The following is a 65,848-nucleotide window of genomic DNA, read 5'->3' as shown; positions in this document are numbered from 1 at the left end:
AGAGGGCGCTGCCAACTCGCTCGGCCGCGAAGGGGACGAGGGCGGTGCCCGGACTCCAAGCTCCGCCCCGCAGGGAGGGCCCGCCTCTCACGGCCGGCGCAGCCGCAGGAGGCGCGATGCATGGTCCTCTTTAGTCCCCAGGAGCCCCTTGGTCCCTCCGACCGGGAGGTGTGCTCGGGTTCCGCCCGCGGGGCGCTCATGGCACAGCGCAGGACTAGGCCCCGGGGCCTCCCAGCCTCCATCCCTTTGATGACCAGGATGGATCGCCCTGATAGGCCCCTTGGTGACTGCATCCCCTCTCCGACTTGCGCGAGCCGACCCCCTTCTCCCATCCCCCATCCTGGGGCCGGCTTCTGCTGACCCCAATTAAGGGCCACCCTGCTCCCCACTGGGCTTCCCATGTGAGGCTAGCGGTAAAGAACCCGCTTGCCAGTGCAGGAGAAATGAGAGATGCAGGTTTGATCCCTAGGGTGGGAAGATCCCCCTGGAGAAGGGAATGGCAATCCACTCCAGCCTTCTTAGCCTGGAGAATCCCATGGACAGAGGAGCCTGGTGAGTTGCACCGGTCCAGAGGGTTGCAGTCAGACACGACTTAACACGCATGCATGCTCTCCTCCAGTGCAGGTCAAGCAGACCCTTTTGATCAAATCAGCCCCTCCAACATCACATCTCACCACCTGTGTGACCTTGGGCAAGCCCCTCCCCTTCCACTACCCCCACTGCCAAGTCAGGGTGGCGGTGACTGGCAGCTGCCCGCGGCCCCACCCAGGCCCTGTGGCACCCATCTCCTGCCTGATGGCAGCCTGGCCCCTCTGGCTGGCAAGTGGTAACCAGGGTGGCTCCCGAGCTCCCCTCTTTCCTGGAAGGCTCGCTTACCAGTAGTCAGGACCCTACCACCCACCCACCAGGACAGGCCTTGGGAAGGAAGGTCTGCCAGACGTTTGCCCAGCCTGGGGTCTGGCCAGGTCACCGGATGCCAGGTGGGTCTCATCCCCTGCTGGCTCAGCCTGAGCCCATACCTGAGCCAGGTGAGGCAGGGGCCCCAAGGGTGTTGGGGGCTCAGACATGGGCCCCAGGTTGGGAGCTGGGAGGGCCTCTGAGCACCACCCCAGGAGCCCACACCCACTGGCAGGCCCTCCCCGCACTGGTCCCTCAGGCTCCAGGGAGGCAGGGGCGAAGGGAGGGGCTCTGGGGACACAGCAGGGACACCCACACTGGCATCTGGCAGGGAAAGGTTTATTAAGCTTCAACCACAGAGTAACAGAGCGAAACAGACGTAGGGGGAGCCCGGTCTACACCGGGAGGTGAGCACGTTACAGATAGGACCTTGTGCGTGTCGGGGGGTGGGGGGGCAGATAGTGCCATCAGCCACAGCCCCCAGGAGCAGCCTCGAGACCGGGGGCTCGGCGCTGAGACACACAAACACCAGGCTGCTTGTGCCCACCTGATACAAAATTCAGTAATGTGAGATATTACTCTTTATAATCCCTTTTCCTCATAAAATGTTATGTGTTTAACACACACTTATGTCACTGCTAAAATCAGCAAGAGCTATTATAGTGCTCCAACTTAATAAGTTGATAAAAAAATGTTGTCCTGTGGCCAGTTCACAATGGAACCAATTAAGTCCTGTTCCGAGACACCTGGGGAGTTCCTCTGGTTAACAAGAGACATTTCCAATCATCAGGTCATTCTGCCACCGAGACACAGTCCTGGTCCACAGCACACAGAGCCGTGCCCCTGGTCGCCTGGGGGAGGGCCCAGCAGAGGCGGCCACGCCCAGAGACAGGCTGGGCGAGGGGCCAGGATGGCAGGGGCCGGCTCCCCACCAGGAGGTAGTGACGGAGGCCCCGACGTGCTGTGTGCTTGAGGGCCGCACTGAGCGGACACCACTCCCTGGGCAGCTGCGCTCAGGAAGCGGGCCCCCGGCAGCCCCGTCAGGCCGGCCTGAGCCCCCAGGCCGGGGAGCAGGCAGAAGACAGATGGGGAGTCTGAGAAGCAGCCACTTGCAGATGGAACGTGAACGGTCGCGCGTCTGTCACTGGTAGCAACATTCCGGGAGGGTCCTTGCCTGTGCTCGGGGCGGGGGTGGCCAAACGGAGACGGAGACTCAGGTGTGAGCCAACAGCTCAAGGTGCTGTGTGTCCAATGAATGTGGTGTTTGACAGACTCGCTCCGAGTGGCTGTCTCTGGCGCTAGCAGCCCACACCCTTGGCCACAGGAGGGAACGGCTGGGACCTTCTGGAGTGTTCTTCAGATACACCACACAGGCAGCCCCTTCAGAGGCTCGACTTTGGGGTTCTGGGGGGCAGAGAGCTACTTCCCCACACGCTCATGCCTTTAATAAACACACCTGAGGACTACTTGGAGCCAATGACCTTCTTAGGGCCCAGCCGTTGCCTGCCCCCAAGGGACAGTGGGGAGTGGCAGGGACACCCCACTGCCAGCCCTCCACCCACCCAGAAACATCACCAATGCTGACTGCTGGCAAAAGGGGGACAGGGTGCTGCCTGTCTTCACCGAGCTGACTTTTTAGGAAACCAAAGATGCCAAATCCATGCCACCCTATCTGGGTAGTCCATCGATATGACCCGGCAACCAGCCAAATCCCTACCAAGCTCTCTGTTCACAGCACCCAGCCCTGACTGGTGCCCATTACCCCCAGGGCCCACGAGGCCAACTCCAGGCTCGACTCCAGCATCGGCTACCTGGCCAGCCCACCCGTGGGTGGCACCACCCACTGGTCACCTTGGCCGGAGACCGGAGAGAGGACCTTTCAATGAGGGGCCAAAGCCACACTTCCCGGAGCAGCCTGCCAGCGGACCCCACAGCTATCTGAGGTACAGCGTTAGGAACCAACCACAGCCCCCAGCCACGGCCGGCCACTACCGCGTGGACAGCCTGCTCCGCTTAAGACACCAGGTGACGCCAGAGCCTCGGGTCAGTGCAACCTGGGAATAACCTCGCTGCGGGGATGGGGCTGAGGCAAAAGCACTCACTCCACAACACCCCCCACAAAGCTCATCGCCAGTCGAGAGGTGGAGGCTGGCTCCACAACTGCTGTCTCCTGACCCGGGCCGCGAGGCACCCGCCCTCCCAGATCCACACGGTAAGACACACTCCAGTCACACACAGGCAGAAGGCTTGGCGGCCTGCAGGACTCAAGACGGCCGCACACGCACTCACTTCTCTGCATCAGCCGCCGACAGACGCCCTTCCCCAGCGGGCCTCTGCCCCGAGCGCGTTCCAGGGTTGTTCTCGTCCTTCCGTGTCTTCGCCGTTTCAGATCAGGTTTAAGGCTGGCACCCCCGGGGCCCCGCTTGCTCCTACACAGCAAGCCCCGGCCGGGCTGTGGACAGGGTGGGCCCAGGATGTGCGGCCCTTCCGGCCGGTTCATCGCAGAGCTTGACTGGGGCTCTCCCCCACACCCCTACATTTTCAGCTCACTGCCCTCCCCCGTTTTCTGTCAGGAGACCCCCTCGAGCAGCAGAGCAGCTAAACAGAGGCTGCGATCTAGAAAGTCACAGGAGGAGGACTTTCCATCCTAAAGCCACGCAGGCTGTCGAACGGCATCAAAGTGACCTGCTGGGTACCCGCCGGGGAGGGGCAAGGGGAGGAGCACAGACCGGATGTGGGGCTCAGGAGTGGGAAGGACTTGCCCGTCTGGGCACAGGATCCCCAAGGCCCTTCTCCAGCCGTGATGCACGTCAAAAACACTCCCATTTCCCAGTCGGTTCTCCGTGACCCTGGGCTTCCAGGGGAGGACACGTGGCTTGCGGCTGCATCCAAAACGGACAGGCACTGCTGCTCCTCAGGGACAAATTGCAACCTGCAAAGTGCCGCCAGTGACGGAGAGACGGGATGGGACCAGAGGCCGGTCAAGTACGCGAAGCACGGCTGTTCCTCTCAACACACAGGAAATTCAAGTAGTTTATTTAGAAACTGCGTAGTTTCATCCTGAAATATATATCTATGTGTATATATTTGCTTTAGAATGACCATATTGCAGCATGGCTCTCATGCGTTTTAAAGTACTTTATTTAAAAACATACTGACTTGAGGCAGCGAAGAGGTAGAGTCCTCTCACTTTATCCGGGTGATGTGTGGGAGGCCTCCCTCTTTCTCCTGAGATCAGCGGACTTAGACTGACCGTCCCAAAGAAGAAAAGCAGAAACTGCTTACTTAGAAAGAGATTGTGGTTTGAAAAGCATTTCCAAACAGCTGCAGCATGTGACGACCGTGCTTCCCCGGGGTGCAAGTTTGGTTCTGCGCTGAAACCAGAAATGCCGTGCTGAGCTGACCTGTGGGGCGGACCGTCCCCCTGTCCAAGACTTGCTTTCTTCACGGCGGGGCGGTCCTGACTCCGGCAGCCGGCGGGGGTGAGCAGGCGCAGAGGTCAGACGGGCGTGGAGTGTCCGGTGTGTGGGCCTGGCGGCGGGCACGGGTGGCATGCCACGCCAGGAGCTCTGCCCCCAGGCTCCCCCCACAGATGGTTCAAAAACAAAGTGCAATAAAAGAGTCACAGCGTCGCCCGGAGCTCCGGACCACACGACAGGCAGGGGGTGGGCACAGATGCGGGCGGCGCAGGGACGGCTCCGCCAGTTCCAGGGCTGCCCCCGGGGGGTGGTCCGGCCCAGCCTGGCGGGCCTCCCCACCAGTGTCCCGGGGGCCCAGCCTCCTCCCAGCTTTGGTGTCACAGCTACTGCGGCCCGCCGCCCGGGTACAACGTGTCAAACAGGAAAGCAGGAGGTGTGTTCTTCAAGAAAACCACAGTTTTGGAAAATAAAGACAAAAATTTTTTTTTCTAAAATAATCATAGAGAAAAATACTCTCCAATAGCTGCAGCACCAACAAAATGTGACGAGATCTGACAGAACGTCCAAATACCTGTAGGCATCCACAGGGAAAAAATGTGATAAAAAGTGTTTTAGTCACTGACTACACAACCGTTATCTGAAGAATTCAGATAAGATATAGCAAAATACATCAGATACTTTTTTGCTTTCAATTATAACTTTAGAAATGGAAAAATCTTATTTTTTTCTAAATCGCTTCTCTATATGGTAAATCTGGTTTATAATTTTAAAACGTGCAGAATAATATACCTGCAGAACAAAAGAGACAGTTGAAATTAAAAGATCGTTTTTCGATTAAAAAAATGATTCATTTTAATTATGGAAAAAGTAATTAATGAGGTGTTTTCACCTACTGGCGCAAACCTACCCTACAGCTACTGAGCCTCCACCAGGGTCAGTGAAGGGCTCTGGTGCGCGCGGCCGCCAAGGCCACGGCAGCCGGCCTGCCGGGTGCCACCCCCACCTCCCTGCCGCCCTGGAATGTGTGCGCGGCGCGGCTCAGACCATCGACTCGGTCTCGATGAGCCCCTGCGGGCCCTCCTTCCGGGACAGCTTCAGCACGGTGGGCTTCTCGGCGCTGCCGCTCGCGCCTTCGCCCAGCGGCTGGGAAGACAGGCCCTTCTGCTCTTCCTTGGCCTCTTCGGACACCTCTGGGTAGATGACCAGGAAGGCGGCCGTCAGGAAGCCCAGGAAAGAGCCCACGGAGGCCACCATGGGGATGACACGCACGGTCCCCACCGCGTCGACCACGCTGCCCAGGGCGGAGGCCACCAGGATCTGGGAGATGTAGACCTGGCAGGACAGGATGGCGCAGTCGATGCCGAAGCCACGCCTGGAGGTGCCGGGGCTGTGATGCACATACTGCAAGAGAGGCGGGCAGGGCATGAGGGCAGGGCCCGGGGGAAGCCACGCACGGCATCCCCAGGGTCTGGGACAGAACTGCCTCCTCTCAGCGGCTACACACTCGCTTGCCCGGCTCTCTGTCCCCCCGACTTACACTGAACACGGTACTGGGGGTTCCAGCCACTGCAGGAAGGCAAGGAAAATAAATAAAACCCTCAAGAATTGGAAAGGAAGAGATGAAACTCATTACCCATGGAGGATGTGACTGTGTGTGCAGAAAGCCTGGGAGAAGCTATAACTATGCGATGACAGGTAATACAGCATACCGTATTTAGGGAATATTACACAGGCTCAATACTACAAAGTTCTAACTCTCTCCAAATAGAAGTCCAGAAGCTGATCCTAACATTTAAATAAAAAGGAAATGGTCAAGGTAACCAATTAACAATGTTGAAAAACCAAGCTGGAGAAAACACTACCAGGTTTCATTCAGCTCTTCTTGTAAAACTACTTAAGACAGTGTAGCCACTGTGAGCGGACAGAGCGAGCCATGGAAGGGAATACAGACACCCCCCAGCCAGAGCCCCACCCACGGCCATGCCGCAGCGTGGGGGGAGGGGGACAGGGCACCGGTCATGTGACCATCCTTACTTGGGGGCGCCGTAAAGCTCTGATCGACCTTAGACCACACACACACGCACTCTGTCCCAGGCAGACCACAGGCGAGGGCGTGAGTGCAAGGGAAGACGTGGGCAAGAATGCTCCACGCAGAAAGCGCCAGTGAGAGCCGCAGAGCCGCCCACAGCTGGTGGCCTCGTGGCCTGGGCCTGCCCTCCAGCGCCCGCCCGCCCACCTCTCTGATGTCGTGGTACTGCCCGAGCAGGGCGTAGGGGCAGTAGGAGATGCTCATGGAGACGACGCCCATGGTGCTGATCATGATCATGGCCACGTAGACGTTGGCGAACATGGCCATCACGGCCGTGCCGATGGAGAAGCCCAGCGTGCCCAGCACGTAGATGACCCTGATGCTCAGGTCGTAGTTGTCCAGGTACTTCTGTAGCAGGGCTGCAGAGAGGGGCCGCCTGGTGACCGGGAGGCACACGGCCTGCTCGCTCCCCTGCCTCCACTGCACTCAGCCTGGCTCGGGAACCGGGGCGGGACGCCCCTCGTCTCTCACTCCCCGGCCACCATGCACAGCCCCTGGATGGGCCCCCAGCTCACTGTGCCCCCAATCCACCGCCAGGGGCTCCACACCTCAAAAGGAGGCCAACCCTCGTGGTTTCAGACCTGTAACCTGGTTCCATCCTGCAGCCCCGTGGGGACTCCCCACCTTGGAGAGCCAGGCCTTCCGACCCTTCTGCTCACCCGGTGCCCTCTCTGGCCTTGGGCCCTGCCCTGCCTCGGGGCCTGAGTTGTGGCTGGTTTTCCTCGCGAGTCCCGACCCCTCTGGGTCAGGCTTTCTGACCCAGCCCTCCTGAGAAGTCCTATAGTAAAGCAGACAGCACTGTGACCGTCAGGCTGGCTGTCCCCCATCATCCTCAGGTAGAGGCTGAGCAGGGTCCAGGGCAGGATCAGCCAGAGGCCCGTAACCGCGGCTCTGCCCCGTTCCCAGAAGGCGTGCCTGCGCCCTGCTCCTGAGCCTGAAGCCTGTCACTGCCACCCTCTGTTCTCCAGGGCACAGTGGACCCCAGGGAAGGCCGCTTGTCTCCTCCAGCCACCCCGACCTGCAGCAGACCCCAGACGCACTGCGTGTGCTCAGCGAGAACCTGGGACGCCTGCCCTTCAGGCTCAGAGCACAGCTCCTGCAGCGTGCCATTGCCCTGAGCCCTGGCAGGCCCTCCCCGGGAGCTGGCAGGCGGCCGCGTGGAGGACAGCTGAGGGCTCGCAGCAGCGGCACGAGCGGCTCCGCCTCCAGGCAACGATGAACGGTGACACTGCTGCTGTCCCTGAGGGCCAGCCCCGTCAAGGCAGGGCCTGCGGCCCATGGAGCAGGACGCCTGTCGGTCTTTCGGGTCACGGAGGGAGTCCAGGTGCTCAGCTCACCTGGCTGGGGGCCGCTTACCTGAGCAGGTGGCACCAGTGGCTGCGTAGATGACTAGGCCCCAGCAGCCCATCTTCACACCCGCGCTGTAGGCCTGCCACGCCGTTGAGTTGGATGGAGCCTGTTCCAGACACAAGATGAGGGTTCGGGGGGTGGGGCCGGCATGCTGCGCCTCCAGGGGAGGGGTTGTTCACCCCAAAATCACTACTGCATCTCAACCGCAGCAGCACAGGGGGCAGCAGCCACGGCCCAGGCCGCTGCCCGTGGAGGGCCCTCTGCACCCTCCCTCAGCCCTACTCCGCTGTCTGGGCCCAGGATGCCTGCTGCTCCTGCCTCTGGCCTCCCTGAGCCCAGTGGCTGCGTGGAGCAGCCTCGGCCTGGTGGGCCGCGTGGGGCAGGGAGGCCTGAGCCGTGACCACCTTGGACCTCCTGGTGCCACTCTGGGCCAGGAGCACAGGTGTGAACCCGTGGACGCCCTGGGGCCTAGAAGCCACGCCCACGTGGCCTGGACACAAGCAACAACAGAAAGCTGCTTCAACCTGCAGGTTCTGCGGCCACCTGTGTAATGAGAGAGCTGGCCCGCCTGCCTCCAGCTCCCGGTGTTCCCGCACTTCCAAAGCCTGGGGCGAGGCAGGGTGTGCTCACCACAGACCCAGGCCCGGATGCCCTCTCACATTCATACATGAGGACCCCTGACCACGTTCCCAACGGGGCGCATCCGGGCTGGCTGCCACCCAGGCTCCCTCCCACAGGGCAGGGGGGCCCGGGCGCTCACCTTGGGGTCCCCCTCGAAGATGACCTGGCCCATGAAGTCGGTGTAGAACACGGCCTCGGCGATGACGGAGAACCAGGTGAGCAGGTGGCAGAGGCAGAGGCGCACCAGCTCGGGGGGCATCTTCAGCATGGACAGCCAGAGCAGCCGCACGGTGGTCTCGCCCTCGCCCTCCTCGCTCTCCGAGTCCCCGCTGGACGTGGTGGCCCCGCTCTGGTGGCGGCGGCGGTGCTGCCGTGGCCGCGCCTGCAGGTCGTAGAGGTCACTCATGCTGCGCGAGGGCTTGATGAGCACCACGGCGTTGGCGCGCCGGTGGCGGTAGTGGTGGGAGCCGATCTTGCCGTAGTAGGAGAAGGTGCTGGAGGCCTGCCGGCGGAACACGTGCCGGCGCCGGCGGGCGGGGCCTGCCGTGGCGGGGGCCTTCAGGGCGGCCCGGCTGTAGATGCAGGTGCCTGGGCCGTCCTGCAGCCCCGCGCTGCCCCCGTTCGGGAGCCTGGCTGCGCTCAGGGGCTCCTCCAGCAGGGTCTCATCCTCGCTGGTGGGTGCGCGGAGTGGCAGGGGCCGGCGGGGCGGCCGGGTGGGGGCGTGCTCCTGGCTGGTGCTGCGGGGGGTGCCGGGGCAGGAGGCGTCGTGGAAGATAGAGGGCTCGACGTCCTGTAGGAAGAGCTCGGGCTCCAGGCCCAGTGCAGCCTCAGGCACGTGCAATACCGAATCGCTCTTGCTCCGCACCAGGCCCTCGTCCAGGAAGTCCAGAGCCAGCTCATGCTCTGACTGCACCTCGTCCGGGAACAGGGCACCGCCGTCCAGCACGCAGGTGCGGGGGCCGGGGGCTGGCGTGCCAGCCGGGTCCCCGCCACGCTCCTGCTGAGGGCTGTACTGCTCCTCCTCGATGCTGGACAGGTGCAGGGCCACAGACACCGTGAAGATGATGGCCGCGAAGAAGAACAGCACCTGGTTCTGCGTCCGGAACCAGGAGCCCAGGAAGGTCTGGGTCCAGTCCAGCCCACCCAGCACGTAGCCGATGGCCCCGCCGAGGCCTGGGGATGGGAGGGGATGGCGCAGATGTGAGCAGAGCAGGGGCACGGGTCACAGAGCTCAGACAGGTGTTCACAACTCGCCCCACCAAGGGGGGTTCCCGGGTCACTCAGAGAGAGAACGGGAAGAGCAGGGATAAAGCACGACAGCTGAGCCCAGGTTTGGGATCCCGACCTGACAGCTTCCTGCTTCCTGAATTAGGAGGGAAACTGGTCCCGCCCGGGACTCTCTCCCCACTGAGCACCATCCCCGAAGCTCAGGAGCCCACGTTCCCATCGGATGGGAAAGCTGCTCGAATGGAGGGGCAGCCAGCACGGGGCCCTGGCCTCGGGCCAGCAACCTCGCACGCCCCCCACCTCAGACCAGTCGCTCGGCCCTGCCGAGTCCCTGCTCGCTGCCTCACCCACCGGGGTCTACATGAAGCTGCTCGGGGGCCATGAAGCAGCCTCCCCTGGACCCGACAATCCAGGGGTGGGGCTGAGCCGGGGCAGGGCCTGCTCACCAGCAGAGAAGGCGTGGATGTTGAGGGCCATGTCCTGCTCCTCGCTGTCCACCACGTCCAGCAGGTACGCACGGATGGGCCCCTCCGTGGCGTCAGCGCTGAAATCCAGGACCACCACCCCCAGCACAGTGAGGACGATACCGATGGGCTGCCGGGAGGGGACATCGCCGAGGGCCAGGCCTGCCAGGGCACAGAGGAGCAGCGGCTCAGCGCCCCCCATGGCCGCCTCGGGGGGCTCTGCACTCCTGGGTGCAGCCTCGCCACACGGGAGGCAGGCTTCGTCTCTCCCGCTGCTTTGAAGCGGGTTATGAGCCGTAATCTCACACCTGCCTCAGGTGAGTCTGCCCCTGAACCCGGAGACCAGCCTGCTCCCTGAAAGCTGAGTGCCGGGGGCCAGAGTGAGGAACTCCGCCCATGGCAAAGGTCATGAGGAAGGAGGCTTGGTATACGCAAAGGCGTGATCAAGCCTCAGGAAACCCCCTGTTCCCGAGCATCTATCCCAAAACCAGAGTCTGTTTTATGCTCTCACCTACACCTCTGACTTTACGGGGGGCTCTCCCCCATCACCATTTCTCTTGGAGAAGGAGTTAATGTGCAGCTCCAAGTCAATAAAAATTCCTGGGCATGACAAGAGTGTTTCAGCTTACAGACTCCTCTGAAGGTTATCTAGCCCACCTGTATAGGTTCATCCGGCCACATGTGATTGTTTACAGCCTCCCAACCTGAGAGGCATGAGATGTTTTAGACTTACTAAAGGCAAATTCTTTTGGGAAATTGTCAGAATAGTGGGTTGGTTAGGAATTATATTGGTGAAGGGTTTTTCATTTGTTGTGTCAATAATTACTGCTAATTCTCTGCCCTGGGTGTGACAAGGGTGTCTCAGGTCAAACCTCTCTGCTGACAGACTAGCTTGTGTGACAGGATTATCCATATTCTTGCCACTATGCACATGATTGTTTACAACCTCTCAACCATAAACAGCACAGAGAGTTTTGGAGTATTTTGACAGTCTTAATTAGCATAGGGCTTTTCTCACTGTTGAGTCAATGATTGCAGCCAGGCCTCCATATCCTTAGGCACCTGGGAATATATTAATCAATGTATTTGGAATATAGAAAAGGAAATATAGTAGTTTTTAAGGTTAGCAATACTAGACTTTTTGAGTTAATGAATTTTCTCTTTTGTAATAGATCACTGTACTTTGTTATAAATCACTGTGCCCTTGCTATGTAAAAATGTAACTTTATCACTATCTTAAGACTAAATAGGTCTTAAGGCAAACATTGGGGAAAGAATTTTCATTTGTTGGGCTGATGTTTGCTGCTAAATCTCCATATTCCCTGCCCTTATAATGAATATAACTAACATATAGGAGAAATAAGTATTAACCTTTAAGCATATAGGAGAAATAAGTATTAACCTTTAAGATTAATCATGTTAACCTTGGGTTAAATAAATTCCTTTCTTGATTGTAACTCACTACACCCTCACCCTATAGGAATGCAACGTTATTTGGAGGGTGGTGCCTGGCTTAAGAAAACACACACTTGGAAAAAATAAGTTTTTTGGTTATCAGAAAGAAAGGGTCGTAAAATGTCAGCAGGTCTCATGGCCAGAAAATGATGTAAAACCCCTAAGACCTTTTTTTTTAATACATTTATGTGAAGCACCTGATTTTGATAAAGGTCAGGACTGCTGACCCCCGCGTGACTCTGTATTCATCCCTATGTGCAACAAAAGGTATATAAGCAAACCCAAAAATAAAGAAATCGGATCAGTTTCCAGAAAGACTGATTCCCCCATGTCGCTTCTTTCTTGCTCTCCGTTTCTCTGGCTGAATTCCCATCTGGAGCATGGATGCTATTCCACATAAACCAAGTTATTCAGCCTCTTTTCTCCACTAATTTTCCTACTACACTATCCATTTCTAATCTCTCTATATATCTGTAATTAAATATGTATTTTTCCAAGGACGCCGACTCCGTCCCCACCTTCGAATCACCCTGGATCCACCGGGGCTGGACCCCAGCAGCTGAGCTGCTGCTGGTTGTACTGGATGAGGAGCACTCTTGGCACAGAGGTGCTGTGGGGCCTGGGACCCCCCCAACTCTTCAAGTGGGGGTTCCCAGACAGCCCTGCCCCACATGAGGGTTGGGAAAGGGGCTTCTGACCAGGAGAGACGCAGGTACAGTGAGACGCACCCGGGTGCGGGGCAGGAGCTCCAACTTCTGTGTGTGGGCCACAGTCGGCTGGGGCCACCCCCACAGACAGGTTCCTGCGAAGACCAGTGTTCCTTCTGAACCGAGCCTGCAGGTGCCTGGACGGTAGCAGCCTGTGGACTCCTGACCCAGGGACAGCCAGCTTGGGGCAGGGCATGCTGCACAGCTCAGGGAAGCCCCTCTTGCACCCCCTCCAAGCCTGGGACTGCGCCCACCCTGCCAGCACGCGCGGGCCCTGGAGGAGCTGAGCGAGACTCTGTTGCACACGGACCTCTTCGGCTACCTCCCTTCCTGAGCCTCCCAGCGTCCGTGATTGCCCGAGGACCGATGTGGATGCGGGCAAGTTCACCTGTGTCAGGACACAGGTTAAGCTTCTGTCTTAGCTGTCACCAGAAAACAAGACTTTTGCTTTTTCACATTCCTGATCGGTTCTCTCAAGACAAAAGCTATTTTCCCACAAATAGCTGCTTTAACTGAAAACAAACAACAGAAAGAAACAAAACAAACCCTGAGTACATGAACCAAAAAAACAAGTAGCAAACTAGGTCTGGACATTTTCAATACCAAGTCTGAGAAAAGGAGGAAAAAAAAAAAGATAATTTCTGAAATAATGCTGGAAACAGGACGTGGTGTCAGATACGCATTAAAAACAAACGGGTCACAACAGGAAGCGCTCCCTGAGAACAGGTTCCCATGGCATTCCCACGTGGGGCCCGCAGCCTGGCCACCGCCCGGGGCCAAGGACGCCCGCCAGCGGCCCCGGCCAGGATCGGCGGTCTGGGCTCCTCATACCTGCTCGCCCGGTGGAGCCCGGCTCCATGCCCCCAGACCCCGGGGCAGGACACTCACCGATGGCAGAGCCGTTGAGGAACAGCGCCACTCCAAAGAGCACGCCCACGCAGAGCGCCAGGATGAAAGGCCGCCGGCGGCCCCAGCTCAGGGTGCAGCGGTCGCTCGCGGAGCCAATGAGAGGCGTGAAGATGAGGCCAAGGATGGGGCTCAGGAACCAGGTGAGGCTGTAGTACTGCTCCGGGAGGCCTGCAACACACACGGCCGTCACCCTCGGGCAGGTGGGTGGCTGGCAGCACGCGCCCTGCGCACACACCCCCAGCTGGAGACCCCTCGGGCACGCGTCCCCCACGAGGCCCAGTGTCTGAAACCAACCAAAGCCCACCTGGGAAGCATCCAGTGGTCCAAGGCCAGACCCGGGGTGTGGAGCCGGGCCCGGGGGTGCACAGAGCCTTCAGAGCAGCACCCAGACCCAGCGGGCCCGGGCCACCGTGCACACGTGGAGAACATGGTGTCAGGCCCTGCAGCTGGCACCCATGGGGGTGATGGCATGAGGGTGAGGCCCTCTCGCTCCACTGGCGCTGATCGGGGCCTGGGGTTTCAGGGGCGCTGCTCAATGTCACCCTCAGGGACTGGGCCCATATCAGCCCAGAACATGGCATAAGGCAGGGGGCTACAGCTTCAGAGAGTAGAGGACCTGTGATCCTGGGACCCTGGGCCTCACTGACCAAAATCTATCACCAGGGCCCTATAGAGGGACCCTGTGCCACTGATGCGCTAAACGGCCCCAGCAGTGGGCTTCCAAGTGGCTACTGAGGGCGATGAGAGGGGACCCCTCCATGCGTGTCCAGCTGGAGCCAGGGGGCCGGGTCTGGTACCTAACCTTCCCACCCACCCAGAGGCAGAGATGACCATGCCCGTTTCACAGACGGGCAAACTGAAGCTCAGAGAGGTCAGGTGATCTGCCCTGCGTTGACAGAGCACGAAAGCAGGAGCCCCAGCATTTAAACCCAGGGCTGCCTGGTGTCTACGTATAAGCACGGACCCTCCCCAGCCCCACCCTCCACGCTGTCACCCGCTGACACAACCCTGAGGCCCGCCATCCTTGGGACAGAGATGGGTCTGGCCCGCTTACGCCCAGGATGCACCTCGGCCGCATCCTGCACACTCTGTGGGTTCCATTCATGCCACAGACACAGTGGGGAAGCAGCCTCCGCTGGCGGGGCCGGGGGCGGGGGGTGGTAGCCCTTTGTCGGGGGGGGGGGGGGGCAGACGGGGGCTTCAGGCTGGTGTGTTCGGACCTTGACCTGGACGGGGGTTCCTGGGGACAGCTCACCTGGCTGGAGAATGCGGGTCACGCACCTCTGTTTGTCAACTTCAGTGAAGAGCTGACTTAAAAAAAAATACAAGGTGCTCTGGCCCGCCAGCAACTGGGTCAGTGAATGTTTTACACCGCCGAGGGCGCCGAGGAACGGAATATCGTGCTGACTACCAAGGAAAATAAACTGTGTAGGAGGAGGAAATCATTTTCAGAAGAGGGAAGCACCTTTCAGAACTGTTGCAGGCGTGCCCATTAAAATATTGACGCGTTCAGCCTAGAATTTGAGGTGTTGGCCTTGACCTTTCCAGAACCTTAGGAAGGGTGAACTGTGCTCCTGTTTCTAAGTCAGCAGGATGAGCTGCTGGTTCAGGAAATGGGGAGCTTGCTGAGCGTGCTCCACTGACGCGCCGGGGTCTATGTGGCGGGCCTGGGTCCTTGACGCTCACTATCAGGGTCCGGCACAGGGGAGGGCAGGGCTGGGCCGACACTGCCCACCCTCAAGAGGGCGGCGTGGAGAGCAGGCTTCTCAGGAATGACTCCCTCCCCGCACCACTCCTGGGAGCCCGTAGTCACCTTCAGAGACAGAGGAGAACATCCTTTCCCTGGGGGATACAGTCTCTCTTGCTGGGCTTTTTCAAATGTCACAACTTTACTACTGAACACTGACTAGCCTAGTGACGGGGCTGCGTGCAGAGCTGCAGCACGCATGCACACTCACAGTCACACACACTCACACGGGCATGTGTGCACATGCCTGCCGTCTCCCCGGGGGGGGGCCCGGCCTTCCTGCTTCAGGCACCAGGAGATGCTCCAGACTCCACACCTGCTGACTCTCCCCTCCCTGCCTGGCTCGCGGCAGAACCCTGAGGGGAACACGCCCCGCAGCCCCGACAGGAACCGCCTGCCCACCCCTGCTCTGGACGCAGCGCTATCGAGGTGTCTGGAGTCTGCCTTCTGGGTCTGTGTCAGTGCAGGAAGAGGGTGTCTCACGGCTCTGACCCCGGGACACGGGCGGCTCACTCCGGAGCTGCTCCTCCCAGCCTGAGCGGGTTCTCTGCCCCTCGGGCAAAGCTCCGTCCACCTGAAGTCCCTTTTATCTGGGCAAAGCTCCGTCCACCTGAAGTCCCTTTTATCTGGGTCGGCACTGCCCCAGCCGACTCAGGCTTCCTGTCCCTGCCTTTTCAGCCTCCATCCCTCTGGATCACAGTATTTCCGGAGCCAGTGGGTGGGCCCCGTCTCCTGTGTCTCCTCCCGGGGTGTGCTCAGCCCCTCCTGCTGCTAGCAGCTGTCGTGGGGGGATTGGGCCCGCCGCTCCACCGCCTGCTTCCTCTGCCCTTCCGGCCGGCTCTGCCCCTCTTGCTCCTGCCTTCTCTTGGTGACTCAAGTCCTCCTTCACGTTCCATGGTGATCCGCACACTAGTGTTTCAGCATTATTTGGCAGTGGCTGCTCTAGAGACTCGGAGAAGGCGATGGCACCCCACTCCAGTGCTCTTGCCTGGAGAATCCCATGGACAGAGGAGCCTGGTGGGCTGCATTCTATGGGGTCGCTGAGGGTTGGACACCACTGAGCGACTTCACTTTCACTTTCATGCATTGGGGAAGGAAATGGCAACCCACTCCAGTGTTCTTGCCTGGAGAATCCCAGGGACAGGGGAGGCTGGTGGGCTGCCATCCATGGGATCGCACAGAGTCAGACACGATTGAAGGGACTTAGCAGCAGCAGCAGCTTTAGAGACTACTGTACTCACCTTCCGCCCGAGTGGAGACTGCGCCCCTCTGGTGAGACCCCGGCACCTGTCTGTGCCCATCCACCCCAGGTCCGTCTCTGCTAAAGCGGCACATACGTTACGTCTGCAGACTCGATAAACCCTGGTGTGCAGGGAGCTCTGAACAATCGCTCATTCTAAAGGAACCAAGACGAACGTGTCTTTCTTCTTACCTGCCCGTCTTACCATCCCCATACCCTTCCTTCCTTCCTCCTCGGGATCCCAGGGTCACGGGGTATCACTTCCCTTTGGCTTGAAGAACTGCCTTCAGCTTCTTCAGCATTCCCTAGAGGTCTGCTGATGACAGCTGACCACAGTTCTCCTCCTTTTGTCCCTCACGGGTATTTCTGCCGCGTGCAGGACTCTGGGTCAACGCCTCTGTGGAGAGCTGTGCTCGGTGTGAAGTCCGCGCAAGGCAGTCTTTGGGAGCAGGGCTCTCGGGGACCCGTGTTCTCCATGTGGGCGCGTCCGTCCCCTCAGACGCGGGGCTTTGGGACAGCACAGGGCTGTGGGGCTTCAGAGATGTGACCTGGGGAGTTCTGTCAACCCTTTCTGAAAGGGGTCATGCAACTGAAAGCGAATCTTGGGAAGCTTGTCAAGCTGGGTGCTGCTCAGCAATTCACCCCAAACCCGCGTCCTGCTCGCCCAGGGAAACCGCCGCCACGCGGCATCGGCTGCCCGGAGCCCTGGCCCCGCAGGAGTGGCCGCGGGTGCGCACGGCCCGGCCGGTCGGCGGGTTCCTGGGGCCTGAGAAGGGCCTGCCGGCCCATGACCCGCGGGGCCAGGGGAGACCACCCCGGAGTCGTGGCTCCGCCTCCGCCAGCACCACCTTGCGGCCCTCCTGCGGCGCCTGCCTGCATCCCCTCTGGCGAGGCTGTCACTGTCACCTCCCTCCCCACCGTCCCCCTCCACCCATGGCAGCCTGGATCCCCCCTTTGGCTCCCCCAAAACCCCCTCGCAGGTCACCAGGCCGCCTGCCTGCCAGCCCAGCCGGCCCGCATTCAGCAGGCTTGGCCAAAGCCCCACGAGGGCAGAGCGTGTTGGCATACGTGCCGGCTGCCCTGGCTCAACGCTGAGCACCAGGACCCTTTCCCCAAACACCCGCTCCTCCCCACCCTGCACGGGACCCCCAGGCCAACCCCAGGGAGGCCTCTGTGCAGAGGTGGCTGGGCCAGGAGCTGGTCAGGCTGCAGAGCCCAGGGGGCCGCCTGGACCGTCGGTGGGTTCCGTCTCCCGGCTTTGTCCCTGATTCTCCTGAAAGTCACAGAGGGGGTACGAGTCCCCAGCAGCTGAGTCGGGTTGGGGAGGGCAGGGTGCACCCAGCGCTGACCACAGCAGGGACATGTCTTCGTTTAAACATGGGGGCAACAAAGATGAACGCATCCCATCACATCCCTGAGGCAGCGACGAGCCTGAGAACACAGCCCTGGGCCAGCCCCCATCTGTCCCCGGCGTGGCTGCCGCTGGGACAGCCGGACGTGGCATTTCCCAGCAAGGCTCTAAACACACACAGCACCGGTGCGCAGTAAATAATTTTTGTTTTCTTCCAGGCAAAAGCGAACAACAATGGTGGGACCAGGAAGACTGCCGGTTCACAGGAAACGCCGGGGGCGTCGTGGCTCGCCGAGGGCTGAGTGAGGTCACGGGCGACTGCGGCCACGCTCAGTCACGCGCGGCCTCCCATTCAACACAACTGCTTTTTTGATAAACTGGTCCTTCTTGGGGGAGGGGGCCAGGGTACCGGGAAAGTAGCCTATAAATTGTTTAACAAAAGATCTGAAATGGGAATAGGAACTTCATTCTTTCTCTCAATAGACAAAGCCTTCCTCATCAAGATACGCTTGTATTGTCAGACAAAACCTTCACGATAACACCAAAGCCATGAGAACCAGCTCTCCGTGGGAACTGCTCAGCAGCCTGGGGTGGCCTCGGAAGGATCTGCCAGCCCCGTGGGGAGCCGCCACCACGTGGGCCCGGGGAGGCGCACAGGTGCGGAAGAGCGACACACACGCGAGCCCCCGGGCATGGGCTGGAGGCCGGGTCCTGGGGAAAGGGGCCCCCGCCGGGACCCCCAAGCCGGGAGGGTCCGCACCGGGCAGCAGGCAACACCTCCTCCAGCTGGAGGGAGGACCACAGAGCTGCAAGGAAGCTTCTAGAGCCCCAGGGAGGCAGGGAGGAAGAGGACAACGAAGGAGGAAGACTAGCTCCGGAGTCTCTTCGGGGGCCTCCCCCTTGGGATGGCAAGCCCTGGTGTCTCCAGGTGCGACGGGCTGGTTCCTGGGAGCCCAGAACTGAATGAGACGCCCCTCATCAGAGTAGAAGCGCCGGGACAGGCACCTGAAGGTGCAAGGCGCAGGGCCGAGAGCCCAGGCCACGCAGGGCCAGTCCCATCAGTGCCAGGGGAGAGCCGTGTAGCGTGGCCACTTCTGTCCAGTTTGGGTGTATGTGTTCCATATGGGGGGACGTGCTCCCTGCGGGGGGACCGTGGTTCAAGAAGGAGCTGTTCCGGAGGGAGGTGACTGCTCGGAAACGGCACGATTCAAACTTACTGAAGGCACCATTACTAAAGCAACAGAATGTTCTGAACGGTCAAAATAAACCCTTCTGGTAAAAATAAACCTCCTCCAGCCCCTCGTGTCGGCCCTGAGGCCGGGCCTGGTTCTCCAGGAATGGACTGGCAGCCCCACACGGGGGTTGCCCAATACCCCGCAGGGGCACTGGTCCTCTGGTGGACCAGGAGAGGCCTCCACAGTCCAGCAGGGTGCTCCTGGCCGGACAGGACTGGACACTGGCCTCTGGGAAGCCAGTGGGCACCCCTCCAGGGTCCTTGGGGCCCGGCTGCAGGGGCCTCTCCTCCGGGCAGCTCCCAGGAGCGTGGCTCCCCGCAGACAGGCGCACTGGCCGCTCTCCACGGCCCACGCATCCCGGCTCTGACACAGATGCTGCACCAGGCCGCGGTGCCCAGGTCATGGTGGGGGCATCAAGTTTGCCCCGAGCCTCGTGGCGGCCACTCGGGCCCGACTCAGGCTGGTGCCTATACGAGGCCTGGACGCGCTGGCAGCCGAGGTCTCTCCCAGCCCCGAGAGTCCACGGTCTGCACTGGGGAGGGACCCCAGGCACCACCCTATTTGCTGGGATTCACAGTGCTTTGGTTTTAACAACAAGTGGGGCTTCCAGGGGCATGGGGACTCCTGGGGGCGCCAGCGGACTTCCACTGCCTCGGCCAACGTCACAACACCTACATGATGTCAATGAACCAGGAGCTCAGACACAAGGCGCCGGGATCGCCCAAGGGCCGAGGACAGTGGAGTGCAGACGAGTAGGCAGGAAGGCACGCGTGTGTGCTAGCTTCCTGTCAACACAATTTGACTGTAAGCGTGTAATTAACTTTTAAATAGTGGATGTTCTCAGCCAAGGGCCCTGGGGAGTCATGGAAGTTTGGGAGCCAGCTCAGGCACGCCCCGGGCTGCAGCCAGCAGGGCCTTTGCAGTCTGCCTCCTGAAAACACGACGACAGGAAAACTAGCAGGCTGTCTGGAAACTTTAAAAGTGGAATTCATACGAAAGGTTGCACCACCTTAACCAAGAGAGATCTTGAGCACGTTTGAAACCCGCTGACCAGGGTTCCCTTTCTCACAGCTGCAGCCAGCACAGCTGGCAGGGCTGCCGGGGGCTGCCTCCCCTGCAAGAATCTGCACGGTAACGCCATCTCCAGGCTGGTGGGAGGATCAGGTCGCTGGACCAGCTGCTGCTGGCATGGTTACCACAGGGTCTGCACATCTCGTTTCTAAGAGCAGGGAACACCTAGCTCTCTCCTAGTTCACGGCAGCCTCCGGTCTGGCCCAGCCGGAAGAAAAGGAGAGGCTCAAACCCTGATTCTACGCTTTCTGGCCATGGAGCCCTGGGCAGGTCACCTCCCTCTCTGAGCCCCAACTCCCATAGTGCAGAGCAGACCTGTCCAGGGCTGAGAGGAGACGGCCAGGTGCCTGGAGCAGCCCGGGAGCCTCGCTCACGGCCTGTTTGACACCGAGCTTTTGTGCCCAGCCTCGCCTCCCTCCATGCTGCCTGCCTTGGTGGTCAGGCAGCGTGCTGCTCTGTCCGACCCTGGTCCTAGACTGCTTGCCTTCGGCACGGTCTCCCCCACAGGCCACAGCCATGGTCTCACCACACTCTGCCTGCAGCATGGCAGGGCCCAGAGCCACAACGGGGGAAGGCGGCAGCCTGGCCTGGCCCCCATGCCAGGCTCCGCGGTGAGCCTTCCTCCCAGCAGCCGGCTCTCGGGATTCCAAGCCCGCGTGCAGGGGCCGCCCTGCATGCTGACCTTGGAGCTTGGGGTTAAAGGAGTGAGCTCTGCTTGTGCTGGCCGGCTCTCCCTGAGGACGGGGCTACAGGGCCCCCGAAAGGGGTGGGGGCCCATCTCCAGTGATGCCAGTGACCTGCGCCCCTGTGCTCTGCTCACCAGACCCAAGGCGAGGCTGGGCCTGACCCTCGGGGGCCACGCCGCTGGCCACCACCCCACACGGAGAAATCCACAGCATGAGACGTCTACCCTGGCTCTTCGTTTCAGTGAAACGATTAAAATGCATGAGCTGCACATGAGGCCCCGTGTATCTGCCATGAGTGTCCGATTACAGGGGCGGGCGCCTGGGGAAGTGCTCCCCAGGCAGCGGCTCTGTCTACATGGGCTGCGTTTCCTGTCTGGCGCTGGTTAACTCCGGCTTTTCGGTCACACTCTAGCATGACAAAGGTGAAGGAAAGGAGTTTCACAGTCTGAGAGACTGCAGGGAGGACATGGGGACCCAGGGCTCCAGCCGGGCCCGCAGTGGAGCACTCTGGGCAGCAGAGCCCCAGGGGCGGAGGGAAGGGAGGTGCTCAGGGTCGGGGTCTCGGCCGAGGCAGAGCTTGGGGGCCACACGGAGATGCCCCGGCATCGATCAGAGCAGGCAGAGATGCCCGCTGACCATGCCGGTAATAAACGACAGCGAAAGGGACACGCGTGAACATCCAGAGGGAATTTGAGGACACGTAACTTGGTTGAAACCGATAAGGCCTGACACTCGCTAGAATCGGTGTCACCTCCCCCCGCCCCCAACCCTGAGCTGAGCCTGTGCCAGCTACCTCCATCTCTCCTGCCCAGGGCAGGGCTCTTCCAGCTGCGGTCAACAGCCCAGCAGGCAAGCGTCCAGCCTCATAGCCTCGGAGCGAGACTCAGGCTTTCAGTTTCTGCCTAGTTTTGCAGTGTGAGCTACATCTCCTGGGTGGGAACCGCTTTTCCAGGTTTGCAGATAAAGTACTAACACAACCATTCCCAAGTCCTCACGAGGGCTGGCAGTTCCTTCATGTTTCTTTCTGTGATGCTTCCCTGAAGCTTACAAGCTGTAAGACACACTCATGCGGTCTCTCCAGGTCAATGGGGAAAACTACTTATACGCTGCACCCGAAGACAAACCCTATCCACACACCATTTCCGTCATTTATACATGTATGCATTTTGCATGGGATTCAAATAGTTGGCTTTTTAATGACAAAATTACTACCATCAGGGACATGTCTTGCTGGTGGACACACTCTACACTGACTGCTTTTAACAGCAAAGAGAGTGTTTGTTCCAAAATTTACCATTAAAAAAATTCCTCTCTGTGATTATAATCTTGTTGCAAGCTTAAGAGAAAAACTTAACATTTAGAGTGATTCCCTGGAGAGCCCTGCTTTGACAAGCAGCAGGAGGCCCGTGGGCTAGGCTCCCCTGAGAAGGGACCCACGGAAGACAGATCACCCCAAACCCCGGCTCTGTGTTACCCGGTTCCTTATCATTCCAACACATACTTGTATGCTCTGCTAAAGTTTATTTGACTTCTTTCTGGCTTTCATTACAAAATGACATGATCACTTTCTGCAGGAATAACTGACAGCATTTTCTGTCCTTCCACCCAAGTGTACACTCACCCCTCAGTGCCCACAGAAGGCTGGCCCCAGAACCCTCCCTGAGCTTTTTCACAGGTGCTCAAGTCCCTGATACAGACGGTAGGTATCTGCACGTAACCTACGTAACCTACGCACATCCTCCCATATATTTTAAATTGTCTCTAAGATTACTTACCTAATGCAACATAATTGCTCCATTCTTGCTTTAACTAAGGTTCACGTGTGCAATACTGGCAAAGGACGGAATCACTCAGATTTCTCTGGAAATCACCTTCGAGGAGTGGCTTCTAAGGCCTCCTATGATCTGGCCCACCAGGAGCCAGAGCTTCCCAAACAGGACTTGGCACCAAGCTTGTGCCATTCAGACTTAGTTACGGCTCCCCCAGCAGGCCACACTTCCCTCTGCCTCTCCCTGCCACGCCGCAGGCTGGAATGTGGCAATGACTCACCTTCACTCCTGACCCCTGTGCATTTGGCAACCAGGAGGCCAGGCCACCTCCCCCACGAACCTCCCCACCCCCTCCTCTCTGGGCCCGGCTGTCGCCTCCTGTCCTGTTTCCGCCATCCCCACGCTCACCTTCAACGGACAAGGCAGTGGCCTGTATTCCGACTGCCCTTCCTTCTCCAAACCATAAACCACAGCCTTGAGCCCAGGCTCCGCGAGCTCAGAGCTGGTGTGCGGGACCGGTGACCCCCTCCAGGCCTCCCTGGACCTGGGACCCTTCGGTTCCTGGAGCGCAGGTGCCCGTCACCCCACAGAGACCCCCACATGCTCAGTCCCTGCATGTGCATGGCCCCATCGAAGCAGAAGCCTTGGCTGCTCACCCCCGCCCGGGGACCTGGCACAACGCCCGGCACCTGGCGGGTAGGTGCTCAATAAGCGTTTGATAAAAGAAGAACAGGCATGGAATTCCTTGGGAAAAGCGACTGCGGCTGACATTGCATTGTCTCTAAAACACAATGACCTGAAACACGAGGAAATCCAGACTTCCCAACCCAAACAAAACAGCCCTGCACCACAGTTCTTCAGTTAATTCACCAAACTTCAGGAGATTCTGACGGACTCCGGCCTGTCCTTCCAGCATGCTGCTTGGGCTCTGAGGGGACCGCAAGGGTCCCCTGGCCCGGGTGGGTGTCACGTCAGGGCCCCCAGGCACGGACACGCGCGTGTCTGGACCTCCCCTCCGTGGGCGAGTGTGGGCCCTCCGCCACCTCCCAGCTCGGGCCATGTGTCACCCTTCAGGCTTCCTCAGTCTCTCGTCAGCAGGAAATCCAGTTTTCAGCCAGATAGAACGGCCCGTCCAATTTTTTTCCACATTTAAAAAGTGGGGGTAAGATATCCATCGTGTGAAAGCTGCCTCTCTGACCGCTTTGAGGAGTTTGGTTCAGTGACTTCAGGTACATGTCCCCTGCTGTCACACAGGACCTTCACCTGTGAAACGGAAACTCCGTCCCCCTTAAAGCCCTCCCGGGCCCCTCCCTCAGCCCCCACATCCCCCTCCTGGGTCCCGAGCAGAGGTGCAATCACAGCGCTTGTCCTTCCGCGTCTGGACTGTTTCACTCGTACAGACGCCTGTGAAGGCCCATCTCATCCACTTACCATCCTCCTCTGCGCCTAAGCCCTGCTGGCACGGCCGCCCCTCCCCCGACGGCGCTCTGGGATGGGGGTGGATGAGGGCCTGGAGCCCAGTGCTCTCTTCCTGGGTCTGCGTCCCAACCCGGGGCAGCCTGGGGACCCCTCCCCCAACACCGGGGGACCCTGCCCTCCGGGCCTGCAGACCAAGTATAAGCCCAGACAGGGCGGACAGGTCCCGGGGAAACCCATCTTGAGAGCGGCTGATAAAATTCTCCAGGTCTGCACAGCATCAGCTTTCACAGATGCAAAAACAACTGTCAGATCAGAAGCAACACAAAGACCGCTGTACCGCCGGAGGAGGATGGCCAAGCCTGGTGGGGTTTTCGCTGCTGAAGAACGACCGAAGCACCAAGGCAGAATTTAAGCTCACATGCTCTGGGCTAACCTCAGCCCAGGACCGAAGCCGCATACAGGGAGAGACCCCCACGCACTGAAGAGCAAAAGCCCCCCGCCCAGGGGCTGGAAGGCCTGTGGGCGTCGTCTCGGCAGCCAGCGTAGTGACACAGGCTGGGCGGGGTGTCCTCCCCGCGCGGGTCCCCAGAACCACCACTCCAGCCTCCACCACTTGCCCCTCTTCCCGGCCTCCTTCAGCTGTCCCTCTTTCGGTGACGCAGCTTTGTGCCAACAGTGCCGGGTGACCCACAAGAACCAGACAGGGGCACCTTAGGAACTGGGTGGCACAAAGGAGACAGGGCAGCGAGCTGGCAGCTCTTTGACAAAACAGGAAAACCAACCAGAAGCGCCCCCTGCAGAAGGCCCGAGGGTCACTATACACAAAGGGAATTTCTAGGAAGCGCATCTGAGCTGGGGAAGCACGAGGTGTGAAAAGCAGCTGCTGGGAGGGCCACGTTGGAGGCCTGACGCTAAAGGTAACTCATGACCGGCCACCTGCGGGCAACATCCACACTCGCTCGAGAAGGGTGCAGGGCACGCTTGTGTGTTCCAAGGCACGACCGCTCTCGAGTCCATCCAGCACGCAGGCACTCAGCATGGCACGCTCCTCACTTTGGATACAGCATGAGCCCACAGCGCTCAATTCTCACCAAAGGCGTGTGTGCTCCTGGGCGCTGCCCAATGGATGTCAAGCGCTAGCCTGAGTCAGTGGCACCAGAAGGCACACAGCTTTAGAGACAGGCACTGAGTCCTGGGAGCGGGGGGCTGGATTACAGGGGGTGCATCTGGGGGCCACCGGGTCACGGCCCCACTCTGCTCCGCAGGTGCCGGCCTCACTGTCTGCTTCTCTCCACGATCCAGGGAGTGGAGGACAGTGACTGGCACTTACAGTACCTCGAGCTTCCGTGTTTTCTTTAAGGCCGGCTGCTAAAGGGCAGGTTTTTCCCACAGAAAGAAAAGGTGAGGCTCCAGTTCTGACACATCACATCCTCAGAATTCTGATTCACATTGTTAGGACTGAAAGTGGGAAGAGTGCTTTTAAAAAAAAAAAAAGACAGACATACACAAAATGAACACAGTTTCACTCCTCCTGAGTGAGACAGACAAGACTAAACCTAAGCTTCCCCATACATAAATGTACAAAGCACTTGGTTCCAGGACAGCACAGCCCCGCCCCCCCAGCTTCCATCAGGAGAGAAACACATCTGTCAGCAGAGAGGCCACAGGACACCCTTCTAGGACTTTCCTTTTCCTTCAGGGGTGTTTCGAGAATGAAGAAGGAACCAGTGGGGGCGGGGGGGAGATGCCCCTTCCCAAGGGGGAAGTTCTGTGGGGCCAGACTGTGTCCGTCCAGGAGGGCTCTGGAGCTTCGCGGGGGGCTGCTCTGGCTCTGGGCAGGCTACTCCCAGACTCTCCTCTGACAGGCACCCCTCATTCCCACTTGACCCTGACTCTGAGGCCAGGCTCGTCGGGTGCACCTGAGTGTACACAGAGCATGTGCACACATCACACATGTGTGCACACATATACATGCCTGCGCGCATACACACACACGGCGTGCAAACCGTGGGCACCTACCTGCAGTGCCAGGCTCGCACCAGGAGTTGGTCTGCAGAAGTTCCTGGGCAGCCTCTCCTCAGCCCCCAGACCACTGGCCCTGCAGGAGGCAGGCACGGATGCTGCTACGCCTAGTGGGGCCGTGGGCCCCTTGCCCCAACACGTCACATTCTCACCCTGTTTGGCTGCAAGCTTGTGGGTCTTACTTGTCAGAACCCCACTTGGCACTAACAGAGCAACAATTTTTAGCTGCTACTCTTCCCTCCTTGGCTTCCCAGGCGGCTCAGACGGTAAAGCATGTGCTTACAGTGCGGGAGGACCCAGGTTCGATCCCTGGTGGGAAAGATCCCCTGGAGAAGGAAATGGCAACCCACTCCAGTACTCTTGCCTGGAAAATTCCAGGGACGGAGGAGCCTGGTAGGCTACAGTCCATGGGTTAGCAAAGTCAGACGCAACTGAGCGATTTCACTCTGAGCCTGAAGCCTAAAAAGGTACGTGTCTTTAAAGGGCCCCTCCAGAAGCTGAGACGCTTGACTAACGGTGTGGGGATCTAGGAGATGGAGCCTCTTAGACGGGGAGGGGGGGTGATAGAGAGGCTGAAGGCACCTGGGCCAGCCCCAAGGTCGGAACCAAGGTGGGCGGGCTCACCAGGAGGACGCAGCAAGAGCCTGGATAAACCAACGGGCTTTCTGCCCTGACCTGGACCTGGGTTCTCGTCTGTCTATGCCGCTCTCTGCTGCTAGTGGGGACAGCGTGTCTCACATGTCCCACGTGTGGGAGACGTCCAGAAGGAGGCTCATGAAACCTGCTCCTCCAGGGACAGAACCAGGTGCTGAGGACAGGAGATGGACGGAAGTCTCACTTCCCTGACCTCTGAATCCTGAACCTGGTGAAAGTGCTTTGGGCCAAGAAAGCAGAGGCCCAGTTTTTAAAGGCCCTTCTCCTGCAAAGGAGAGCGGAGAACCAGTGGCTGCCCCAGCTCTGCACCATGTTCTTCCTGGGCTCGCGGAGCTGCCGTCTCAGGACTTTTCGAAGGGGTGGGTGCCACCCGCCCACACCGCCCTTCTGCCCCCTCTGCGGCCCAGCCAGTGGGATCAGGAGGGGCGGCTGTCCCGGCCACACCTGCCTGCCCCCTGCCACTGTCCCCAAGGCCTGCTGGCTCAGTGTTGCCCTTCCAGCGCCGAGGGATGGCTCTGCTGCTGGTCTAGAGGCGCCAGCACAAAGATGTGCTCACGTGGAGTCAGGAGCTCTCACTGCAGGTACCGGCCTGGCCAGGCAAGGCCTCCCTGCGGCGGACCCCTGTGGGCGAGCACTTGCAGTGTCCTTGATGGTGGGGGCACCTGGGCCAGCAAACACACAGAGATGGCTCACAGAGGTGCGATTCAAACCGCACTTTCCAAAGTTATTCACCTCTGTACAAAAACAGCGTGGTGATTTGACTTCCTGTTACACCCCCCACAGGGCAGGTGGCCAAGCAGCCACCAGGGTCAGCGGGTCCAGGATCAGAGAGAGGAGGGAGGAGAGGGTGGGCAGAGACCCTGTCCTCTAACCCCCTTCATGAAAAGGTATGAAAACAGAACGGCTCCATCACCCCAGAGCTGGAATCAGACAAGCCCTGCCAAGGCTATCTGTCAACACACGTGCCACTAGCTGAGGATCACAGGAGACAACGTGTAACCAAACACCAAAGCCCCAAGACGCGAGCTCGTGTGAAAGAAACACAAGAACGCACAGCTGAGAGTGACAGCTAGGACAACTATCGACAAGCCAGCTCACGCGACAAGCCGAATTTAAGAGACAGACCAAAGCAAGTGCTGGAATTATAGTTCAGTTCCCCAAACCCAGGAATGCAACAGGCCAGGCCTAGCTGCCTTCCAGACCACAGCAGGAGTGGCAACCTTCCCACCGAGAAGCCCAGCCCTTCCTCGGGGAGGTGGACGGGAGTGAACAAGGCACCATGGGGTCTGAGTTCTGACCACCAAGACCCTAACAGCTTGGGTGCGGGGCCCCTCAGAGCGGGGCCAGAGCTCACCTCCCCTGCCAGCAGGCTCCCTCCACCTGCTTCTGGGCACGTCCCCCACGCCCTCACTGCACGGTACTCCCCAGTGGCCGGCGTCCCAACACGCGGCCGCCCATCGAGGACTGACATGGTAATTTTGCGGCATGCCGAAGGGCAGTGGCTTTTGTAGAATCTGTATTTTCTATTTGGGTGGAATAACTCTCCTCATAATTGCAGGTGTCTCTGGAATTAGCTCCTCCCGCAGGCCAGCGGACATGCCAGGCAGGTGTGGGGCTTGAGGAGCACATGCCTGGCTTAGAAACCACCACCTCTTCCCAGGTTCCCACAGCCTGGGCAGCCCTCAGCCTGGGACCCAGGCGGCCCTCAGCCCGCACCCACCCTCGGGGCGGTGGGGTGACAAGGTACTTTGAGAACTGATGGCTGGGGATCGGTATTTAGGTTAGACTCAACTTCCTGGGCCCATGTGTAAGCTCAGGCCGTGGCCGTGGTGGGGAGGGCACTCCACCTTCCAGCCATTGTTCCCCAGGTCCTCAACGCAGCAGACGCACGATGTCAGGTGAGGGGCCAAGCAGAGGGCTGGGGATCTGAGCGGAACACAGACCCCCGCAGACATAGCAACGAGCTCTGTTCATGGATGGCCATCGGACCAAACCAGAAAGGCCGGGATGCTGAAGCTGAAACTCAGGCCAGACGCTTCAAGGTTTAAACACAGCCCACGTGCCCCTGGTGGGCTCCCCCAAGACAGGCGGGCCAGCCCTCCCAGCCTCTGCTTCCTCACGCTGCCACCAGAAAAAAGCCTGCTGGTGGGAGGGTGACCAGCACTGCGTCCACAGTATTTACCTGTGCCCTCATCTCCACTGGAGACAGGCCCGGTCATTCCCAGAGCAAACATGTGTGACTTGAATGAGAGGCAATGCACGTGGTTCCGCTGGGGTGAGCGCTGACTGGCTCTCTGGGGAATCCCATGGGCCTTCTGTGTCGCGTGCATCAATGGGTCCAGAGGCCCCAAGAGCCCGGGTGGGGGCCAGCCGTTGGGGACAGACTCTGGAAGGCAGGAAACCAGGAGCTGGGCTTTGAAGAAGGTACACGGACATATCGGGCGTCTAAGCTGCGTCACCCATTCTTTCCTCCCACAAATGGTCACTGAGCATCCCCTGGGCCTGGAGCACTGGTGAGCGTCTGAAACTGCTCTGGGCCTGGGGGGTAGGGGTGGGGGATGGGGGAGACTGCGCAGAATGGTGATGGGAAGACGGCACTTCAGGTGGCTCCTTGGAGTCTCCCGGGTGGGGAGCACACGAACAGGCTGGCCGTGAGAGCCCGGCCCTGTGATGGGCTCACCACACAAGTGATGAGCAAGTCCATCACCCCAGGACAGAACTGGATGCCCCCGGGCAGACGCATCTGATAAAGGACTTCTTAATAAAGAACCCTCACCACTCATTAATGAGACGAACCACCTGACTGAAATATCAGCAAAAAAATCTGAGCACGCACTCCACGTAAGATACACGAATGCCCAACAGGCACAGGAATAGATGGTTAACATCGCTATTTGTCAGAGGAATGCAAGTGTTCTCAAGGACGTGGGGAATGGTCGGAATGGGCTCTGCCTGTAAAGTGAACCTGCGCTTACGTGGGACCAGCCGCCCCACTCCTAGGTCTCCACTCGTGGGAAACGAAGCAGACTCAGAGCAGCTCTATTTAAAACAGCCCCCAGATGGAAACGACGCAGACGCTCTGAGCTGGTGAACGAGCAGGGGAAAGGGGGTGTGTCCACCCAGTGGGCCACTTAGTGCAGCAGGATGGACGAACCAACCGCTGAAGTACGGCAGAAACCAGACCACCTACTGCGTGATTCTGCTCGTACAAACTTCAGACAGGGCAGGACCATGACAGAGGCGACCCCTGCCACGGAGGAGCACTGATGCGATGGGCCACCAGGGGGCCTCCTGGGATGCTGGGGGCACTGTGGTGGTGCTTACACCTGCAGACATCTATCAGGTGGATCCAAGTGTCCACAGTGAGACAACAGCTTCAGCTACAGACACACACACACACGTACATATACACATATGCACATATACAACACACACGTACATATACAACACACATATACACATATGTACATATACAACACATGCGTACATATACAACACATACATATACACATATACAACACACACACGTACATATACAACACACACAGACATACACATATACACACATGTACATATACCACCCCCACTCCAGTACTCTTGCCTGGAAAATCCCATGGCTGGAGGAGCCCGGTAGGCTGCAGTCCATGGGGTCGCTAAGAGTCAGACACAACTGAGAGACTTCGCTTTCACTGTCCACTTTCATGCATTGGAGAAGGCAATGGCAACCCACTCCAGTGTTCTTGCCTGGAGAATCCCAGGGACGGGGGAGCCTGGTGGGCTGCCGTCTATGGGGTCGCACAGAGTGGGACACGACTGAAGCGACTTAGCAGCAGCAGCAATACATATACCACACACGTACATACACACATCTACACACGCATACACATACAACACACATTTACACATAACACACATGTACACATATACATTCACACACATGTACACATACAACACACACTCACATGTACAAATACAACACACATTGTACATATGCAACACGTACACACACAACATATATACACACACACATATGTATGGATGTATTTGGCTGTGCTGGGTCTTAGTTGCAGCATGCAGGATCTTCAGTTTTCATTGTGCCATGCCAGATCTTTAGTTGCAGCATTTAAACTCCTAGTTGAGGGATGTGAGATCTAGCTCCCTGGCCAGGCATCGAACCCTAGGCCCCCGGCATTGGGAGCTTGGAGTCTTAGCCATTGGATCACCAGGGAAATTCCCGTTTCAGCTTTAATAATTATTAATATACAAAATCCAATAATAAACATTGTATTTCTGGGTGTGACAGACCACTCTGACCACTACATTGCCCCTAGGTCCATCTATGGTTTTTCCAGTAGTCATGTATGGATGTGAGAGTTGGACTATGAGAAAGGTGAGCACTGAAGAATTGATGCTTTTAACTGTAGTGTTGGAGAAGACTCTTGAGAGTCCCTTGGACAACAAGGAGATCCAACCAGTCCATCCTAAAGGAAATCAGTTCTGAATGTTCATTGGAAGGACTCATGCTAAAACTGAAACTCCAATACTTTGGCCACTTTATGCAAAGAACTGACTCATTTGAAAAGACCTTGATGCTGGGAAAGATCGAAGGCGGGAGGAGAAGGGGATAACAGAGGATGAGATGGTTGGATGGTTTGAGCAAGCTCCAGGAGTTGGTGATGGACAGGGAAGCCTCGCGTGCTGCAGTCAATGGGGTCACAAAGAGTCGGACATGACTGAGTGACTGAACTGAACATTGCCCCAAGAGTGAAATTCAAGTACAACCTTGAGAAAAGGATCAGGCCTTACTGTCTGGCTCCTATCTAAGCCCATCTCAGAACAACTCTTGTTAAGCTCTGCTCCTTCAGCCCATGGAAACAGCTTCTGCCAGAGTCCTGCTCTCCTGTGCAGTGTCCAGGGTCAGTGACAAGGGTCACCTCCATCCCCTTTGGGCCATTCCGTCACAGTTTAACTATGATGACAACTGTCCTGCTTCTCATCATCACTGGTGTATGGTCACGTGGAACAGACACACTTGCAACTTTTAAAAGCTACAGTTAATGCATAGCCTAGGCATTATATAGAAAACTTAGAATATACATAATCCGGGATTATCTGAAATGGTTGCAAGTCTTGTGTGATACGTATACACTCAGAACCACACAGTGAAATGTAAGCTGTGTGGAAACTGAGACACAGAACCTGTACAGTGTGAAAGTGCCAAGGGGCTGTGTGAGCACCAGGGTGCTGGGCCACCATACACGTGACCCGTCACCACGGAAACGCTCCCAAACCTGCACTCCTGCTACCAACCTGCTCCTCAAATATCAGAGCCAGAACCGTGAGAGACCATAGAAGGTAAACATGGGACCTGCCTCTGACCCCCCGAGTCTGGCCACACTGCATTCGTGATGACCTCAACTGTGAACCCACACCCCGGCACGTCTGAGGCGCGAAATACTCGCCTGGTAAGTTTCCATGCCACCGCATACGGCCCGCCCGGGGTCTGGCCACAAAGGTGGGCTCCAAGACTCGCCCCGCACTCCCACCCTCTCCCCGCCGAGAGATCTTCCCAGGTCCTCCAGGGGCTGGCATCTCAGCCCAGCTCTCCTCCCAGCAAAGCGGCTCTTGCTGGGCTGGTCACTCGCTGGCTCCCAGCACCAGAACAAGGCCACGTGGGACTGCCAGACATGGTGTTCCATCTGCCCCCAGCGGCCTGGCACCTGGGGGCGCCAAGGAAGCAGAGCGGGGTGAGTGCAGGGATGGCCAACATGCAGATGGAGGACAGAGCACAGCCCACGTGGTTCACACCCCACGGTCCTCAGCTCCCCAGGACCTCCCCAGGAGAGGGTCTCGACTTGTCCAGGTGTGGGCCATCCCTCCAGCCTCATGAAAGATGAGACAGACAGACACCCGGGGTGTCACAGAGAAAACACGCGGGAGCATAGGGATGCAAACGCAGAGAGTGGCCAGCCTGCCCCTTTGGTCACGTGCCTGATGCCACGGTGCGGGCAGGCGCGGCGCCTGCTGAGCTGGGACCAGCACCAGCCCCTGCCCACTGCCCTGCAGGGGCCGGCGCCCGGCAGGCCTGAGCATGTACTCTCTGAACAAGAATCACGCCATCAAGTTCAGAGAGAGACACATTCCAGGGATAGCCAAAATAAATCAGAGTTTTAAAATATTTAAAATATTTTACAGTGCACACGTGGACTTCCAGAATGAAGCACGCGTCTTACCCGGATCTCTTACAAAGTTGGGAGCTTAGAGATTTTAAGACTTTCTTAGACAATGAGGAAAATTAAACATTCTGACCATGTTCTTTTAGGGCCTGAGACATTTCTCGCAGTAATGTGGAAGGGATGACAGAGTGTCTCTCTGAGAATCTCAATATTTCTGGAAATACCCATCATTCAGGCTCCTGACTTCCACAATAAACTTCTATTTAAGTCAATAACAAGATGAAAATAAAGAAAACAGAATTCTTCAGTGTTTTCTACAGCGAGGCCTTGTTCTGAGCAGGTGCCTGGCCCCCGACCTGGCCTACGATTTACCTCACTCCACGGAAAAGCACTGGGGTTGGGGCTCACAGTTTCAGCCAGGATGACACGGTTGGGGGCCACACTGGGGGGTGGGGGGGCCCGGGGCTCGGCAAGTGGCACCTCATGGGAGGCGAGGGCGTGCCAGGTCAGAGCTTCAGAAGGCCACAGGCACCCGGACACCCAGTACCACCTGGCCGGGGCCTCTGACCCCACGTGCACGTCTGGAGGATCGCCCCCGCCCACCCTGCCCCCATCGACACAGGAGGAAAGCCCATCAGAGGAGGCTGCCATGAGGGGAGACCGGGGACGTGGTCAGCCCGTGTGCCCACCCGCACCTGCGTTCACTGCTCAGCCCGGGACGTGGGTGGCACTCACCGATCTGTAACAGGACTGGCGTGACCAGCGCCGTCTCCATGGCATAACAGAACTCCCTGCCGAACATCACGGCCCCGTGCATTACCCACAGGCGCACGGGGATGCGGTCGATGGAGCCCTCACTGACGGTCTCGTCCCGCGTCTCCGCCTCCGCCCTCCCCGGCTTCTGTAGGTCTGGCAGGGGCACCGGGAGCTCCTGAACTTGCATAGATTCTGCGTCGGCATTCTGCGGAGCCATTTTCATCACCACCAAAAAAATATATATCTCTTTACTCTACCTAAATAAATAATTCTATCATATATCTTTAAGGATAAATTAAGACGTCTTCGCTTTCTGCTTCAGCTGTGCTCCTCCGGCAAGTAACACTTTTATATTCCTCTTTGTACAAATAGGTATCTTGAAACTTCTCACAGTCGGATGAGACACGCAGCAAAACAGAATGATTTTTGGTTGAACATATGGCTTTCTGGCTTACTGTGAATTAGAGTTAAAAATCCATAAATGCCATTCAGTTAATACCAGTTTCATCATCATTACTGAAGAGGTGCTGAAGCTCCGTTCCTTGCTGCTGAGAGGCGGGCAGGTGACACACGGAGGTAGGCCGCCGGCGTGCCCCATCGAGCGACTGGGCGATCTGCAAGGGAGCGAGAGCCGGTCACACGGGCCGGGGCCGCCCGCCCTCACCCGCCATCCGGGCCCACCCGGGGCCCTTGGTTCTCTGAGCAGGGAGGGGACAGAGTCACCTGCGGAGAAAACAAATCCAGTCCCCGGAGAAACAATGTTTTCCAGTATGGAATCGGTCCTGGGGGAGGATATAGCCGGGACAACAACGGGAGACAGGACGAGAGAAAAGGGCACTTTTGGAAAGAGCTCCCGTTTCTGCTCCTCGGCCAGGCCAGGGACCGACCACGGGCACTGGGCCCCAAAGGGCCAGACGCTGACCACCATGTTGAGGAGCACTCCAGGGGGTGCTGAAACCCGGGCCCTGGTCCTGCTTTTCCACCTTCCTGGTACTGGTGACCAGTCTGCACCTAGACGCACACGCCAGGAGCAGGTGCCGACTGCTGCGAACCTGCCTAGAATCGTCCCCCTTGCTGCACCCCCATGAAAGGCCAGACAAGGATGCACTTACATCCCTGCTCTCTGGACGGGGGCCTCCTTTCAAGCTGAAGGGACCTGACATCACACAACAAGTGACTTTATGTTAAGGTGGGTCGGTGGGTGGATATCTTACCAAAAAATTTCAATTGTTTTAAATAAAAATATTTCTGCTTAATATTCCCTTAATCCAAGACATCTAGCTCCTATTTTTCACCCCAGAAAGGACCAGAAGTTGAGGGGTAGTCTTCACTAAGCTTCCTTCTCAGGGAGCCTTGGAGGTGATAGGGGGTCCTTGGCCCAGCTGCTGGCAAAGCTGAGCTGCTGACCCTGGGGGTTCAGAGACCCCGCCTCACTCTTCCACCAAACTGAGGCTTTCTCATGCTCTCTTTCCTGCCACCAAAACTTCTCGGGCAATCACTGACTGGTCCAAGGGGTCCGACCAATGTATCTGCTTCTTACGCCTCCCACTTCGCTGCAAGTCCACAGCTGCACCCTTCACCGCGGCTGCCATCAAACTCACAAATGTCCTCCACCATACAATCGCTCATCTCCATTAAGGCCAGTGTTTCCAAACTGGCACCTTCCTACACTCTTCTCTAAAACACACGTTATCGTGACACATTCTCATGTGCGCAATGTAAGCAGGACAGTGTTAAAGCACCCAGAGTGAACCCTTGGCAGCACTCTCTCATGCCATCCCTGGTCGGCTGAACTCTTGGCAAGAGGGACAGTAACCCATCTTCTCTGAGACCCTAAGGACTTAATTATCATCTTCAAACCCATCAGTTCTGTCCCCTCGCCCCTGGTCCCACTGTGTGTCTATCCTGAAAGTCAAGCTGAAATAAAGGAAACTCTGCGAGTTGGAAGTGGAAGTCATTCAGTTGTGTCCGACTCTGTGTGACTCCATGGACTACGGCCTACCAGGCTCCTCTGTCCGTGGAATTCTCCAGGCGAGAATACTGGAGTGGGCAGCCATTCCCTTCTCCAGGGGATCTTCCTAACCCAGGGATCTAACCCAGGTCTCCTACATGGCAGGCGGATTCTTTACCGTCTGAGCCACCAATATGAGAAATGCTGGGCTGGTTGAAGCACAAACTGGAATTCAGATTGCCAGGGGAAATATCAACAACCTCAGATATGCGGATGATACCACTCTAACGGGAAAAAGTGAAAAGGAACTAAAGAGCCTGCTGATGAGAGTGAAAGACGAGAGTGAAAAAGCTGGCTTAAAACTCAACATTCAAAAAATGAAAATCATGGCATCTGGACTCATCGCTTCATGACAAATAAATGGGGAAAAAGTGGAAACAGTGGGAGACTTCATCTTCTTGGGCTCCAAAATCACTGTGGACTGTGCTGCAGCCATGAAATTAAAAGGCACTTGCATCTTGGAAATAATGCTATGACAATCCTAGACAGCGCGTTAAAAAGCAGAGACATCACTTTGCCGACAAAGGTCCATCTAGTCAGCTATGGTTTTCCCAGTAGTCACGTACGGATGTTAAAAGTTGGACCATAAAGAAGGCTGCTACTGCTAAGTCACTTCAGTTGTGTCCAACTCTGTGCGACCCCGTAGACGGCAGCCCACCAGGCTCCCCGTCCCTGGGATTCTCCAGGCAAGAATACTGGAGTGAGTTGCCATTTCCTTCTCCAATAAAGAAGCCTGAGCACTGAAGAATTGATGCTTTCTGAACTGTGGTGCTGGAGAAGACTCCTGAGAGTCAATCCTTACCCGTCAATCCTAAAGGAAACCAACCCTGACTATTCACTGGAAGGAATGATCCTGACCCTCCAACACTTTGGCCACCTGATGCGAAGAATCAACTCACTGGAACAGATTCTGATCCTGAGGGCAGGAGAAGGAGATGACAGAGGATGACATGGTTAGATGGCATCACTGACTCAATGGGCATGAATCTGAGCAAGCTCTGGCAGACAGTGACGGACAGGGAGGCCTGGCGTGCTGCAGTCTATGGGGTCACTAAGAGCTGGACACGACTTAGCAACTGAACAACAACTGCGTGTGGGAGAGTGAAAAGTCATTTCAGCAACAGCTAACACTGAGGCAACAGGGCTCTGCACTAGGATTATTTTAAGGCTGTGAGTCTCAGCCCCAGGGGCACTGGGCGATGCCTGGAGATGTTTCTGGGTCTTATCACTGGAGGCAGGGGTTGGTATCATGCTTTGGGGGAGAGTCCAGCGATGGGCTTAGCATCCTGCAGCCCCAGGGTGCCCCACAGCAGAGAACGACTGTTTCCTAGGGTTATTATTAAACAAGAGGAAAAGTGCTCTTTAAAACGCTGAAACCCTTATCACACTGTGAATCAGTCAACCAGCCCAGAACTTACAAACTCCACTGCACTTCCTTCCCCTTTGTTTTCTTACGCAGCCTCTGCCCAAAGCAGAAGAGGAAACACAGGGAGCTCAGGACACTGGTTCCCCGAGGAGGGGTCTAGGGTCTGGCTTTTAAGTGGGAAGGGGTGTGAGCAGTCCCCTCCCAGTCAGTCACCCCGGCCACAGGAGGTGGCATTACTGGGCACGTATTTTCCAAGAGAAGGTAAGAGCCGCCAAGGGGCAGTGAAGGAAGCCCAGCCGGCCGCCTGGCCTCGGTCACGGTCAGGCTGTGGGATCCAACCCCAGGCCCAGGGCTGCACCTGCCCAAGGGCCTGCGGAATGAGCTAGAGATGGCCAGGAAGCCCAGGAGGCAGAGGTTGCGCGTGGGGGAGCGAAGGGCCCGGCGCCCTTAGGAAAGCCGCCCGCCGTCAGACCACCAGGCCAGTGCGAGCACACCCCCTCTGCGGTGCAGAGCGAGTCTCCACACCAGAGACCCTCCTCACATCTGAGGTCCTCACCAAACATCTAAGAATGGCCCAGCCATGGTCTCTGGAAACAAAGTTCGGAGGGAGCCCCTAGTGGTGGTGGTGGTGGCCACCTGCCCTCCCAGGACTCTTCCAGGCAGAGGGTCCAGCCACCTGCCGTCTCCCTCATGGTCAGGGGCGGGCACGGCCACCTCACTGGTCAGCAGAGCCTGCCTCACACGGGGCGTCCTGCTGGCCAACCAGGCAGCCCAGGAAATGTGTACTTCCAGACCTCAACCACAGCAGTGTGCGCAGTCATCTCAAAAGGGGGGGCCTGCCGGGGTTGGGCTGGTGCTGTGGCCTGTCAGGGGGCTCACCCACCCTCTAGATCTGGCCCTGATGCCCCTTGGCGGGGGCAGCAGGAAGGGCCCAGGCTCCAGGGCAGAAGGCCTGCCCCCCACTTCCCCCCACACCCCACCTTCCCAGTGGCCGTCTGGTTGCTGCTGCATGGTTCCCATACAAGCCCACCCCAGCACTCGGAGATTTCGCCTCCCTCTCCCCACACGGACTCTGTCCAGCGAGCCCAGCAAAGGCCACCAGCAGGCCCTGGGCTGGGAACACATCTTCCCTCTCGCGGCTTCTCCCAGAATCTCGATCCACTCCGGCATGTTTATTTGCAAGAACTCTATGAGCAAATGACCTTTAAGAGTCTGACTAGCTCTGGAGGGAAATGTCAGCATTTTTACTGAGATTTCACTGATTTTATAAATAAGCTGAAGGAGGGCCACCACCCTTAGGGCTGTCTCCGTATATCCGAGTGCCTTTCGGGAGAATTTCAACACGTTCCTCCTACAGTTTTGCACATTTCTTGTGAAGTTTCTTCCTAGTGATTTCATCTTCTCTGTGGCCACTGCGGATGCGATTTTCCCTTGCCTTATACCTTCCAAGTGGTTGGCTGTGCTCGTGAAGGGTACCAGGGCTTGCTTACTTTCTTAGGTACTCACTCACACACAGCGAAAAGGTACCACTCAATCAGTTTTGACTAATCTATGTCAACAGGGAGGACATTTCCAACACCCTGGCAAGCCCACGTGGGTCCTTTCCCATCCAGTGAAGGCTCATGGATTTGTATTTTAAGTTGATAACATGGTTCTCTAATTGTTTGAGTGAGAATGGGTGGGGGGAGGAGGCTATACCCAGACTGACAGCAAGTCTAAGCAGCACCAAGATGCATCCAGTCCCCAGCTCAATGGAGGCTTGGACTTGGGGTCCCCTCAGTCTGAATTATGCACGGCGCCTGCGCAGGACACGGAGCAGGGACCCAGGTGGCATGAGCTGGCCCCTTCCTAGGCTCTGACATCTGTCCCCTCCCCCACCAACTCTCCTGCGAGGGCCCCTTCTCCTCGGGGCTCTGCTCTACAAGAAGACGGAAGGAGAGCAGCTTTGAGGAGAAAAGGAAGGTGTGAGTGGGGAGGGTGTCTCTCCATTTAGGGGGACAATCGGACACCGCCAAGCCAGATTCACTCCTGTAACGCAGTGCCGTGAAGTACTTGTACAGCAAGCAAAGGGGCTTGCTTTAAGGAAGAAAGCAAGCAAGCAAGGGGCTTTCTTTAAGGAAGCTATCATTTAGAAAGGCTAGACTGTTAATTACAACATCTAAAACCACGAAAATGCTCTCCTCTGAAACACCTGATGTAAGAGGCCCGAGCTAAAGTGTGACAACACACGGAAGCAATCTGAGGATGACTAGGCTGCTGCCTCCCGAAAGCCTCCTCCTAACTTGCTCGAAGGAGCGGCGAGGCTTCCGCTGTGACCTGTTCCACTAGGCTCTGCAGAGCCTGGAGGGACTCTGAAGTCAGGCCTCCCTCCGGAGCCTGCCTGACGACGATACTGTTGTGATTCGCAGATGCACCGAGACAAGCGGAACTACAGTTGTTCCAATCAACAACTTCCTCTATTGTCCTGCTTCTAATTTCAGGGGGACTGATGCCAAGACACGTGACTTCCTACAATCTGCTGTGTGGAAAAGCTGGCTGTAAACTTCACGTCACCAAAACCTTAACTGAAGCATAATTTTTTGACAGGCAGTAAAGAGTCTATGCAAGTCACAGTATCCGATGGGAACACGATCTTGAAGGTCGGGGACCCACACGCGCCGGAGGACGGCTGGACGGGGGCTCAGGCACCATGGCTCCTGTCTCGGCCCCACACACACGCGCGTGCACACAGCATTACAGGCAGGGGACGAGCAGCCCGTGCTTTGCGGTGTCTGGTTTTGTGGCAAGGGCTGTTTGACTGTACACTCACCATCTAAGACAGGCATCTCTACCCTGGAAAAACTCATCAGAACTGCTAACGTTTTCGTAAGACGTCGTCAACTATCAGCCTCAAATAACCCACCCAACCAAAGCATAGGCCCCCCACTACCATCAGCCCGCTGTGCCCTCCCTCCAGACATGCATGGCAAAGGCGACTGCCTGAGGGCAGCAGCGAAGCCGGCGGCACAGGGCAGACGGCTGTGCGCCAGAGAGGACCAGCTGCTGCACCAGGGGAGAAGGCCTAAGACGGAGCCAAGCAAAGCCAGAGGCCCTGATACAAATGCGGACAACATTCTGGTAAAAATCTGCTTATAAAGTTACGTCCTTCAAAGCATTTCAGAAATGCCATTGATTTCCAGCATAAAATCAATGCCGTATCAAGAGAATGAGAAGACAGGCCCCAGATTGGGAGAAAATACTTATAAAAGACACAGTGATAAAGGATGCTATCCAAAACAAACCTGACGGTGAGGAAATGAACAACTCAGTTATAAAGGTGGGCCAAAGACCTGAACAGACAGCTCACTGGAGAAGACAGAGGTGGCAGATGAGCACAGCAAAGATGCTCCACATCCAGCGCCTATCATCAGGGAAACGCAAATTCCAACAGCAGCGAGACAGCCCTCCACACCTGTTACAACAGTCCAGGCCCAGAGCGCCGCCAGCACCAACGCAGGCGGGAACGAGGAGCGGCAGGAACCGCACTCACTGCGTGGGGACAGACTGGTGCAGCCACTTTGGAGGACAGTTTGGTGGCTTTTTACCAAACTAAACATACTCTTAGCATGCGATCCAGCAATCGTGTTCCCTGGTATTTTCCCAAAGGAGTTGCAAACTTATCCATAAATACCTGCACGTGGATGCTATACAGCAGCTTTATCCACGATGACCGAGACTTGGAAACAACCAGGATGCCCTTCAGTAGGTGAATCGCCGATCTGCGGCACATCAATGAGACAGTGACCAGCACTAAAAAGAAACGAGCCATCACACCATGAAAGCCGTGAGAAACATTAAGTGCACGTTAGTTCGATGAGAGACGCCAATCTGCGACGGCTACGTGTTACCAGATTCCAGCGACAGGACATTCTGGAAAAGGCACAGCTATGGACACAGTACCAGGACCAGTGGTTTCTGCCCGCCTAAGGCAGACAAGCAGCGAGTCTTGGACCTCCCCACGTGGTGTCCTGTTACGGGAGCAGAATGGACCGACACGCTGAATCCGTGTGAACCAGGAAGGCCGAGGCAGCATGTTTAAAAACGCAGACTCCAGGGCTCCTCTGTGCCACTGAACCACAGCTCTGGAGAAGGGCCCGAGGGTCTGCAGGCCTGCTCGCCCCAGGTGGGAGCCGCTGGCCACAGGCACCTGGCCAACAGCCCACTGCCCCTGTAGGTAGAAATGACTGGTCTGTGACTTCGTAACCTCGCCTGTGTGTGTTCTGTGCCACGAGACCTGGCCGAGGGCACTTCAGACACTGAATACCACGTCGGATGCGCATTCTGATTGGCTTGCTGGGAACTTGGTGCAGGCAGAGGGGGCGGGGGAGTAAGGAGGCATGTGACTGCGTGTGTCAAATACTCGGAGTATGCAGAGACTGAATCAAAGGAAATCTGGAAAGGGGCCCCAGGGAGCGAGGGGATGAAAATATTGCTACACTGTAACAAGCCAGTCTAATTAAAGTGTTTCTCAATGGATTAGTATCCCAGCAACGTGCAGGAGCCATGGGCCCAGGCAATCCAGCGAGGTTCTCCTGGAGGGCTTTTCTGTGACTCCCTGGCCCGGCCCAGCCCCCTGGTCCCTCCCCAGACAGTGCTCGAGACCTCCCCGTCAAGGGCACCCAACCTGGGCCAGGCTGCCCACTCCCCTGGGAGGCCAGGTCACAGTCCCCACGGCAGGGACACGGGGATGTGGCCCCTCTCGTGCGTCCTCAGGACAGGAGGAAGCACACCCTCCTAGAGATGGTTTTTTAAATGCCTGTAAACTGGCATACTGCAACTTAATCTCAAAATACGCTGTTTAAGAACTACTTTCTAAAAGTTGTCTCTTAGGAAGGCAGCGTACAGCAGGACAAGGGGGAGCATGGAAGGCTCGGCTCCCCTCCACCCGACCACCTTGGGGCGGGGGGGCTGGTCTGCTCTGATGCGGGTGTGCGGGAGACTTCGAGCCCTGCACAGAGGACGCACGCCACCATACGGGACTCCATGCTGCCGCTGCCCTCACGCCCTGCGGAAGCAGTCGCTCTGAACCACCTAAAAGCATGGCATCAGGTCAAACACGCAGAAGGGCACGTGGAAGCAAACCTGGCAAACTCCAGTGACAGCAAAAATGTTCAATAGTGGAACAGTCAGAGCACATCCCATCTGGACTTGCCTGGTGGCACAGTGGGTGAGGATCCATCTGCCAATGCAGGGGGCACGGCTTCGATCCCTGGTCTGGGAAGATTTCACATGCCACGGGGCAAGGAAGCCTGAAAGCATGACCTGCTGAGCCCATGTGATGTGACTACCAAAAGTCCGGTGCCTAGAGCCTGCGCTCTGCCCCAAGAGAAACTCGCGCACCACAACGAGGAGTGGCCCCTGCTCGCCGCAACTAGAGCACGCCCAACACAGCAGCGAAGACCCAGTGCGCCCCCTCCGCCCAGCTTCCAGGGCGTCAGCGTGGACACCAAGCACGTTCTCAAGCAGCAGCTGTCTTCACTCTCTGCTAAAGGAAACTGCTACCCACACTCGATGGAAAACTCAGAACGCTCGTGTCAGAGGAAATGACCCTGAAACAAGGACAAACTGCCCTGTCCCCAGAGAAAACATTCTCCACGACTTTCACCTTCTGCTAAAAACAAAGACCTGCTCACCTGACTTCTCACCTCTGACCTTTACACGGGTCACCTCTGACCTTTATATGGGTCGGGTCTCCTTCATTTGCACGTTAGGTGAGTAGGAGGTTTTTTTGTTTTCTAATTAAAAATCTCTGAGAGGTTTTTTGCCTTCCTCTTCTTGTAAATGTTTCTAGCATCAATTTGCCACTTTAGCCACTGGGGTCAGGATGAAGCTTTGGCTGCTATGGAAACAGCAACAAGCTTTTAAACCACACTGCTCCTGCCTAACTGGGCAAGGAAAACTGAGCTTCAGGATCAACCTAAAGGCCGAGTGGGCAGCCACTGCCCACAGTTCAAGAGGAGACTAGCATTTCCCCAAAACTCACTACCTCATCTAAGGTACAGGACCAGGTACCCACAAACGTCATCCACAGTGTGTTAGAGACAGGCAAGCAGCTGAAGGGGATGCGTTAACAACCAAACATTATTTAAAAACATGAAAACAAAGATTGCTCACTTTACATACATACAACCAAGAACAAGGAATTCCCTGGTGGTCCACTGGTTAGAACTCCACACTTTCCCTGCTGTGAAGCTGGGTTCAGTCCCTGGTGGGGGAACTAAGATCCCATAAATCTCAAGGAACAGCCAAGAAAAGAAAAAAATACAGAAACAGACCTCAAGGACAAGGGTATAATTAAGGGCTACCGCTAAAGACTGCAGAGCTGTAATGAAACGTTCTGATGGTACTTGTATCAAATCAAAGCAGCCTCCAGAGTCCCCTCTCAGGCAGAGGACAGCGCCCCACGAGGAAGTGCTGGGAACCACCGAACTGCCGAACAACACGGGATGATTTGAATTACAGTCCATGTGTCAAGTAAACACAAAATGGCCAAATGTTTTCAAAGTGAAGAAGTATGAAATATATTTGAGGAATGTTCAAATCAAAACTAGATCTCTTAAAAGGTAAACATTTTGGTGAATGAAGGGAACACACACAGTTTTAGCTGGTGTTACAGTCATTCTAAGACCATAAAGACAACCAACAAGAACATTCTGCAGCATTCTGCAGTCACCGCCCCCCCACCCCCAACACACACACACACACACACACACACACACACACCTGAAGTCAGCTGAAGGTCAGCGTGCCACACAGGGGATGAGTCATCTCTGCACCATTTACAGGACTGCCAGGCGCTGCTGAGCGACAAGACCATGGTCTAAAAGCACACTGCAGGCCTTGTGAAGTCTTTCCACCCTTCCTAAGCCTTCCCACTGTCTCAGTCACCTCCGGTCCGTTTTACCAGGAGGAGGGTGTGGTCCTAAGGCGCTGGGGAGCCCCACTGCAGGCAGGCACAGGGGAGGGCCCACTCCCCTCTGAGCTCAGGCTGAGCCCACGGGACGCCACCCTAGGCGGAGGGGGAGGGATCCTCCCAGAGGGCACCAATCAGACTGTCAGCTCAGGAATCTGTCCTCCGTCTTGAGCAACTCCTTAACCTGAGGGCCCCTGAGGGTCTGTGATGAAAAAGCCCACTTTGGTAACTGAATCCTCCCTGTTGTCTGGAGAAGTCTGTGACTCAGGGCCAGCGCCTTCCTGGGGTCACCGGGGCTGACGCGCTCACAGCAAGCGGCACGATCACCTGTGGGATTTTTTAATCCCGGCCATCCCAACTCCGTCAGAAACGATTTCTCACAACTGCAGTCCTCTAGGTAGATAGGGAAAGCCTCAGAATGTAAATGTAAATACCCTTTGATCCTGCAATTCTGCTCTTTGGAAAGCAAAGCCTGTACAGTCTGCGGACCAACACCACTGAGAAACCTGCTCACGTAAAGGAAGATGGATTCTGACACAAACTCCACGTTGTGGGATTACCTGTTGACATGGAAATGTGCCTAATAACAGGCACAAAAGGCACATTATAAATCAACAACACTTAATGGTCCCATAAAGTTTTTTTTAAGGTATGGATGCAGAGAGGAGCTTTCTGGTGGCTCAGCCATAAAGAACTTGCCTGCCAATGCATGAGTTCAGTTCAGTCGCGTCTGACTCTGCGACCCCATGGACTGCAGCACGCCAGGCTTCCCTATCTATCACCAACTCCCGGAGCTTGCTCAAACTCATGCCCATCGAGTTGGTGATGCCATCCAACCATCTCATCCTCTGTCGTCCCCTCTGTCGACCCCTTCATGCAGGAGACGTGGGTTCAATCCTGGGTTAGAAAAGTCCCCTGGAGGAGGAAATGGCAACCCACTCCAGTATTCTTGCTTGGGAAATCTCATGGACAGAAGAGCCTGGTGGGCTACAGTCCATGAGGTCGCAAGAGAGTCGGATACGACTGAGCAGCTAAACACCACCACTGAATGCAGAGAAAGAGGTGTTCTGAGCGATTCACCATTATATATATATTGCTGCTGCTTCTATACGACCCGAAGTTATTTCCTAATTTAGTTTCCCCATCCAAACTTCACAGAAGAGCTTGACATGTGGGATGACATTCAGGACTGTTCTACAATGAAGCTGAATCTCAGATGGTTCAGAGAGTGCTGACAGAGGCTTGCAAGGCCAGGCACCCGGAGAGAGTTCGATGGGGTTGAAGGGTGGGGGAGGCAGGTCTGCAAAGCCAGCTGTGGACTCAGCTCCTGGCGGGTCCACTAAAAGACTCAGAGCTGATCACCAAGGACCAGCTCAGAAGCTCTTCCCAATCTGTCATCAGCAATAAAGTAACTACAGACCGTTCAGTCACCCACCAGGAACGCAGCAGGTCCCTCCCCAACAGTCCGGTACATGGGCCCTACCTCTCTGTCCTGTGTTGCTGGGAGGCCCTTCCTTGGTGGCTACTCCGGTTTCCAAGCACAATTACAGGGCTTTTCGCCAACAGCACCTGTTGCTCCTCCTGGAGCCCAGATTTCGCTCTGCTTCTTTATTTATTTAGCCTTCTCTCCGCTGGACTGACGTCAAGCACCCATCCCAAGCTGCAGCACCACCTGCTTCGTTCATCACGGATTCTCCCACAATGCACTGCACTCAGGGGTACACGTGGCCAGCCTCCACTCCCAGGTATGATGCCCATCAAGCAGTCAGGGATCAACCCTCTTCTCTCCAGGCCATGAGCAACAAGACAGAAAAGTCCTTCAAGGTCTGAAACAGACCCACCTGGGGTTGAGCAGCTCTAATGCTTGTCTAGCACTTTGCCCCTCCTGAGGTCCAAATGGCACCAGACTCCCCAGGCCAAAGCCCGAGTTCAAGTTTCTCAGCTGCAAACACTGACAAGCGCCTTTCTCTCCCACTAGTTAACCCATGGGTGCTGACATCACCCAGGACTAAGTGCTGGCCCCCCCACCCCCCGAACAACCCAGGACTGGATTACAGCAGAAGGATGCTATCTCCACAAAACACACACACACACACACAGACACACAAACACAGCACCAGGAAACAGAGTCTGAGCCGGAAAGGAGGCCCAGGGTCCCCAGGCACCTGCCAGACATGTAGGCACTGGAGGAAGGGCTGGTGGCTCCAAAGAGTGAATTTATGAACAAACAGCACTGACCACAGAAACTTACCAGTGACGAAGGGTTTCCAGATGCACTAAAGATGAATGTAAGGGGACTTCCCTGGGGGTCCAGCGGTTAAGAAAAGTGTTCAAAGTGTCAGCTGCTCAGTCATGTCCGACTCCCTTGCGACCTCACAGCCTGTAGCCCCCTCCAGGCTCCTCTGTCCATGGGAATTTCCCAGGCAAGAATACTGGAGGGGGTTGCCATTCCCTTCTCCAGGGGACCTTCCTGACCCAGGGATCAAACCCGAGTCTCCTCCATCGCAGGCAGATTCTTTACCGTCTAAGCCACCAGGGAAGCCCACCTGTCAACGTAGGGGACGCAGGTTCGATCCCTGGTCCGGGAAGATCCCACAAGCTAAGCAACCGCGCACACGAACCACAGCAAGAAAAGCCGCCGCGATGAGAAGCCTGGGCAACCAGAGGGGGCCTCGCACAGCAGCGAAGTCCCGGCGCAGCCAGAGATGTGTGATTTTAAGTAACAAAAAAAATGTGTTCCCTCACTGTAAATAAGCTTGTCTTCCTATCCAAATTTCTGTGTACGTGTGTTCTACCAGTTAACTACTTCTGCAGTTCTATTTCTTCTTCTTGGTTTTGTATAAAAGGACAAAAATGAAAAAGTTGGAATTCCTCTGAAAAAAATAAGTAAATGTAAGGGGTACAGAGTTTCTGTTGGGGGAGAAGAAAAAGTTCTGGAGATGACAGCGGTGGGAGGCACACCTAGAAAATGACCTGGAGAGTCACGATGGCCAGAAATGGAATTTTTTTCCCCCTGCAGAAACTCAGTGCGTCCTGCAAACAATTCAGCCAGCACCCAGAGGGACACTGGGGCATGGACAACGTGTGTGTCTGTGGCTGCAGCGAAGACAGCAGGAAGATGGGCTCTCGGCCCCACTCAGGCCACAGGCAGCTCCATGCGCAGCGCAGGCGTGAGCCAGAAAGGAGGGACAGAGAGGGAAGCGCTGAGGCCGCGAGGAACAGCGAGTCAGCGGCTGCAGGGAGTCAGCTGACCCAGGAGGAAGTGCCTGGTCCGACTGAGGTCTCTCCAGGGCAGAGGCACCGCCCCCCGGGCGCCGGCCCTCGGGCCCCTCCAAGGAGCACCAGTGCAGCACAAGTCCCCACATCCCGGCCTCCAGCCCCAGCACAGCCCGCCTAAGGCCCCTCTGCCCCCACCGGCCTGGGCCCCCAGCCCCTGGTCACTGAGGCTTAACTCGCCTCTGGACCTGCCTCTCATCCGAGCCACACGAGAGTCCCCACGTCTGTCCCTGTACAGAAGCCGCAGCACTCACCTCTACCCCAGACCCCTGGGCAGGAGGCAGGGGCACAAACTCGAGGGTGCTTGGTGCTAAGGCCCTGGACATCCTTCCACCCCCAGAGGACTTCCCCACCTCCTACCCGGACACTCAGGCGAGAGGGGCTGCCGTGTAGGGAAGTGGGCTCCAGAGAAGACCCAGGAAGCCACTTCTTCCCCTGAAAAAGTAATGGCCTCAGGAAAGTTCTTAGTTCCTCGTCAGAGGGTTTTCCTTTAGACCTGAAACCTCCTGACCACGCATAAATACCACCACCTTCTGCACATTCTTGTTACACCTATCTTTTATTTCCTGCACACTGCTGAGTCTTTGAAGACTGCATGGTGAGGCAGCTTTCCCTCTGAAAGGCAGCACCTCCACTTTTAAAGGGACGATTCCTAAAAACTGAGAGCTCCATGTACAAAGTCCGCGTTCCTGAAAAGCCTGCCAATCATAAAACAAGTAACACCTGAACGTATTACAAAACCAGCTCTGGGCGCCAGGTCTCCCCTCTCCCAGTGCATGCCAGTGACAGACAAAAAACACAAGGATAAAGCCCTCTTCACCAGAACAGCCAACACGATTCCATCTGTTAACAAAAACTAACTGTTGCATTAAAGGTTGCAAGTTCAAACACAATCTGGCTATTGTAAGCAGTGCCTCAGTTTATCAATGTAACAATGACTCTCTTTCAAAGACTGATAAAGCTCTCTGCAAATAACTTGCCCTCCAGCATTTTTGAGATACTTCACAGGATAAATATTAGCTTGGGACTTGCCTACACGAGAAGTGAAAGCTGCCAAAGAAGCAGTTTTACAAAGGAAAAAAAGAAGGAACAGCAGCAGTTGGAGGGAAGCAGGTCGCCTTGCCCTGGGTCCCCAAGCCCCAGGCTCCCTGCCCACCCATTCTGGGCCGCCGGGCACAGGAGGGCAGGACCGTGGCTCCTGATCAGGGGTGCAGTGCCAGGCGCTCAAGCAAACAACCCAGCAGGCAGAAAGAACTGGGAAACAGAGTTAATTAAAAGGAGATTTTAAGACAATGGTTGGGATGAAAGTGAGCAAGGAGCGTTCCTGCTCAAATCTGATTTAAACTTGATTTCTTGACAGACAGGTGAGTCTCCTGGTGACCAGATGCAGGCAGCAGGGGGATGGTGGGCCCAGAGGGTGACACCCCGCTGGCCAGGCCCATGGCCGGCTCCAGACTGCCCCTCTCCTTGACTTCATCTGGGTAGCTTTACGTCTAGTGTGTCAGCGTGTCACTCAGTGGGGATGGGATGCCAAGTCACAGCAGCAGTTGCCGCCCAGGGGAGCCTGCGAGGGGAGACGAGAGCCTTGCTGGCAAGCGGGTGGATCGAGGAGAAGGGCTCCCCGAACCCGGTGGGGAAGAAGACTCAGCCAGGGTCCCCCAGACCTGGACCCCGAAATCCTGGCTCCTGGGACGCCACGCTTCCGAGATACAGCAGGGCAGGCTCTGCACAGAGAGAGGGGGTCAGCATCCCGTGAGTCCAAGCACCCTGGAAGCAGCTGAGCTTCTGACCTCGAGGTGGGAAACGGAGCGGAGACGTGGGTGCCAGGCCTGAGGCACCTCCATCCAAGCCCCCACCTGCAGAGGGGGCTACACTGCAGCAACGCAGGCCTCCGGGCCGTGAGGACAGTTCTGGAGACCCCCCGCCACGCGTGTGGCAGGGGATGCGCTGGGCAGGTACTCAGTCCTAAGGACCCCAACCACCCAACAACGGGAACCAGCTCCCTGAGAGTCTGAGCTACTGGACAGGCTCTACTCTGGGCGTGAACGGCCCAGAAGAAGAGGGTGCTCTAACAATGACGACACCATTAGCTTTACGAGGATTTTCACCCAGGGTTGTCACTAAAAGTGATAAAGTTATTACAGAAGCATAAATTTAGGTTAAGGATTCTACTTGGTTATCAGAACCAAGTGCAGCCTCTCTCTGTAAAGGCAGGCACGGAGCAGCTGACCACACCTCCTCTGCCCGCTGCGAGGGCGACCCTGGGATGACCCTTGAGGAGGGGCGGGCTCAGAAAACAGGAGAGCAGGGCAGGCAGCTCGCCAGCCGGCCAAGGGGCTCCCTCTGACCATCCCACCCCTGATTTCAGGTGCCTGGAGGGGAGGGGCCTGGCCGAGACCAGGAGGGAGCCTGTGTCCATGCTGCCCGCCCGCCAGGAGCCGTGGGCGACGGGGCTGGAGGTCTTAGCCGTGGCTGCCACAGGGCAGGGGCTCCCCACCTCCACCATCCTGTCCCTTCTCCCGGCTGCTCACAGGGACACCCACGTGTGCACTGGCCCGCAGGAGGGCTCTGCGCCTGACCCTCGTGCTCGCCTGTCTTGGCCAGGAGAGATCCACGGCGTGGCACATACTGTGCAGCCTGGGACCTGTGGCTGGAGCCCAGACACACGGCTGCAGCTCTGGGGCCGGCGCTAGTCTCCGCGCCTCCTCAGGCCCCAGGGCTCCCTGCGAGTGGCACAAGCTGGGTGAGGCGGGGATGAGCAGCTTCCACCCCAGTCCAGACGGCCGCGCCCAGCCCAGCAGGGCTGCCCTGGCAGTGCAAGCTGGCTCCGCATGGGCCCAGCACCAGGCGGCCGGTACCGGGCACCATCGATAAGCCACCCGAGCTCTGTTATTTTACAGTTTGCTACATCCAAACCCCAAAACCTCACCACTAAATGACCCTCCAATGTCCTGAGCTGTATGCAGAGCCTTGTGAGTGTGGGGAGCCAAGCCCAGGACCCCCAAGGACACCATGAGGCTCTGTGCCAAAAAGAGCTGGGGGCACTGAGTGCTTATCCCCTTGAGAAGCGAGCAGCAGCCCCCTCCGAGCAGGCTGAGGTCTAAGTCACCCCATTCCCCGCCAGCCCCAGGTTCTGGGCCCCCTCGGGCTTCTCGTGCAGCGTCCTAGGACCAGTGCCCCGGGACACACAGGAGAGGCAGGCAGCAGGGGAGACAGACGAGGACACCGAGAAGGTCTCGGGTTCCCCAGAATTGCCAGGTCGACACCAGCTCCAAGTCTGCCTAGGCATTTAGGGCGATCCCGCAGCCCCGGCCAAAGGGGGCTTTGTCCCCTCGGTGCTCGGCCACAGGGGTCCTCCTGGGCGACCTCTCCGTAGCTTAAAGGCGCAGGGGGAGGCGGCAGCGCAGACAGGGACTCACACTCAGGTGCAGCCCCGGCGGCGGCACAAGGCCAAGGCAGCCAGGAGGAAAGGCCACGGCACTTGGCGGTCGGCGCCCAGCCCTTGCCCGGCACATGTGTGTCCACGCAAGGCAGCATCTCCGCTGCACGGTCACGCACGTGCTGCCTGCGCCTGAGCCAGGAGCCAAGGCCGGGGAAGGCGGTGGTGGGGCGTCTCCGGCGGCCTCGACAAGGGCTGGCGTCACACCACCACCCCCGGCTCTGACTACGGCCACGAGTGCCCTGGGACTCAGTGACCACAGTGACTTTCTGCAGGGCAGCATTGAAAACGCTGACGTTCGTGATCTATGAAGATCCCAGGAGAGCTGGGCGGCCCAGCGTGGGGCCCTGATGTGGCCGGCGAGCCGCAGGGACGTGGGCAGGTGCCGGCCTCCCAGGCGCTGGCCAGCTCATGACAGCCCGGCACGCCGGGACGGAAAGTTGGCCAGGGCTGGCGAGGACGTGTGGTGTCTATAAAAATGTTCCTCCCGGGGGAGCCTCTGGAAACAGAGACTCCGAGATACTTTCATTCTTTTCCTTATTTGCCACTCTGAAAAATTAGCTGTGCTTCCTATTCTGAAATGGAATACGGTCAAAACCTTCTCCAGTGATTAGTGACCCAAAGAAAAAGGTCACCAGATCCAAAATATGTCTCGTTTGGCCAGGGGCCCGAAGTACCTCTATTCTGTTTATTTGGTTTCTCTCCTGGGGGATAAAAGCATAATCCAACGCCAAGTTGGCCTGTGCTCGTCCAAGTCTTGTGAAGCCCCAAGACTCAGGAAGCTTCTTGCTCCCTCCAGCAGGTCCTCCTGGGCATGGCCCCCGCCCAGGGCCAGGGGCTCGTCTTTGTCCCCCGGGGCCTCACAGGGGAGAGAGTCAGCACCCTTTCAGCTGCAGCCATCTGGGGTGTCCACCCCGCGCACTGACCCCCTGCCAGGACGACTGCAGAGAACAGGTGACTGGAGAGGCAGAACCAGAAACGGGCGGTAAGTAGGACTCAGCGTCAGCCTGGCTCCACAGCGGGTATCCCCCACCCCAGGAGGCTCCCTCCAAGCGCGAGCTCGCCATCCCTGGGGGTCCAGCGAGGGAGAAGGGACCGTGGGTCCCCGCCTCCCCTACCCATGGGACCTTGCCCCACCTCTCCTACCCATGGGACCTTGGCCCGATGGCTTCTGCAACAGCAGCCGCTGGGACCACGCCCAACACCCCAACATCTCAATAGGCCTTCCCGGGTCAGGGACCCATCTATCACCGTGAGCTCAGAGCCACAGCCTCACGGACAGGGCTGCTGCACAGGCAGTTCCCATGTCTGTCAACCCTTCACTCTAGGGTCACCAACTGCCCCATCCAGGGCGACGGGCCCGCTGCGCGGCCCAGACCCGCATCCCGGTGCTGTGCACAAAGACCCACTTCAGAGAGCTCGCCCCCAGGGAGTGAAGCCCACGAAGCCGCCAGCCTCCCGCTCCATTCTGCCAGCCTGCGTCCCCTCGGCGCCCTCTGTGCCCACGCTCACTGACAATGCTCCCCAGGACGGGCACACAGGGGAAGTCCGAGACAGAGGCTGGCACTGACCACTGCAGAGGCTGAGGAACAGCACCGAGCGCACAGGCTGGCGCACACTCCCTGAGGCCCACCCAGCGGAGCCCGGGATGCGCGCAGTTGTGAGATTTCTGTCTTCCCCAAATGGTCTCTGAAGACGCTCAATCTTGAGTTTGAGCAACGCTTCTAGAACCAGTGAGGGGGCTTTTTAGCCCCTGACGTCAGTCCACAAGCTGGGTGTCCACAGCGTCCCAGGACACACCTGAGGCCGCCTGAAGGGGTGGGGGTTGTCACGTGGGGGAAGGTGGGTGGGGAGACCCAGGGGGCCCTCCCTCTGGGTTTCTCCTGAATGAACGCTGCCTCAAAGGTACAAGGGAGCCCAGCTTGGCTCCGGCCCTCTGGGAGCCCCTGGGCTGTGCCCCCTCCCAGCCCAGGGAGGCAGGAGTCTGAGCTCATGGTCCCTCTGGCTTTCAACTCTGGGCCAGAAACACGGGGCTTGGGCACAGACAAGGAGGACCTGCAGAGGCTAGTGGCAAAGGCCCCTCTGCACTCCCGGGGAGCTCCTAGACTGGGGTAGGGGGCAGCCTCCATGTGCACTCACTGGAAACAGACCACAGCAGGACACATAAGCATGCAAGCTGCAAACGTACCTTATTGCACCTTTACAGACTCCTAAACTCGGAGGACACAGCAACCCACTCCAGTACTCTTGCCTGGAGAATCCCGTGGACAGAGGAGCCTGGTGGGCTGCTGTCCATGGGGTCGCACAGAGTAGGACACGACTGAAGCGACCTAGCATGCATGCATGCAAGCCAGCTTAAAGCCTTTCCAGAATAAGGTAAACATAAACAGAATAAGTCACCGTTCCCGAGCGAGCGTTTCCTGATCGGGGCAATGCAGTGACTGCATGAATCTGCAGCGGACCTGCTTCCTGCCCACTGTCCCCACGAAAGCAGGCCCAGGAGACCCCGCTGTCCCCTTAGCAGCAGCCCTGCACTGCTGTCTTCTCCATGCGCACACCTGCCCCCAGCAAACAGAAGCAACGGCCTTTCACAGAGCGCTCACAGCTGGGTGCGGCTGGCCCTGTGAAGGTATCTCCCGGCCAGCCGCCGGGGGTGGGGTGCCCCTCGTGAGGTCAGCATCCGTCCCTGGACACTGAGAACAGCAGAGAGGCACAGGGCAGACGGGAACCCAGGGCCGCTGCCCGACCTGAGCTGGCCGCTGCCGCTCCAGGCTGCGGGCACTGTCCCTCCTCCCCCATGGCCACCAGCTCTGATCCCGTTCAGAACCGCACACCGAGGGCACCGCCATCGAAGGACAAAGGCCTGCAGGGCCTGCGGGAAGCCTGTAAATGATGAGCGAGAAACTCAGCACACCACCTTACTCTCTCCTCAAGACTAATTTTAAAAGGGAGAAGACATAACCGCAGCTACAAACCTGCCCTGGCGGATATTTACGGCGTCATGACTCAGCTGCCCTGACGGCTGACAGGTGAGGTCACCTGGAGGCACGGCGGTGTTTGCACAAGGGAGCCAGCAACCAGCAGGGCCAGGAGAGCCGGCTGCGCACCGCCCCCAGAACCACCCTCCCTCCTCCAAGGCCCGCTGAGCCCCCCAGGGCTGGCCCCCTGGAGAACCCTTCATGGTGCGCCTGCATTACCCAGTGTCCCCCAGGGAGCATGGAGCATCCTTGGGAGTGGAAGGATGGCCAGGCTGGCACAACAGCCAATTAAAGGCAGTTAACTACAAATAGGAAAATTATGTATTTGGTTAAAGAAGTTATTCTTTGGGGCATCTGGTTAAGTCTGTCAAGGAAACACTTTGGGTAACTTGCCCAGTGCTTCCACTGCGGGGGGCGTGGGTTCAATGCCTGGTCAGAGAACCCACATGCTGGGCACTTGTGGCCACCCCCCCAAAAGAAGGAAAAGAAGGAGAGAAGAAAGTTCAGACCATAAAAGGCTCACTGTGAGACTCACCACAGCACCCTCCCCGAGGACCGCAGCGGGCTCACGCTGGGCCAGGGAGTCAGGCTGCCCGCAGGGTCCTGGGCGGGGTGAGCCCCTTGGTCCGCACGCTGCACCACCCCCTCCCGTGCTCACAGACCCGACCCCACGCTTGTGGCCCAGCTCGGGGGACACAGCGGACAGCGGCACGTCCACCTGCGCGCGCTTCTGCCCACACGCCGCCCGACTCCATGGCCCCGGCCAGGACTCGCGGCCAAATGTGCCGGGCCAGCCCAGCTGCCAGCCCCTGCCAGCCTCCTGCCCAGCCACACAGCCCCACGCTCGGCGGTGCTGGCTCTGCCCTGCACGACGGCACGCGCTCCCGCCCCGACCCGGGCGTCCACGGGCCCGGGAGGTCCCATCTCTCACTGGAGCGCATCCCTCCCTCCCGGGAGCCGCCAAGCCTCTCCCTGGCACTGCATCCTCATGCTTCGTGTGGGCGCGTCACGGCAGCTGAAACTCTGAGCGGACATCCTAGGTGCCAACTACTGTTCATGGCGCTTTGTGTGTGCGAGCTTGCTCTGTCCTTGCAACAGTCCAATGTGGTGAACACCGTTCTTAGCCCCAGTCTGCAGATGGGAAAACTGAGGCACTAGGTCGCTTGCCCAGAAGCTGCAGGATGGTGACTGCTGGGCCCTCAGGGGGACAAACAGCAGCCCAGATGGCGATACTGTGTCCCAGCACTGTCGTGAGTCTGTCAACAGTGTCGCTGCTGGGCTGCGGAAACGAACGGGAACTGGCGGGAAGAGGCCAGAGCCCCATTCTGGTCTTGCTTTTTCGTGGGAACCCTCCCCAAGCAGGGGTCAGGTGGTCGCGGAGACTGGCAGCTCACAGGGTGGGCCGGGTGGGAGGCGAGGGCCAGGCGGGCTGGTTCCTTTCCAGGCGGAAATTGAAACCTGGCCCGATCAAAAGTCTTTAGTTCAAAGCAACCTCAGCTTCGCCTTTCGCACAGGACAGACAACCATTAGAGTGGAGTGTAAAGTCGCAGAGGCGTGTTGTGCCTCGTGGATTCCCATGAGGACGGGCCTCTAATCTTCAGGGCCGCGGACGGGGTAGCAGATTGCTGAGAATGATCAGGGACGGCTGTGCGCTCTGTGTCTGAAGAGCATGAAGAGGCGGTGCTGTAAGCGGGGGGATTCCGGGTTTGCCCAGCTGAAAGGAGCTGGGCTGGAAAGGATCACATGGCCTGTCTCGAGAGGAACTAAGTGGCCGTGTGCCAGAGACCAGAGGGGTCCCTCTGCAGAGGGGGCCTGGAGGAGGCCCACGGGGAAGGCTGCAGAACACCCCAGGCCCTCCTGTTCTGTCAGGGAAACAGACTCAGAGTGGAGGAGGCCGCTCCCCATTCCTCGGCATTGGGAGCCCGCCTAGCAGGCCCAATGGACACGCCTGGCACTGTAGCTTCAGACCCTCCATCACGGCCCTAAGAAACACCCTGTCCCTCATGTCATCAATGAAAAGGAGCTGGTGGGGCAACTAGAACCCTACACACCCTCGCAAGGAACTTGAAATAAAATACACGTTACGATAGTAGACTGTCATACACATTACATACGTGTAATTATGTGTGCTGTAGTATGTTACAGTATGCAGTTAGATAAACAATGCTATATACACTGTTTAACACACACGCACGCAAGACAGAGTGTACTGTTCTACCCAGGACTCCCCACAGGTCCTCGAGTCCCCTACACTGTGAGAATGCACGATGCAGCCGCCCTGGGGATCCATGCACGGGGAACCTGCAGGTGCAGGGGCCGCTCCCCAAGCCATGACACACATCTGGCTCTAGGGCAACCACATCAGGGGCAGCACAGCCAGAGATCTAACCCCGTGCCCCTCTGGAGACCCTCTCAGTGCTGACACCAGGGCCCCTGCGAGCTGCAGCTGCAGGCCTGACCCTTCCACTGCGGCTTGGCTGGGAATTCCACCCGCCACCCCGAGCCTGATCTCAATGTGACATTGCTCAACACTCTTGGACAACCTTGACTCTCGGAGGCTCTCGCTGCTAATTTTAACTACCCTACATTCCCCACAAAGTGAACTGGAGCATCCTAACGTCACAGGCATGACAGCATCCCCGGCAGGCGCTCTGCCCAAAGCTTCCAGGCTCTCCAGGGCCCGGGATGGATGCCTGAGTCGGACGGGCAGTCGCTGCTCATCCCCGTCACGGGAGCTGGGAAACAACGCCAGCCATCACCTGGGGGCTGATGTCCAGCCCAAGGCCAGAGCTAGCCACTCCCGGAGACGAAGCAGGCAGCCCACCTGGCGGGTCCCTTGACCTGGCTCCAGAGAGGGCCTTTTGGCCCACATCCTAGGGTGCCAGGAGAGCCTGAGTACCCGCTAATGCACAGGTAAGATAGTGTTTTCACATTTTTGTGAGAAGGAGGTCCATAGCGTTCGGCAGTCTCAGAGGATCCATGACCCAACTGGGTAGAGAACCACCCTGGCTGGGGAACAGGGAGCAGGGCGCACATGCGGTTTCTCAACCAGTCAGGGGCACTGTTGCTGTGATCCGGCTGTTACATCATCTTCTCATAGCTTTTTAAGGTCAGTCCTTCCGTCTGTGATTTCCTTTAGAATGTAGTTGAGCAATTTAGGCTCAAACAAACAAAAGGCAGATGAAACAGAAACCAACAAGGGCCAGCCCTGACTGCTGCGGAGCTGGGCACTCTATGAGACACACAGACATGGTGATAGCAAAAAGGAAAGATCAAACCACCACTTCCAGAGCTGGTCCTAAAGGAGCCGACAAAAGTACAAACCACTGCCAGTAAAGCGACTATCATTCTGTCAGACGGAATAAAGTCAGCCCAGCAAGCCTTGGCGTCTGCAGAGGAGTCCTGAGTAAATGTTATGTAGTTGGCTTGCCAGGGTGATAATGAGCTTGTTTTGAACCTTCTGTATGTTGTATTAGCTCATTCATTTGGAAAAGTAACCCAGGACAGAGCTGGGGAGGGATGAGTGAGGAAAAAAACAGGTCAGCAAAACGTGGGTCTCACGTTTCATAACCAAACACAAGCCATACTCCAGATAACACTCTAATCTAATCTGTACGCCGACTTCAAACGAGGAGTCTGGGCATCACCGTCTCCCTCAGACATGGTCTGGCTCCTCCTTCCGTGCCCAGCTCCAGGCCGTCTGCCAGGCGCTGCACCCCCAGTTCAGAGCTGACCCAGGCCAGGCTTTCTTCCCTCATCCAGCCTCTCACCGTGCCGCTGGCGCACACGCATCAGCCCCGAGCACACGCATCAGCCCCGGCGCACACGCATCACGGGGCTCAAGCTGCCCTCAAGGTGTTCCAAGGCTGCCCTGCAGATGAGGGGCGGAGCCCGCCTGTAGCCCTGGGGAAGGAGGACGTGGCCTGTGCACAAGGGGCCTGAAGCCCCAAACCCACTCGACCTGGGCTGCTCAGGACGCCACCCAGAACCCGAGCCACTGTAAGCCCACAGCTGTCAGCTCCCACTCGGACAGCAGGCGGCAGGAAGCTGGTCCCGCAGGCAGGTGCCCGCGCTAACCTGTCACTGCAGCTTGACCAGGCCCCTCTGTGGAAGACCACCCCATCTCCAACAGACTCTTCCCCTCGTGTGGCCTGCTTGCTGCTCCAGCCGGCGCCCCGGGCCCATGAGTGGAAGGCTCCCAGTTGCGGCCAGGCCCGGGGTGGGATGTCACCCCCACTGCTGTGTCCCTGAGCCCCACCTGCCCCCCCCCATATGGACCTAACTCCCCTGGCTCTGCCTGTGGATGCCACCTGCTCCCCACCAACAGCAGGATGAGACAGATGCAGCCAGACCACCCACCTGCCATCACCCCAGGGCATTGGAGCTGGCAATCCCTGCGACCTCCACATAAGTACGAAGGAGGGACTCTGAAATGCTTGCTCAATTGATCATCAGTTCAGTTCAGTCGCTCAGTCGTGTCCGACTCTTTGCAACCCCATGAACCGCAGCACGCCAGGCCTCCCTATTCATCACCAACTCCCAGAGTTCACTCAGACTCACGTCCATCGAGTCCGTGATGCCATCCAGCCATCTCATCCTCTGTCATCCCCTTCTCTTCCTGCCCCCAATCCCTCCCAGCATCACAGTCTTTTCCAATGAGTCAACTCTTTGCATGAGGTGGCCAAAGTACTGGAGTTTCAGCTTTAGCATCATTCCTTCCAAAGAAACCCCAGGGCCGATCTCCTTCAGAATGGACTGGTTGGATCTCCTTGCAGTCCAAGGGACTTTCAAGAGTCTTCTCCAACACCACAGTTCAAAAGCATCAATTCTTCGGCACTCAGCCTTCTTCACAGTCCAACTCTCACATCCATACACGACCACTGGAAAAACCATAGCCTTTACTAGACGGACCTTAGTCGGCAAAGTAATGTCTCTGCTTTTAAATATGCCATCTAGGTCGGTCATAACTTTTCTTCCAAGGAGTAAGCGTCTTTTAATTTCATGGCTGCAGTCACCATCTGCACTGATTTTGGAGCCCCAAAAAATAAAGTCTGACACTGTTTCCACTGTTTCCCCATCTATATCCCATGAAGTGATGGGACCAGATGCCATGATCTTCATTTTCTGAATGTTGAGCTTTAAGCCAACTTTTTCACTATCCTCTTTCACTTTCAAGAGGCTTTTTAGTTCCTCTTCACTTTCTGCCATAAGGGTGGTGTCATCTGCATATCTGAGGTTATTGATATTTCTCCAGGCAATCTTGATTCCAGCTTGTGTTTCTTCCAGCCCAGCATTTCTCACGATGTACTCTGCATATAAGTTAAATAAGCAGGGTGACAATATACAGCCTTGACATACTCCTTTTCCTATTTGGAACCAGTCTGTTATTCCATGTCCAATTCTAACTGTTGCTTCCTGACCTGCATACAGGTTTCTCAAGAGGCAGGTCAGATGGTCTGGTATTCCCATCTCTTTCAGAATTGTCCACAGTTTATTGTGATCCACACAGTCAAAGGCTTTGGCATAGTCAATAAAGCAGAAATAGATGTTTTTCTGGAGCTCTCTTGCTTTTTCCATGATCCATCGGACGTTGGCAATTTGATCTCTGGTTCCTCTGCCTTTTCTAAAACCAGCTAAAACGCTTTAGCCTTGAAACTGACCCTCAGAAGCAAGACAGGCAAATCCGGGCTGTCCGGGTGCCCTCAGGACCCAGAGTCCATCTGAGACACCAGAACCCGTCACTGGGCTCCCAGGCGCGCGGCCACTCTGGTCAGCGCGAGGAAAACGGAGCCGAACGGCAGCTCCACGGAAACCGAACACGCAGGCCCCGCTGAATGTACAAGAGCCGCTCGCCTACTGGTGTCGCATCCACAACACGGAAGAAGCACACGGCACCTGCTCTACAGAGCATGAGATGCAGTGCAAGAGTGCCGCCGCAGCGGGCCTCGTGGGATCCCTTGGGGCTGAATTTCCAGGGGTGTCAGGGGAGCGCAGTTATGCTGGGAAAGGCACACTGCACGCATAAAAGCCTTGCAATTAAAAAAAAAGTGTGAATCCAGACAAGATCTTCCCGGGGGGGAAGTGTGCAAAAAAAAAAAAAAGGATGGTTTGAAAAAAAGTTGAAAAATCCTGGTTTGGGGCTTAAGACTAGATTGTGGTAAAAATAAGACTCAGCCAGGCCAAACTCTGACCAGGAGGACCCTGGGCCCATGGGCCAGCACCTTTGGGTCTCCCTTGCACCCTGCCGTGGCGAGGCATTCCACCAGGCCAACAGGCGCAGGCCTGCCTCCGCCCTTGCTCACATGGGTGAGCAGTCAGGTCGGGGGTCACTGGACACAGGTCCCAAACGCCCATTACTAAGCTACCACTACCTGCCTGCCTTTGCCCACTGTCACAGCCTTTGTCGGCCTGTGCCCAGCATGAGAGCAGCTCCCTTGGGAGCCAGTCGTGAAGGACCTGTCTCCAGGGGCAGCAGGGGATGGGGGGCAAGCTTGGCCTGCCAGGCGGGCAGGACACAGGGCCCCTGCTGGTCTTGGTCAGGACCCTCAGAGGCCCGGGGGAGCTTCTCCAGCAAGGGCACACATCAGCGCCAGTGCCCCCAGTGACCAGCCGCAACTCCAGAACGCCCGTCGTGGGGACAGCCGTACGTGCGGTGATGACCCAGCAGACTCAGGGGCCCTCCCAGACGCCACCACCCCCCACAGCCTCTGCTCCAGCCCCTCTCTGAAGGGCCCGGGGAACAGTATCTGATTACATCTCCTAAGTAGTTGAGCTGTTCTCAGATATGAACCCCCCGCCAAACGGAAGACGTTAACTCCCTAAGCCCGTGAGCACACAGCCCCAGCCCCCAGCCCTCCCAAGCCTCAGGATGATAAGGGTAACCCGGGACACCACCCTGCTCCCTCACGTCAGCCAGTCCAGGAACGAGCCGCTTACTCCCGTGACCGTCCCCCACCAGGCTCTCAGAAGGGCTGTGCTAAACTGGGAGTGTGGGGTTCTCAGTTAGGGGAGCCATGGCCAGTCCCTAAATAGACGGACTTCTCATGTGAAAAATCAGGCTAGCCACTGAAAGGCTGTTTTAAGTTGAAATGTTATCAGGAGCTGTGAGTATTAGCAGCCCTGAGCCAGGGCTGGGCCTGATGGAGCCCCTCCAGTCCCTGACCTGTGCCCGAGAGACAGGATCCAGGGCAGAGAGACAGAATGCCACCTTCCCTTGGGGACGCGGGGGACAGTACGGGACTCACCGAGCAGCCTCCACTTGAACCTGTTTCCTGAGCTGCCTGGGGGTCGGGGGAGGCCCACCACAGTGCGAGCACGCAGGGACGCTGAGGAGGGCAGCCGGGAAACCAGGCCAGGAGAGCGGCTGGGTGGGTGGGACAGGGTGCACTGACCAGGGCAGGGGGCTCAGGCAGTCCATGCCCAGTCCACGCGCCTCGCTGTACACATGCTGAAGGCAGCTCCTTTCCACGGGCCACGCTGTGGTGGGCACAGCACAGAGCTTCTGTCCTTGGCTAAGAGGACCGGAGAAGTCCAAGGACGCCACGCTGGCCAGCAGCACGCCATGCCCCATGCCCTGGCCCCTCCCGGCCACGCCATGAAGGCTTGGCGGGGCCTCCTCCCCCGGCACGTCTCTGTGGCAACCTGGGCGGGTCATCACTAAAGTGGACTCAGCTGGAGGCCCACCCCACCTCCACCATGCAAAGCCACAGCGGCACCCTCGTGCCCGGACAATCGGGCTCTTTCTCTTCCTGAGCCAGCCGTAAGAGCCTCCACTCCCGAGAAGTCCTCCCTGAACAGGCTCAGGTGAAGATGGCAGTAACTGTCTGGAGCGTCCGGCCAGCACTGTGTCTCGTCTGTGTGCTCTTCTTCAGCTCTCACCTCTCTGCTTAGATGAGAACTGCTTTTGCATTTCCCGCTGTCCCTAGTACGCTTTCCAGCAGAGGCACTCAGGAGACAGAACTCCACACGGACTCCTTAAGCTCTCTGGGCCTGTCTCCTCATCCATAAAGTGGGGACAGCACCCCCTCCAGTGCAGAGTGCTCGGCAAATTCGGAAGTTACCTCCGAATCCAGGTGGCACCTTGCACAGAACCTGCCCATGGTCCCCACACACAGGCGCCTGATAAAGATGCCCGGGGCCCTTCTAAGGGGCTGTGAGCACCCACAAATACTCAGAGAGGATGGGCAATGCCTGGGCACATCGCTGCCACCCGGTGACCCCCGTTCATCAGGACTACTAAGGAGAGCCCCCCAGGCTCAGTGCACAGGATGGCCTCGCTGAGGGTCCGGGTTCCTCCCCAGACAATCCACTTGGTAGCCTTACAGCTGCCCCTGCCCAGGTCATTTAAGTCAAGAACATAGAGGACTCCCGCCAAAAGCCAACAGGGTTGGCAGAGCGGCAGGAGCGGTCCTCCAGCCCTCTCTCACGGAGCCGGCCTGCCACAGGGCAGGCCTGAGATCCCAGGCCACATATGCTAAAGGGCTCCAAGCCCAGGCTGAGCTGGGCGGACAGTAATAACCCCAGATGGACAGGTTCTAAGGGGCCATGAGGAAATCCACGTTAAAACTGGTAAACTTTCCCCAAGTGGTGTGGAAACCAGCCAGTGCTCCGGGCTCCAGATGCTCCCTGCCACTCAAGGCGGAACCAAAGGCCTATCTGACCTTCACAACCACAAACCGCCGCTGTTCACGGGCTCTTATCCGCGCACAGCCTCTCCGCACAGGCGGCTCCTACGGCCGGGGACTACGAGGACTGAGAGCCAGCCGGTCTCTGAGACCTGGCCCGCGGCGGCCAGCCTACCTGGCCCCACGCGCTCCTGCCTCCTCTCCATTCACAGCATCGGTGTCACCACCGCTGTTCACCCGCTGGGAAAACGGTCCCCACTCTCACCTGCATTTGGTGAGCGACAAGCGTTTCGCCCTGTGAAAATGTACTGATGTTTTCCACACGCTGTCACAGCACGAGAGCGAAAGTCACGCTCCCCAGACTTCCAGAAACACATATATTAATATGGGTGGAGGCGCCCTGCACCCCCACGGCTCACGGTGCCACGCGGGAGACCCAAGACCTTGGGCCCGGCACCCTCATCGGTGAGGCCCAAGGTGAGCTTGTTGGGCTTGGCCACTTACCGTGCGGCTCGGGGTAAACTGCTTGACCTCTCTGTGTGTGCCCCCTTCTCCTCTCTGTTACACAAGCACAGCCCCGGCTGCATGGTTAGAGGAGGAGCCGAGTGCTCCGCCCAGGAGGACCCAGCCCTCAGGGCCTGCTAAGTGCCAGGAACAAACCCGCATTATGCTCCCCAGGCCCTAACACGGGGGCTGGAGCTCCGAGTGGTGGGCGGCTGCTGGGTCAAGGTCACCCGGCCGGGGCTGGCACCAGCACCAGGCGCTAGCGTGTCTCTGCTGCAGACGGCAGCACAGGGCCCCTCCCGATCCTCTTAAGAATTAAGAACACTTTCAACGTCTGAATAACTCGAGGATGAGCCAGCTCGACGTGTTTTAAACAGCGCTGAGTCCTCTCTCAGCTGCCCTGTCCCATGAAGCTTGCTGAGCCCCATGCTGGCAAATCCAAGAACATGCTGGCCTCAACCCCACAACCCCACCCCCACCCCTCACACCGAGTCACAGCTGCCTGCAATGGGCGCTCGGAGGCGGGGGGGGGGGGGGGGGGGCCGGGGGGTGGGCAGCCCCGGACACCCTGGAAGGCCCGGCTCCCTCCGGCAGAGGGTGGTGGTGTGCAGGGTGTGAAGGCGAGGCTTCCAGCTGCCGGCTTTTACTGTAAGTGATGCGAGGAAGCCCGACGGTGATGCCAGCACCCCTGCTCTCCGAGCAGGACAGGCATGCCGAACCCCTCGGTGTGGGGTCACCTGGACACCCTGGTTTCCGGTGAGCAGCCCAGGCCTCTAAGGCCCTGTGGCAAAGGCCCTAATCCTTTAGTACCGAGGCCCAAACGGCCAAGAAGATGTGAATGTGGATCTGGGCACAGGGGTCTCCACAGGGCGGGGGAGGCGGCACGGCCTGGCCCACCGCCTCACTCCCGGGATGCACCCCAGGACCCCCAGGTGGGGCCGTGCCTCGCTCCTACCTTCTCTTATCTCTACAAACCAAGGCTCAGCCTCACGGTCTGAGGACACGCGTTGCCCACGTTTAAGGCGAAGCATTCCTAAGCGGATTGCTAACGGCGGGGCCTGAGGACGCGAGACGGGGGGACGGCAGGCTGGCCCACATGAGCAGGGTTCACAGAGCTGGGAGAGCAGCCAGCCTCCTGCCCAGCACGAGCACCAGCAGCAGCACGCCCTGGTCACCTGGAACCTCCCCTATGTCACAGACTGCCCCGCAACACAACGTTCTACAGCCTCCAGCCAAAGCCTGCTCTGGGTCAGGGCAGGAAGGCAGAACAATCTGCTGAATTACTAAATTCGCTGTCATATCTAACATCAACTGGCTTTTAGGCTAAACACAGTACGTGTTCACGTTTCGAGGGCTTCTCTGGCTCACCTAGGAGAAGGCCAGCCTGGACTTCAAGCGGCTCTGAGGAAGGTCTGACTGACACCAGCGCCACCCATTTCTTAGGGTGAGGCCCTGCTTCCCAAACCCCGACCTGCCAGGCTCCTCTGCACCCCCAGCCCAGGGGCCCTCGCCCTGGAGACCAGCAGCGGGCACTCTCTCCTCCCTGCTGACACTCTCCCTGGGCCCTAGAAGGGAGCCGGACAGAGTAGGCTGATGGACTCCCGCAGGGGGAACAAAAGCCTCTTTAACTCACAGCACTAGTCCACAGGCTTGCATTTTACCCAACCAAATAAAAATGCACTGTCACTAACCAAAACACACTTGTGTATGAGCTGCACCGTCTTGTGCCCTTTACTGTAGTCCAGCTAGGAAACACCCAGTCAAACATCCCGGCACCCGCAGAGGAGCATGAAGCCACTGTCTAACAGCAGCCTGCTGCTCCATCCACCAAGCCGGCCGGGTGACAGAGCAGCACTCTGCAGCCCGTGTGCAAACGCCAAGCGCCCTCAGGGTTCTCGGGTGTGGGAGGCTCACAGATCCTCCGCGATATCCTGTCTGTGACACGGCTGGTGGTCAAGTCGAACGGCCCCCGGTCCCCACGCCCTCCCCCCCCGCCACCGCCACCAAGGTCACCTTCACACTCTCCCTTCCTCAGTCCCTGTTGGGAGTGGGGGGGGTACTGGCATCAAGGACAGGGGGATAATTCCTTTAATGGAGGCGCTTTAAAGGGACCCAGCCAGCTCTTTAAGACACATTCTGCCTATGTGTAGTTATCAAGTAATTATCAAGACCAGCAATCCATTTCTGCTTCTGTGATCAATTATGTACTGATATTTACAGTGACGAAAATCTCTCCTGGGGCACCTGCCTGGTGGTTGGGAGTCCGCCTCCTGGTGTGCAGGGTGTGAGTTTGATCCCTAGTCAGGGAACTAAGATCCCATGTGCCGCAACTACTGGGCATGTTCACCACAACCATAAAGAAACAGCACAGAGCCTGTGTATAGATGCAGTCATAAACAAATAAATACTTTGAAAAAATTTCCTCTGGATTAACACAGCTTCATGATCACAGAAATGTTTTACACTGCAGTTTAGGTATACTCTGGTGACAGAGAAGTGTGAAGAATGATCAATAAAAGGCTTTCAAGTATAAAAGTGCATGACATTAAAATTCCACAAGGAAAAATGGAGCAAACACACAAGATGAGGAAGAAAAGAAGACACATGTGTTAAAACTGTTAAAAACAGTACGTATGCTCCTTTTTTCAAAGGGTGAGGGTGGGCTATCAGATCACTAGAGTGTTTAGTTATTTTTAATGAAAAAGTCTAGACGGCAACTTAAAAATGTGCTCATAGTTTTTGTTATTTCATAGAACAGGGGCAAGAAAGTCTGAAGATCTCTGCTTTAAGGGAATGTCGCTCTGAAGCACTCCTAACAGGTGATTGCAATGATGAGAGGGCTGCCCCTCAGCTGGTGCCCCCCCCACCGTCTACATCCCAAGTTCATCCCCAAACCCCTCCCCTCAAAATAACTGATGGAAAAACACTCCTCTTTCCAAACCAAAAATCATCTCCTCTTTCGGATAAATGTATTTTCCTAAAATGGTGATTAAAATGTTGTTTGTCTAAAACTGTGCAGGAAGATCTATATGTAAAATCTCATCAACCACGACATCTGGACCAGAATCCACTCTCTTCCAATCCCTCTTTATCTAAGGGTCTGCTATAGATTTTGCGCTCAAGACCTTCCTTTCTTTCCAATGGGAAGAATTTGGTCACCAACCAATTCAACGAGCTCCAGGATTCAAGGGTGAAGCCCCAGGAGAGACCCTCCAGCAAACTCCACAAACTGCAAACCAGCTGACACAGAATCCCGGGCTGGAAGGTACTTCTTGAAGGCAGCACAATAAAGAGCCTCTCGGGCACTGGTTCAGGAATGCGGCTTCCCTCACTGCCAGCGAAATCCTGCAACAGGTTTGGGAGGAGGCAAACAACATCGGCCCAGGTGGAACAAAGCCTTCCTCCCCTGGGCGCAGGGCCAGCGGAGTGGGGGA

At 57.4% G+C, this 65,848-nt stretch overlaps 1 protein-coding gene across 1 annotated transcript; it reads right to left on the bottom strand.

Moving 5' to 3' along the window:
* Positions 1 to 5,154: 5,154 nt before the first annotated feature.
* Positions 5,155 to 33,487, bottom strand: SLC45A4 (solute carrier family 45 member 4). Its single transcript, XM_052651847.1, has 7 exons — positions 33,244 to 33,487; positions 13,118 to 13,306; positions 10,050 to 10,229; positions 8,516 to 9,549; positions 7,762 to 7,861; positions 6,553 to 6,764; positions 5,155 to 5,717 (listed from the first exon to the last, which is right to left on the bottom strand). The coding sequence occupies exons 1-7, from the start codon at positions 33,485 to 33,487 to the stop codon at positions 5,355 to 5,357; spliced, it is 2,322 nt and encodes a 773-aa protein (XP_052507807.1). The 3' UTR covers positions 5,155 to 5,354.
* Positions 33,488 to 65,848: the final 32,361 nt, after the last annotated feature.

The sequence above is a fragment of the Budorcas taxicolor genome, chromosome 14, assembly GCF_023091745.1.
Source record: "Budorcas taxicolor isolate Tak-1 chromosome 14, Takin1.1, whole genome shotgun sequence".
NCBI lineage: Eukaryota > Metazoa > Chordata > Mammalia > Artiodactyla > Bovidae > Budorcas > Budorcas taxicolor.
Note: the sequence above shows the minus strand (reverse complement) of the source record. Positions and strands in the feature narration are given on the sequence as shown.

Bases quoted from the DNA above. Each gene is read 5' to 3' on its own strand.
- SLC45A4 (XM_052651847.1), bottom strand. From the start codon at position 33,487: ATGAAAATGGCTCCGCAGAATGCCGACGCAGAATCTATGCAAGTTCAG. The intron at 9,550-10,049 runs GTGAGCAGGCCC...TCCCATCCCCAG, and splicing joins CATCCACGCCTTCTCTGCTG to GCCTCGGCGGGGCCATCGGC. The intron at 6,765-7,761 runs GTAAGCGGCCCC...CCCTCTCTGCAG, and splicing joins CACTGGTGCCACCTGCTCAG to CCCTGCTACAGAAGTACCTG.